Raw genomic sequence first — 60,948 nt, 5'->3', positions numbered from 1 at the left:
AACATTTTCCTAATTATGATTTAACTAATTGGAATTGAGACATATTTCAAGGCAAAATGTGTAGACAAACTTAAGTGTTAAGCTTGTCGAGAGCAAGTGGGTTCCAAAACTCCCATATCCTAAAGCTGTCTCAATCTTCAATCGGATGTATATTTATCCCATGTCTAAAATCTCAAACCTTATCCACTTTCTTGTCTTCAAATAATAAACAAGGTTTTGAAAAGGTATTGGTGACATGGCGTGCTTATCATTCATGGCCCTCAACCTTGTCAATACGATGTAATTTTGATTTTTTTCATTATATTTAATAGTAATTATTAATGGAGTAGCCAAATTATAATTATTTAGTAATTTAGAGGTTATTTTATTACATTTTGAACATTAAATGACTAAAATAAAAATAACTAATAATTTAAGGGCTAAATTATATTTTTTTCTAAAATAAACTAATATTATAGCAGGAGAAAATGTCTATCCACAATCCACGTGTCCACCCCTCCACCGCTACAATATAAAAACCGTTACTGATTTTCCTGCCAGTTTCCCTCCCATAAAAATCTTCTCGCGGCCTCGCTCCTCTCTCCTCTGTTAACCCCAGATCCCAAACCTCCTCACAGAAACAATGATAGGGAACACTAAAAAGCGGCATCGCGCGTCACCCACCGCCAGCACAGCGAGCGTGTTCTTCAACGACCCCTCCACCGCCGACGTCATCCTCCGCCTCTTCGTGGACCCAACATCCATCGCTCCAGACTCCGATGACTCCTCCTCATCCAACAAACAAAACGAGCAATGCGACGACGTTGAGATCTACCTTCACTCCCACGTGCTCCACCGCTCCAAATACTTCTCCGCCCTCCTATCCGACCGATGGCAACCACACGAGCCAGGTTTGAATCCGACGCCGTTCAAGCTCAACCTGGGGGTCCCACCCACCCCTGGGTCCCTCCAGTGCCACCTAACCGTGCTCCAGCTCCTCTACAGTTCCGATCACTTCTGTTCAATTGATAGCGCCTCCACCGCGCTCGATCTCCTCCCCATCGCCTTGGAGCTTCTCTTCGAAGACTGCGTCAAATCCTGCGTCCAATTCCTCGAGGCGGTGCCGTGGACCGAGGACGAAGAGAACCGGGTGTTAAACCTAATCCCATTTTTGAAAGAGGAAGAGAGTAAAGAACTCCTCGCTAGGGTTTTGCCCGGGCGAAACGACTCATGCGAGGAAATGCTGCACGGGCTGGTCTCTTCGGCGATCCATAATTACCCAAACATGGCGTTCGTGAAAGCCTTCGTGGCGAAGCTTTTGAGAGACTTCTCGTCGAGGGACTCGGCCAAGAGGGTCCTGGAGAGGGCCTTCGAGACGAGCCTCAAGGTCGTGAAGGAGTCCTTGGAGGAGTATTCAAGCCCGGACTTCAGAGGGGACCACAACGAGACAGAAGCAATACAGAGGCTGAATCTGCATACGGCCTTGACGAATGGCAAGCATTTGCTGTGGCTGGTGGAGCGCATGATCGAGCTGAGGGTGGCCGATGCGGCCGTCAAGGAGTGGAGCGACCAGGCGTCCTTCACAGCCGATTTGCAGAGGGCGTTTCGTGATGATGCGTGGCGGAACATCGTGCCCGGGTTGCCGGCTGTTGTGCTCAGATGCACCTTTAAGCTCGCCAATGCGGTCGCGGCAGGCACCATTTTGGCCACCAGACAGGTATTTTGCTTGAGAATTAGCTTGAGCTTGTTGCATCTATTATATACAAAGTACACATTTTGATATTGGTTGATCATTCATTACCGCGTTGCACGGTTGCATTGATGAACTAGCATGCTTTTGGATTACATTTATGGAAAGACAAACGGATTAAGAATGGGGTCTCAGCAAATTGTTGGAATGGTTGTAAAATACGTTAGTAATGTGGGATCAGGTTAAGTTTGTTAATATATTTTGGTAGATGTTGAATATATGCAGTGATTTACCTATGTGAGATATTTGGGTATTTGTAGGTTTAATCCATCTGGGCTTGTCCCACATGATTTGATGAAGCCAATGATTTAGGTTAAAATTATGAGCTACAGGCCTACAACGACTTTGTTCTCTAAAATAGTTATGCGGGTCTAGATAGCCGGTGCTGGATCTTGGGTTCTTAGATTTGGGTGAAACATGGGAAAATTGGAAATGGGAGGTCTCATTAATCTATTTGAATCGCTTTAAACATTGATGATAATACTTATCATGTATCATATCGGTAATGACTTATGCTGTATAAGCAGTGTTCAGTGCCCTATTTTCTGAGCATATTTTTATGTTTTCTTGACTGTCAACTTTGACATTGTCACCATGGATCGGCTTCATAGCCTTTTGCTGATGACACAGTTTTCCTCGAAACTGGCTCCAACTCAATTTATTAAACTAACGTGTATTCTTAAAGCATGTAATTCTCATGCGCATTTTTAATGATTTGTTCTTTCCCTGGTAAGTTGATGAGTTGGGGAACTAGATTTGGCTCCCAACTCTTGTGCCGTTTTTCTTAAGGGAAAAGTATTTGGCAAATAATAACAAGAGGCTAAATCTAAATTCTAAAAAGCGAAGATTTGGAAGGATGCAAGTTAAGCTACAAAATTAGTTTGATGAGCTAAATCCCTATTTTCCTGAATTTGCATTCTCATGTGAAAGTTATTTCATTGTTTGCCATCCCTGTAAGGTTTGTCTCCTTTAAGTCCATTTCCCTCCTGGTCTTCCCCTTAATTATTAACAGTTTTTGTCAGTAGACATGTATTAACCTCAGGGTGGAGGTTTTTAGATTGTTGAAACAGAATCTTTGCGTTATCTGAAAATCCCCAAGACCTTTGATCTGATGCTACTCGGTGTATATAAACTCAAAAGATGGCAGTTAGATGCATTAATTAAATTGAAAGTAAAGTGTTTTCTTGTTCTTCAGGTTAGAAGGAAGCTTGTGAAAGATTGGCTTCCTGTTCTTATAGTGTGCAAGGATAATGTCTCGCCCATGTCCCCCAGTAACAAATCACTCTACCTGGAATTGGAGGAAACATTCCTGAGAATAATCTCGACGCTGCCCATGTCAGATGCACAGGAGTTGTTGCAGCAGTGTCTCAGCTTCTCAACCCGAAATGTTGAAGATTGCCCACACTTGTTTGCAGCATTCGACACCTGGTTCCGGCGCACAGCCCGACCTCCACAGACCGAAAACTTCTTTTAGAAAGTACTGGTGTTTATGCTGTGGTTGTAGATAACCGTTGTGCCATGGTGCTGCTGTCATTACAGAGATTTAGCCTTTTCTGTCAATATTGTGCATATTAAGTTATTAACCAGTGTTCAGATGCTCAGAACATCGTGTGGACTGTGTACATAAAAACTAGGATCTTTCCACCTCTGCAAACAGAAGCAAGCCTGATTGCCTTTGATATCTTCCCTAGTATCTTTCTGATCGTTTTCCTGACTACGTTTGATTTTCAAGTAAAATAATAGAGCCGTTGTTGATGTAATTATTAAAATAAGAAACAAAGACCACTTTGGATTTATGTATTTGAAGTTAAAAGAGTAAAGTAATCCTAGTTTAATTTTGTTTGTTTCTCCACACAGCTTGGCAGTAATGCCACCAAGCCATGTGATGGCTGCCGATACGTGGCCATTGGACAGGCAACCACTATGGGGTCTCTTTGCCTATCCCATTTCGATTTTTGGGTGGAACGCTTTGGAATGATTGGGACCTTCTATCCTTGAGAATCAGTGTCATCCATGCCCCTTTGTTTCTCTCCTCTGCACTTTTGTGACAACCCATATGTAGTGGGAGGGAGGGGCTTGTGAATTCCTTCTTTGTAGTAATATTTTCACTATATTTAGCCTCTAAAATTCTAGATTGCCTCCCTCTAGCTTTGCTTTTTATTTATTTATTTATTTTTTTTTCGTATTAGCTTTTCATGATTATAAGATAACCCTCTCCTACGTTATGATTATGTCTTTACTTCATTTTTTTTTTATAAAAATAAAAAATAAAAAATTATATTGTTACTTTTCAAACACTTTCATAATCAACAAAATATGTCCTTCAGTTTGATATTGTTTACTGCAATTTATATTATGTCACTCATAATAAGTAAACTTACATTTACTTATCAAAAAAAAATAAGTAAACTTACATTTGTGATACATTGTCTTGCCGCCCAGTTATTAGTTGTTTAGACAAGCAACCGTCACATTAATAAAGTTTCACAACAGATTTTAATTTAAGAAAAATGATAGACTTATAACTAGTTGACACATATTGGCACGTAATTAAAAGAATATTTTTTTAGTGGCTAAAGTAACTCTAATCACATGTTGGCAAGTTGTAAAAGTTTCTACGTACGCTTAGAGGTGACGAGGAATAATGGAGTGATATATATAGCATTACTATTAATAGACTGTTATATAGTTATAATAACATAACAATAAAAATCAACCATTAGTTTTTTTTTACAAGTGCTTATCTGAATGCTAATTTTTACAACTGTACCGTCAAATTATATGATAATCGTATAACAGTCTACTAAATAACATTTCATAGCCTCCACATATGTATATTTATGTTTACACGAGCACACATTTCCTAGCTCTGCCATTGATTACTAGTAGCCTAAAACTAGAATCATGGCAGTATTGTCAATAATTATGCGAAGGCAACAAAACAAAATAGGTACGAAGACACAAGTTGGAGTCATGAAGGGATCTACACTTCTTCCATTATCAAACACTACTGCAATCAACACCTTACAAAACAAAAGCAGAACTTCACAGATACAGAAGGCCGCAGCAGAAAGCAGTAGCTAGATGAGGATCTGAACACACTAACAAGATCATTCCCTACAAAATCAAGTGCAAGAGATGCCGAGAGGTTTCCTGCTTTTATTGTTGTACATTTGAAACGAATGGTCCTTTTATATCAGATGAAAGGTTTAGTCCCAATAGAGGCCAAGAAATGCTTGAACTCATGCATTTCCTGCACTTAATTGCAAACTACATGAGCCTCCTCATTGACAACAGGGACATGCAAGAACTACCATCAAGTTAGCTGTCTTTGGATCATGGGAAAGTTGAATTTGGCAAGATGGGAAAACAGGGAAAGCCAGGATTACAGTCGCCTCCTTCTGAAGTTGCTGGTGGTGCCTTGGTATGTTCGAACAAGCAAGCCCACTCCAATTCCAATTCCAAGACAAACGCTAAGGCCGATACCGACACCCACCCTCACCCCAGCATTGAACCATGAAAGCTCTCCATCTTCACCTTCAAAATATGCTGTCCCGGAGTATAGGTTGTTGTAGTCGTCTTCGTTTTCTGGTTTGTGGTTTGGGAATTCTGACATCTGCAAATTCAATGAAAACCAAGCAGGATGCTAGGTTAGTAAAGCAAAATTTAGTAGCAAAGTAGAGTGTAAGCAAGCATAAAAATATACTTGTTGAAGAAATATTTGCTAGTTTCCCAAGTAAAATACCAACCATATGAGACAAATGTTCCCCAGTATGCTAACAAAATTACGAAAACTGCATGGAAGGCAATAAATCAAATCTCTAGCTGCAATAACAATATCAAGTATTGCCACGTTTGGGCTATTGCAACAACTAGACACAAAAGCAACCCTCCAGTTGACTTCAACTAATCAAGAGAAGGACAGAGAAGAGATTGTGTAAGCGGTCATCACTGTGAAATAAAGTGCCTGTGGAGTTGGAATATCTTGTACGTACCCAACCGTCAGAGTACTTGAGAATTGTGAGGTACCCCAGAGAAGTGCAAGTGTGTTTAAGAGGCAACATATATCTAAACAGAGAAAACTGTGTAGATCAGCTGATATACAAATGAAATTCACAACTGTGGCAACTCAGACAGTGCAGCACAGAGGGGGTCAAAAAGATATTGGATTTCGCAGATAGAGGAAGAATATTAGCATAATCCATCCATATCCATAGAAGTATATCCTGCAATTATCTGAATACAATGCAGTACAATCCAAAAGATAAGTTCACCAGATAATGTTCCAAAGACTCCATAAAACTTCTTTCTGGGGTTAGCATCATTTGACTCCTTAACAAAGCAGGTGGTCATTGGATATTGTTTATGGCAAGCTTTAGCAGGTGCTGGTGGAAAGAAAGCAACATGAGGAATCAAGCATATCTACACCATGAGCAAACTACAATCTATAAAAAGTGATTGAATTCAAGGTGATATTAAAGAACAAAACAAAAAATCTCCACTGTTTCAAGTCCAGGGTCTGGGTGTCTAAAAGGACATACAACTTGCATTATCATTTGTGTCTGTACACATATTACCTAGAAAAGCCATGAAAGACTGCAGAAAATAGGATAAAAGATATTTCTATTATACAGCTCTTTCAAATTCTAGTAAGTTGCTAAAATAATGTAACACATAACAAAAGGGTAGCATCCTATTAATTCATAGCTTCAAAACATATGCCAGTACCTATCCTTCTGAACTGTCTAGGATAAGAATGTATATGCCTGTCCAATACTTTATTCAACAAGAAATACTACAAGTAAGCGAACATTTAGGCAGCAAACATGGGATCAAACATGAGCAGGGCTAGTGCAACACTTACATAAGAGATGAACAGAACATCTAAATCTCAAAAAAGAATCCCATTAAACCCTTCAACTAACAGAATTAGATTAGCAAAAGGATACCTGCAAAGCAAGCCTAGAAGGAGCATCTTTCTGGCCTTCAGTTGCCTCATACTCAGGTATTGAATTCAATGTGCTCTTCCTCATATGCTTTTTTCGATGACTAAGCTGTAAAGTCTTTGTTAAGATAATTGGAGTGCCTGAAAAGGACCCTGCAATGTAGACCTCAATTGTAGGTGAAGCCAACTCCGGCCCCAACATTTGCTTCCCCTTAAAGAAGCCAGTGCCAACAGTCACATCAGATTCACAATTCATGCTCCATCCCTGGCCTGGATTGTACGGCTCTTTGACAAAACCATTACTATTGCACAATTCTAAAACCCCAGATAACATGAGAACATCCTTATCAAATACCTCAAACTTCACACTTCCTGTCATCCTGATACTATCAGTGCTCACAAAAGTAGCTTCTTCGGACTTCTTATCGCATCGATCTCTTCTAAGAAGGGTGGACACCCCATCAGAATATATGCTTGTTCTAACACCATTGACTTCAAGAAGTGTATCACGGTTGAGCGGAATATGGTTTAGGGTGAGGTACTCAGGGGTGGAATCATCAATCTCACATTTGCTAACTCTAACATAAAAAACTCTCAAATCAAGCCAGTGTAGAGAAACCTTGACGCAGGGTTGATAAGAAGAGTTCCTCATAACCATGTGGCCATTGTCGGTTGGCCCATTTCCATTAGACATCTCATAAGAATTCTCCATGACCCTGAAGAGTTTAATCCTCAGTGAAATCCTTCCACTTTAATAGAGTTTATGATTTGTGATGATTCATACAAATGAAACTCAAGCGATGAAAGAACAGCCGTGGCCATGTCAATGTGAATCAAGTCATCACAAAGCAATTTACACAGCATAATTTGGACACTGGAAAACCAACAAAGACAAGAAAGCAGAAACCCAATCAGTATGCAAGAGATCAGTATGCAAGAGAGAAGGGATCGGGAGTACGAATTTCTAATAGAAAAGAGATGAACAGAAGAATCTACATGAAGAAAATAAATAAAATAAAAATAAAAATAAAAACTTTTCTAATATAATGTCAGAAACCCAGTTCAGAAAGACAGGATACCTAAAAGAAGAGAAAAAAAAAAAAGAAAAGGAGCGAGCAGACCAAACCCAATTAAATATGAAACGTATCAAGATAAAGGGCTTGAACAGAAGAACATACCTTTAGATGACAACTTTTTACTTTCTGTAGGAATTGAACATTGAACAGCCAACAATTAATTAAGCAAAGCAGAGGCCAACGGAGGAACAACCACCAAACCAGAGGCAGAAAGAAAAGATAAAGAAGGGATAAGAAGACAGAAACATACTAGAGAAAAATCCAAAGAACAAAAATGTGAAACCCCACAAATATTCATGGCAGAAGCCGAACAATATGGTCCCATACTGATTCACACCCAATTTTAGGTGAAGTAAACATCACATCAAACTCAACTCACTACATACTGATACCATGCAATACAAACAAGAAAAACCCCAACAATATGAACAAAAATTAAATATCACCTACAGAGAAACATACCTCTTCACCACCAGAGCAACTAGACACTAGAGAAAGAATTTACAAATTCCTCTTTTTATTTGTTATTGCTGAAACTGCAATTCAGCGAAGATCAAACCAAACAAATTGTAGTTCTAACCATCTGATCAGACATCAAAGAAACAAAATAAAACCCCACAGATTACAACAAAATTGCCGGCGACATGCGACAAATAACCCGCGTCATACAAACAGACAAAACTCTCTCTCTCAAAGACAACCATAGAAACATACAAAACCACAAAAATTTACTTAATTCCCAGGGAAACTCACCGCGAATATTTTCATCCTCTGGTTGCCGCCTCTGCAATCCCAATAATCGAATTTGATCTAGACCAATAATCGAATTTGATCCTCTAGACTCTATATTGAGTACTGGCCCCTCACCAATAGAACAAAACAGAGCTTTCGATCTTCGGCAGAAAATTGTAGCCACGCAAAGTTCTATAATTTACCAAATTGACAGCTAAAAATGGGTGCTTTTAATTAATTGAAAAATCAATCAAATAAACAATTTGAGAACAACCCAAGTCCTCAAATTTCACAAATACTAATGGGTTGTTGTTTTGCTTTGATTTTAATGTTTGTGTCGTACTGGCAAGTTTTGAAGGTAATATTTATTAGAATTTGTTGGAAGTGGGGTCACTCTGCGTCTGATATTCTTCAGATCTTATCCGAGAAAGAGAGTAGGCAGGTTCACAAGGCCGATGTATTGAAAGGGATGGCAAAGCCTTTTATACGTAGGATTTATGAATCTACGAGCGTAGGCAGCTTCTCTTTCTCTAAAAACGGCAGTTAAATGTCAATTTTAACTGCTGCTTTTGTATGGTAAACTTCCATTACTACTACGCACACTTAAAAACTATTAATCACGTGATTGCAACGTGGAATGTTTAGGGCTTTTATTATAAACCCTTGCAAATTACTAAACTAGTGTGACAGTTTTCTTACATTGCTTGCAATTTACTGTTCATATTATTAGTAATTGTGAGAGAGTCTATCTAAAACTCACCAACCCAAATACGTTTTAAGTTGCCCAGTTACCTACTTGAAAAAATAAGTTCTATATCATGTCAAAAAAAAAAAAAAAAAAAATTCTATATAAGCTCTCTTATAATTATTATTTATATTGCTAGCAATTTAAACAATAAATTACTGAAAAATCTTAATATCTTATTTAGCTTACAGTGTTATACGCCATATTGATAAGTTGGCCGGTCCATATATCTTTAGTTTTCAAAGACGAACTTAGAGGGGATTGGTTTAGACCATGACTTCTCCTCAAGTTTTGAGTCTGACTGGTTCATATGTTTTAATATACATCTTTGGGCAAAAAAAAATTAGTTTGGTCCCTTGCCCCCTATCCAAAAAAGTAAGTATACAATTAAAGGTGGTCTCATATGGACAAAGTTCTCCTCCAAGGAAATTCCTTCAATCTAGTTTATAAAAATGACATGTGTCCTTTTAACATGTGAAATGTAAATAATTTTTTAATAGTAGGGGCAAAGTTGGAATAAATGTTATTAAAAATTTATGTACATCTCACATGTTATTAAAAAAATGGTTACATGTCACTTTTATAGATTAGGTTGAAGGAACCTCCAACCCAGTTTGGAGGAAAACTTTCTCCGTCCCATATTGCCTAGAAAAATAATTGTCCCATATGAATTTGGTTTAAATTTATACAAAAATTGATTATAATTGTCGGTTGATAAACAAGTTTTATGACCAAACAAGTTTTATTCATAAGACTTTACTGATCATATATAAAAATATATATATATATATATATATATATATATATATATAAAAGCACTAGAAAATAAATTATCTACTTGTAGTACTTGTGGTTACTGTTTATGTTTCCATCACAACTATAAAACGAGCATTTTCAACCGTAAATATTGTCAAAATTAGGTTTCGTAAAAAAATTAAATGTGAGTTTCTAATTGATTATTTGATATTATACATTAAAAGAGAAATTGTTAGAAAATTTAGTACATATTCAATCATAAATGATTTTTGGGATCTAAACAAATTTTTAATATGTGATTAAATTGAAAATTGAAATATATTATTAAGAAAAAATTATTTTGTGTTTTTTTTTTTTTATATTTTCTTAACACTGAATTGGTATTAATTTTATTTTTTATATATTAGTCTAATATTAAATCTTAATATATTTTTTTATCCCTATTTTGAACCTCTTATCTTAATATATTTATCATTCATGTTTTGGTTATCGATAAGAATTTCTGATACCATCCCTGTTTTTTCTAGCTTTGGATAGAGTCTGACTTGGACTTTTTTTCCTTTTTTCTTTTAAATTGGCTATGTTAATAGACAATGTTGTGGAAAAAACTGAATTAAAAAAAAAAAAAAAAACAATGTCTATAAATTCGCACACAATGACAACTAATTTGCCAGGAGATGATGTGGGATCTGGGTGGTTGCAGGGGTAGGGTCCACAACGGTCCACCTCAGCACACAGCAGAAGATGAGTTGTTGGAATACTCCACCATCACCCGCGAAAGGGATTTCTCAACACCAAGGAATATGCTAACACGACAAATGCATACACGTGGCAACATTTTACTTGTGACATTTTTTTGATCAAACGACAAATAGGCTCGAAGACGAAGAGTTTGTTTGAAATTGTGTTTGAGAAATAAAATTTTTAAATCAAAAAATGTTTTTAAGCAAAAGCTTCATTTTTAAACTTTTGTCAAAAGTACTCCACCATCACCTGCGAAAGGGATTTCTCACCACCAAGGAATATGCTAACACGACAAATACATACACGTGGCAACATTTTACGTGTGACATTTTCTTGATCAAACGACAAACAGGCTCGAAGAGGCTGTTTGAGATTGCGTTTAAAAATAAAATTTTTAAGTTAAAAAATGTTTTTGAGTAAAAGCTTCATTTTTAAGCTTTTGTCAAAAGTACATTTTGGTCATTTTTAGGTTTTTTAAACCCTTAAAAGCGCTTTTAATTTTTTTAACAAACGAATACTTTTTTCTTCAAATAAACTTTTTGAATGTTAAAAGTACTTTTAGGCTCTTCAAACGCAATTTCAAACGTGCCCAGAGTAAATGGAAGTACTAATTTTAGAAACTCAAAAAACTTAAAAAACTAATTCTATCTCTTTCAAAAACTCGAAAAGTGTTTTTGATGAACAAGAAAACCACGTAGACCATTTTAAGATTTAATCCAAAATAAAAAAAATAAAAAATTAGTGAATTACAAATTCCTTGCAACTACAATTTCCTATTATTTGTCAAGCAGTGCAATTACAGTCTTTGACCTTCAAAGAGGAAAACGTGAAAGTAGATCCTTATCCTGGCATGGACTTAAGGTCCATCCTCCGCTCATCCCTACTGTTACTCTAAACCCATTTTTTGGCCCCTTCTTATTTATTGTTTTTAAATTCTGTTTAAGTTTGTTGTTAGGAAGCAATCCCTCTTGATTGTTCTTTGTTTTCATGTAACCCTTTTTCCATTTGATTAGGAAAAAAAAAAAAAACTACGCAGCATCCGTTACATGAAAAACAACAATTTTGAGTGGACTTTTCTAAATTGAGTTGGAGAATTTTTTTTTTTCAATTCACCTATCTATCCATCTATTAGGTGGACGGTTAAATCACAGGCCCCAGAAACCATAAACATAACGAAGAACACCTTTTCAGCAGCTTTGCACCAAAAAAACCAACCTGTTAGCCTAAAATGGAACCTTTCAGATCTAATTTCCCTCTGCACACACACAGCCCCTACTGTTTCAGAACCAAAGAAGAGTAGAAAGCAATGGCCTGCTGCCATTGGACTTTCCATCAAAGCCTTTCTACAGAGACTTTCCTCTAAACATGCAGTCTTCATTGAGAAACACCCTCAAGGACCCAGACTGGGAACCCCACTTCCAAGAGGCTCAAACATTACTCCACCTTTCAGTTGACATGTCATTATATGCTCTAAAAACACATTGTTCATAAAAGAAGAGGTGAACCTGCTTCTTCTTTGGTTCTTACTCAAGCAGGGTGGAATCACTTAGGAATAGATGGGAAAGGAGGCTAAGATCACAAAAATCGTAAAGAAAGCCCTAGATCCCGTACCAATATCATCATCCTGCCAACAACTCTATCAAATTATCTTATCGATAAGAGTAATGCTATTTAGTAAACTCTTATACGACTGTCATACATATGAGATGACGTGACAGTGAAAATTAGCATTTGATTTTTTTTTTTTTTTTTTCCTTTCACTACCATATCATCAAGTTGTACGAGAATCATATAATAGTCTATTAAAATAGCATTACTCTATCGATAATTGGAGTGAAGGTTTTTGACATAACGATGACAATGGTTACGCAATTGACAACAGGAAAGTGAAAGGTTTTGACATAAACTACGACAATGGTGAGATCCACATTTGATTAATGTAGCATGCTGTCTAATTCTTGTGCCACAAACACCCTGGCAAATAAGGAAGTGAGCCAAGCAACTCATATCTGCGCTCTGATGTGGACGACACAATTAATTTCACATTCAATTGCTGACACATTGAAAGGGGTTACAAAGTTCATAGAGACATGGCATATCATGATATACAACGATTTAATATGTGGCAAAAAGCTGGTTGCAAGAACCATATATGTCCTCTTCTACAGAAAACACCAACAGTCAAGTAGGGAACTAGCAGAGGACACTTGAGAACTAAATTCCTAAAACACACATGTTATTCCTATACAAAGCAAATCAGCTTGAAAGGGGCATGCCAAAAGCCTAGGAATGTCCCAACTGAAAACAGTTCCTCAAAGTGCGTTAACTAAGATTTGTTGGATATGAAGCCTGGGTTCAGCGTCTAACCAAATGCGGACACAAGGACACAGCAGTCACATCAAAGGTTCAAGTTAATGCTCATTAATTCCTTTGGAGACAACGAAAGATACAGCTTTCTGTGCTTCAAGTATACCTCTAACCAGAAACAAAGATCCTAATGTTTCTGAATGTAAAGATTAGTAAGGAAAAAAAAGGACTTCCTGGTTATATTTCTTGTCATTTGCCTATGGTGTACATATAAATAATTACCACAGGCCACTTTGTCACCCCCACTACATGGCAATAATCATATAGTTACAAGTCTACCACACTACAAGCATTCAAGGGACCATCTCCAAGGAGCCTCCCATTAAAAGGAACACACATCCCATTATCACGTGCACACACTCTCCTCATTCCCTACTTACGCACATTCATTTCCTCTCCCACCCTCTCCATTCGTCTAAAATCTTGCATCAACAGCCTATATTTTTTTCCTTGAGCATCACACCCAGAATTTTCAAGACAAATGGGGGAAAAAAGCTTCAGCACACATTAAAATGTTTAATACCTATATATTAATAACATATAACTTCTTCTTAACCTTACAGAAGCAAAGAATAAAATGTCAAATATGGAGAAGTGTGTTCTTGGCCAAATGATGGCTTACACCGTACAAAAACCACAAATGGAAAGAAAAATCAAAGTGGACCCAACATGCGTGGTATAAAAACCAACCAAAACGCAAGCCAGTTAAAGTTGAAATGACTGAAGCCTTTAGCCTGTCACCGAGGAACTGCAAATTCTAGGAAATGCCATTGAAAAAAATATGTGAGACAATCAGTAGGTGAAGAAAACATAGAGAGAGAGAGAGAGAGAGAAGTTTGTTGAGTAGACACAAAGAACAAAACATGTTTATGAAGAAAGCCACTACATAAAAGAAATCAGTCATATCTTGAGAGGGAAATGAGAAGAAGAATTAATCATATTTTGGTTAGAGAACCAAAATAACTAATTCTGGATTTAGGTGGGGGGTTTTAAGGTGAGTTTTATGTAAGTTGTAATTAAGTCAAATTTAATCTTAATTTCCCTTATTTGGGTTAACAAGAGAGTTGTTTAAGAAATTCTAAGGAATTTAAACTTGGGATTTTGAGCACCCAAATCCCAATTTCAGATTACATTGAGAAAGAATCACTATACATATTCTACCAATTTTATCATTCTCATACCATCACCATTACCCTTCACACCGACAACACCACCATCATTGTCATTTGTCATGGTCACTGCTACCAGAACTGCCATAACTACCATCATCACCATTTTCAGCCTCTATGACCCACTGCCGACACTGCCCCACTGCCATCACTAATAGATCTCCTATATTGGTTAAGAGTGGCATAGCGCAACCAAACCTTACTATGGGTTTCGTTAAATAGAAGTAAGGTATCAAATTTCATGTTATTTTACTGCTCTATCTTTTTATTCTCTCTCTAAATATTCTTTGACCATGACTCTAGGCACTACCGAAGTTCAGAATACATTTGAGATCTTAAATTGTTTACTACACATACAAGAAATTAAATCTCATGTCTGCTAGTCATTCACCATCTCCACCATAAACGATTTCTAATTTTTTTAATCCATGTTCAATGGAAACTAATATTGGAAAACCTAGGAACTGCGACTGCATCTGAAGCCTTCTGAGAAAAAAAAAAAAAAAACACTCGAAAGAAGAACCTTAAATAATCACTAATCCTGTCAAACACACAGTATGAAACAGTGAATTGAAAAGATGTTATTGCTCTAAGATCCAAATACAACCAGTGCCAACTACTGATACATCCACATAATCCATTCTCTTGAAAAAAAAAAAAAAAAAAAAACCCAAAGATAACTGAATTTAGTAAGCTGGTTAAACAAGTTTGCATTTGCTGAACAATACAAATACCAACAAATTAACATTTGAGGATTTCTTCTTCCTTCCACAGAGTGAGTAAGAAATAAACACTAGCATTTATTGTCCCACAAAGATCCAGCAAGCCCCTGTCACAATGGTATTGCAAGTCCTATACCATGAAGTACAACAACAGGTCAGAATACACATAATTGCACCAATCAAGAGGCAACCATCCCGGCCGGCTGCCTGGAGTATAGAGTAACTTGTACCAAGCCACCCATTTAAGATTAAACATTAACGAACGATTATACCTTCCCAGAATCATAACAAGAAGCACAAAACGAGCCTTAACATAGCTCAAAGAGTAGACCACCAAACCAATAAATACACGATTCAAACACAGCCCACTTTGCAAATGATGATTAAAACCATTACCCACAACTTATTCACTAACATCCATGGCATATGATACATAACTAAATGAAGTACCTTGAGAAAGCCAGCTCCAGCAGGAGGAATTGACGGCGATGCTGGATTTGAGCCGAGCAGAAGCAATAGCGCTGTGAAGTGGCATCATCGATTCCACGCTCCCCAACACCAAAGCAATCCTAAAACAAGCAAAAATAACATGAATACTAATTATGAGAGTGTCAGATGAGAGCGGGTCTTAGAAAAGCTTGGACCTTGAAGCGCGAGGGATGGCTCTGGTTGTTGGAGAAAAGGCAGGAGGGGCAATGGGTTTGGGGCTTAGGGATATTTGGGTTATGGTTTTAGAGCGAGCGGCGACGGACCTCGAACCCGCCGTTATAGCTGATCGGCACAAGGAAGCCATTTCTGGTTCAGGGTTTTAGGTGAATGGATCGGAGGGCCATGAGGGAGGTCGCTTAAACCCTACCGAAACGAATTGCGATTAGCTTGAGTGAAACGACGCCGCATAAGGTCCCGCTCAAAGTGCATTTCTTTCATTAAAAGAAGGGTTAAATACTAAATTAGTCCCTAGGGTTTCACAACTTTATTTTTTCTCCCCTGGGTTTTCATTTTTATCACAGGAGGTCCCTGTGGTTTTGATAAGTGACCAAATTAGTCCATCCGTTAGTTGACCGTTAGTTGACCGTTAAACTGGACACGTGGACCAATCAGACGTCGACACGTGGCACATATATTAATTTTTTTTTAATTAAAAAAAATGTTTTTTTAAAAAAAAAAAATTAAAAAAAATATATTAAAAAAAAAAAAAAAAAAAAAATCGTAAAAAACTGGGGGTGGCCGAGCCACCCCCTTGGCAATTTGGGGGTGGCTCGGCCACCCCCTTTGGCCATGGGGGTGGCCTGGCCACCCCCATCTGGCCGGATGGGGGTGGCCGAGCCACCCCCTGGGCACCAGGGGGTGGCCGAGCCACCCCCTTGGGCCCCAAGGGGGTGGCCGAAACCACCCCCGGTTCCCACTGGGGGTGGCTCGGCCACCCCCATGGAGCCTTGGGGGTGGCCGAAACCACCATTGGGGGTGGTTTCGGCCACCCCCAAGGCTCCATGGGGGTGGCCGAGCCACCCCCAGTGGGAACCGGGGGTGGTTTCGGCCACCCCCTTGGGGCCCAAGGGGGTGGCTCGGCCACCCCCTGGTGCCCAGGGGGTGGCTCGGCCACCCCCATCCGGCCAGATGGGGGTGGCCTGGCCACCCCCATGGCCAAAGGGGGTGGCCGAGCCACCCCCAAATTGCCAAGGGGGTGGCTCGGCCACCCCCAGTTTTTTCCGATTTTTCTTTTTTTTTTTTTTTTTTTTTTAATATTTTTTTTTTAAAAAAAAAACATTTTTTTTAATTAAAAAAAAATTAAAAAAAAAATTAATATATGTGCCACGTGTCGACGTCTGATTGGTCCACGTGTCCAGTTTAACGGTCAACTAACGGTCAACTAACGGATGGACTAATTTGGTCACTTATCAAAACCACAGGGACCTCCTGTGATAAAAATGAAAACCCAGGGGGGAAAAAATAAAGTTGTGAAACCCTAGGGACTAATTTAGTATTTAACCCTTAAAAGAATGCCTTTTTTCAACAAAATTTTCTTTTAAACTTGAGTCGAAAGAATTTTCTTTAATTTAGTATATTTAATTTTTATATGTCATTTTAATTTAATTTATAATTTTTACATATATTTTAAATATATATCAATTTAATAAATTAAATTAAAGAACACAATTTTAACCCCACCTCGATAAAAACTTTTCTCTTCAATTAATATTTGAGCTATGATTAATCATATATTCCATTGTTTATGGAAGAAATCGATTCATACTAATCTTTATTCAGATGGTTCGGAAAAAAAATAATAATAAAATTATATATATATATATGTGTGTGTGTGTGAGAATTTAATTTATAAGGATTTATATATAAGGATTTATAGATAGATGAAGATCCTCTCAATTTTCGAGTGAAATCGAAAGATTTAATTATACAGTCAATATTAAATTTTCCTTTAGGTTCAAATTCGTCACTTCACTAACTATTATCCAATTAATTAATGATGTATCACGTCAGACTAATCATTAATGTCATGTACTTTTTACATAACATGTCATGTGCTAATTAAAAATATGACAGAAATTTTCTCAAAATTAGTATAGAGAAAATATTCTCAAACTCATGTAAAATAGTGCCAAGTGTTTACAAACATTTAAAAGGCACATTAAATTATTAACCTCATTAATAACAGTTTACTAATTTAGACTAAATTTAATATGCATTTTAAATATTTTTAGATACTTGTCACTATTTTATATGGGTTTGAGGATATTTCCTTTATACCAGTTTGAAAAAAAATTATGTCCTTAAAAATGTCACATAGGATCTTCTCCAGTCCATTATGGACTGAAAAATATCCAGTTCATGGCTAGAATTTCATCTCAGAAATCCTATAATCACAAATAGGACACATATCCCACTAATAAAAGTAATAATAAATTTTTTTAAAAATTTCTTTTAAAAAATAAGGAAAAAAAAAAAAGAAAAAAAAAGAGAAGGGGGTGGCCAGCCACCCCCATTTTGGGTAGGGGGTGAGCCACCCCCACTAGCCGGCCAGGGGGTGGCCGAACTATCCTCATGGCCTATGGGCGTTGTTCGGCCACCCCCATCTTGCAAAAAGGGGGTGGCCGAACCACCCCCAAGAGCCTTGGGGGTGACCTTTGGGGCAAGGGGTGGCTTCGGCCACCCCATACCGGCCTTGGGGGTGGTTCGGCCACCCCCTGGCCAGCCATTGGGGGTGGCCGGCCACCCCATTTTGGGTAGGGGTGGCTTGAGCCACCCCCTATGGTGGCCAGCCACCTCTTTCTTTCTTTTTTCTTAAATTATTATTATTATTTTTATTAGTGGGATATGTGTTTCATTTCTAGCCATAAAATTTTTGAGATGAAATCTTAATCATGAATTTGATATTTTCTAGTCTATTATAGACTGGAGAGGATCCTATTCCCATAGAAGTATTGAAAACTTTCATTCCATTTATATCTTTCTAGGCCGGGGTGAATTAGTCATTATCAACAAAATGAAAATAAAAAATCAATGGTCTGTAGGTACGGCCACAGTAGCCAAGTAGTGTGAGGATGAGATGATGATGCAATATGTAGCATTTTTCAAAACAATTTTATTTATTTGTGATATATTTATAATTTAAAGCAAATATGTCACATGGCATGTACAATTGACACAAAATGTGTCATATTAGAATTGTGTAGTATTAATTTATCCATCTAACATGACATACTCTTAATTAATTGGACAATAAGTTGATGGAGAAACTTATTTGAAATCGTAGAATCGAAGGAAAGTCTAAGGACCTAATTGTTGAAATTGATAACCTAATAATTAAATTATTTAATGTATGATCCGAGCAGAGTTTAAGCCAGAATTTTAAAATAACCTATAAAGATTTATCTATAGTATAAATATATAATATGTAATTATATAACACATATTATACAATATAACATATAATTATAATTTTTTTTTTTTAAATACCATTTGGCTCTTCCATTGGGAGCATATAAATATATAATATGTAACTATATAACACATATTATACAATATAACATATAATTATAATTTATTTTTTTAAAAAAAAAAAACCATTTGGCTCCTCCATTGGGATCATTCCCAATGGAGGAGCCAAATGGTATTTTTTATCTAAAATGACTAATCAAGATTTGTAAAAAAAACCCACATTGGATTAGCCAAAATAAAAAATAAAAATTGAATATTTGATTGGATTAAAAAAAAAAAAAAAAAAAGTTATATGTAGCAGCACTTTTCAAGGGAGCCATTTTATTTTTTATTTTTTATTGTTTCTCTCACATGTTTTTATCTTTTTTCCCAAAGCTTTTCCAACTTTTAAAGGGATCATTATGAGAATATTCTTTAACAATTTTTAATAAATTTTTTTTCATAAATATGATTGACATCACTATAAGAATATGGCTTTCATACTTAACGTTGGCAAATACGACACTTGAAAAATATAATTATTATAAAATACAACCGTTTCAAAAATATTATGGCAGTGTTTGCCAATGGCCTGGGTTGGTACTGTACCAGGGCCGCTACTGTAACACTTTTTTAGGAATATGTGTTTGATTGGTTTTAGTTAAAATATTTTGTGGGGAAAAGTAAAAAAATATATTTTTTATGGAAAAATGTAAAAAATTTGTTTTGTAGTTATTTTTTTATTTGAATAATAATAATAAAAATGATTGATGTGATATAGAAAGTAGAAATGTTGGGATTAATTTTGATGTGAAAAGATTTTTTTTTTTTTTTTGGATTGAGGAAGGGCCTGGTATAGTACCAGCCCAGACCATTGGCAAACACTGCCTATAGTTACAAAATAATTATTTGAAAAATAATAATCGTTGAAAAATTATTGTGTTAAACGAATTACTATTGAAAAAATAAAGAGTGAAATATGATTTTAGAAAATAAATAAAGATAGAATCAATAAAGAGTAAAAAAATAATATAGATAAAAATTTAGCTAATGGAATGTAGAGAGCCTTTAAAAATTCATAAGTTAAACTAGATAAAGTGAGTTTTAAGGAACTATTTTTCATAAAAAATTGGCTCATTCATTGAAATTGCTCTAATATACATACTTAAATTTTTATATATATAAACGAGCTATGGAGCTCAACCACGAGCTAACGAGCTGGTTGAGTTGAGCTTTAAACGAGCTGAACTCGTGAGTTTTTATCGAGTTTTATTGAGCGAGTCGAATACGTATCATATACTGATGAAGCAGATTTATATAGTAATGAACGTGTTTATAAAGTATTCAATTCAAGTCAAGCTAAACTGAGGGAGTTGTTGAAAGAATTAATTTATTTATAGCCATGAGTTTCATCAATATATACACATTATAAAAATGGTTTTTTCATTTTATATATATATATATATATATATATATATATATATATATATTTGTGTTTAATCTTATTATGGATTTTTTTTTTTTTTTTCTGCTCTTAATAAGCACTTACCAACGCGACGTCGCCTTGTTAAACTCAATTTCGCAAGTAACCAAAGCCATTTTAAAGCGACTTTCTCGACGTTGCTAACATAAACACCGCCTCTAAAACTAGTGCATACGTAGAAACGCAGCGTTTAGGAACCGACTCTCACATCTTCTGCAAACCAATCTCAACGATCCAAATCTTCTCCCACTGATCAGGTGGTCTCAGTTGCCGCTGTTCCTCTCTTCTCCAACAACAATCGCACACGGCCTGTAGAAGAAGAAGCAGAAGCTACTCGGCTTGGCAACCACCCGCAAATGGCTGCGATCTTAGCTCGGAAATCTCTTCAGGCTCTTCGCGCTCGCCAGCTCGTAAGAACTCTCATGCCCTAAACATTTCCGTTTCCCCCTTGTGCTCTGTTTGGCAGATGAGAAAACGTTGTAAATCAAATCGAAACCTATTTATACTGAGAATAATACGAGTTTTTCTTTTATTTTATTTTATTTGTGAATGTTTAGTTTCTCTCTCCGAGCCGTTTGCTTAAGCTAGTGGAGTTATTCATATTTTGTGATTTAATAAAAGCACGAAACGCAGAATCTGAAGCACAGCCATTTCTTCTCCTCGGTTTTCTCGGAATCCAACAGAAGGGATTTGTTTATTGTTTCTATTTTTTTTGCCCTAGCTTCTAATTGTTCAGGCAATTGTACAAATTGCCTTATTTTTGTTTTGGGAATTTGAGTGATGATTTTCTATTGTTCTTTCTCTGTGTGGAATAAATTTAGTTCTCCCTAGCTAAGAAAATTATAGAAAGGAACGTTGGTACAGGTTTAGGTAAATTGATATGGTTATTGAGGAGATATATAGGACAGTATATATTCTGAAGTTCTGGCTGTTTCTTTGACATTTAGTTTCACAGATGGGATGATCATTTTCACCCTAAAGTGTATCGTCATTATGTTGAGCATTACTTGCTGTATCCATTATTGCCGTTAATGCTCTCATCATTCTTTCACCATCAAATTGATGTGATTATTTTAAGGACTTAAATTGGATTTATATATCCTTGTTGCCTTCCCATTTGCTGTTGGATGTTACATAGTCTAATGCGTTTTCCTCTTATCCTCCATTGTTTAGGCAGTTTCTGGGCAAACATTGCAGGGTTCTCACCGTTATGGACTGCAGCTCAGTGCTCACCCATACTCCACCAAAAAAGGTTTGGTTTACTCTTTCAAGTCATATTTATGATTTTTTTGACTGTTTCTACTTTTACAGATTTTTGGATTTATGTTCTTCGTTTAATTCCTAGTAAGGGTTCTCTTCTATACTTCCATTGTATTAGGGGTGTGCCCCAATGGGCTTTATTAATGAAACAAAATTACTTACAAAAAAAAGTCATATTTATGATTTAATTATTAATTCAGATATTTAAAAAAGAAAATCCATGAAAATTGTATCAATGGTGAGTTCAAAGGTAATCGTGTAAGTTATATGATATGAATAAACTTATATGGTTCATATTGCTGGTTTAAAGATAGTGGAGGTCAGATTTTCATTTGGTTCTCAATTTTAAAAGAAATTTCCGGGGAGGTTTATTGAGAAAATAATGTTTTTGAGCGAATTTCATAAAGCTTCTTTGCAAGTTATCTTAAACAACCTTGTCATTTATAATTTACCTACTGTCTTTTGAGGGAATTTCATATATTGCCGTACTGCATATACTATGTTCTTTGATATTTGTGGTTCGTGTATGTTTCTAATACACCAACTACAGAGGATGAAGACAGAGAGAAACTAGCAAAGGAAATTTCAAAGGACTGGAGCTCTGGTATGTTGTACTTTTGGGAACATTTTTTTTCCCTTTTGGTTTAATTGATTTGCTACAATGTACCATGAATATTCCTGATCCTTTTTGAGTAAATGCAGTTTTTGAGCAAAGCATAAACACATTGTTTCTCACTGAAATGGTCCGGGGTCTGATGCTGACACTCAAGTACTTCTTTGATAACAAAGTTACTGTAAGTGTCTTCCTACACCCATTGTCCAGCATGGATTGCTAAAGCTTGATTTAAATTTCCTAATTTTTGTTATGCAGATCAATTATCCATTTGAGAAGGGCCCTTTGAGCCCTCGTTTTCGTGGTGAACATGCCCTACGTCGATACCCAACTGGAGAGGAACGTTGCATTGCATGCAAACTCTGTGAAGCGGTAAGAGGTTTTTTTTTTTTTTTTTTTTTGGGTAGTTATTATAGGCTAAATCAATATCGGTCGCAATATCTTCATCTCCATCACATGGGGATATAAATTCTTTTGTGTCTTTATTTTTCTGGTCCCTAGTTGAATTACTTTTTGAGTTTGTGGATGTGGACTCCTGGGCTGGCAATGGCCAGTGACAGCCTTGTTATCTTAGATAGTGCCTAGAAGCCTGGTCCTGTCATTGCAAATTACTATTCCTGTTTGACTACCAAAACTTGAGTGGATTTTTGGCCAATTTTCATCTGTGTCTTTCAAAGTTTTTGACTTTATGGCACACTTAATAATTTGCACACAAAGTCTCAGCATGTGCGTGAAAACTTGAGGAGTTGGAGAACTAGATATGATGATCCATTATTGATCAATATATCGTTATTCTACCCTGCTGATCTGTAATAATTGTTGACTGCATTCAAAAGCTTGTTCAAATCACAACATGGGAAGGTATCCGTGAGAATATGTATTTGGCTGATACATTGACCATGTCAGACTTTGCTAGAGTTAGTATGATGTGGAATCCAACTCGGAAGTTGATAAATTTGAATCTGCCCTTATATCTAAGAAATGATATAATCTCTCATACAAATGTCAGTAAAATCAGCTAGATGTGGCAATTTTTGAATGTATGTGATACATTTTTTCTTTTGAACCTCAATCTATTGATTTTAGGCTTATGGTGAATGGGTGACATTAACCAATATTTAAATTCAGTCAACAGTATGCATTCAAATGTCGGAGTTTCTGTTAAAATTTCTCTCAAGATACATTCCCTAATCTAGCCTTGAAAGTAGGATTCAGGCTGGTATCTCCTCTAATTTAATATGTCGTTTTAATCTCACAAGCAATTGTTTTTCACTAGATATGCCCTGCACAAGCAATCACAATTGAGGCAGAGGAGCGAGAAGATGGTAGCCGTAGGACTACTAGGTACAGGATCTTTCTCGCTCTCTTTCTCCCTCTCTCTCTCTCTCTCTCTCTCTCTCTCTCTCATATTTGTAGTTTTCCAGGTACGATATTGACATGACAAAGTGCATCTACTGTGGATTCTGCCAAGAGGCATGCCCTGTTGATGCCATTGTTGAAGGACCCAACTTTGAGTTTGCAACAGAGACTCATGAGGTTAGTATGCATACTTTCTGTAGAATCATGACAGTTAAATCCAATAATAAATTGAACTGATTCTTATATTCCTTCATTGTTACAGGAACTTTTGTATGACAAAGAGAAGTTGCTTGAGAATGGGGACCGTTGGGAAACCGAGATTGCAGAGAACCTCAGATCCGAAAGCCTCTACCGCTGAATGTTCCACCCATTACTTCTCCCTAGCTGATACTTGCATGTTCCTCTTTGGCAATGTGAAAAATAAATAGATCTGTCTCTGGATCTTGAATTTAACCTCTGTAACTTGGCTTGTGATGTTGTTTTTGAATACATTCTTAATATGATGGATAAATTAAAAATGCAAGGGAAACAGTTTCCTTTTGTAAAATCCTTTTGTTTTGGTTGAGGACACCATTTGTAAAGTTCTTGACATTTGTGAAACCTTTCTTGAAGAGCATTTAAAAGAGAAGGTGGACACATTGGTAGTCCACCTAGGCATTTGACATTGTTATGAGTTTTTTTTTTTTTTTTTTTTTTTTTGGGGCTCTTCTGAGCAATTGCTATGCGTGCTTTGGATTCCTCGGAGAACCGGTATAAGCTTGAAGCTAAAGCAGCTCTTTTAGCTTTCATTAAAGTTAAACAGGAAGGTAATCTGGTTCTTGAGGTGATGCTCTTAATGTGCTAGAATCATTTCGAAATTCTTCTCACCTATTCCTGATTGGTCTAGCGAATATCAATCGGCTCCCTTTCTCTTTTTGTTTTTGTTATTCTTATATTTTACTTGTAAAAAGAGAGGCCAATATAGCTCTGTATCTGAATGAAGTTTTTATTCGACAAAAAAGAATGGTTCTTTAAATCGTAAGTGCAGAATGTTAGATAAATTTGTTCTGACGTGACATGAGGGTAAAAACTGTTTTAAAATGTATTTTCTAGTGGAGTTTGTATTTGAGAAAATGTCTTTATAGAGTATTTTGAGAAATCCAAATATATATAAACCCCTGCTTGTACAAAAAAGAATTAAAAGAGGAAAATAGATAAAGGTGGCTGCGTGACCGCCTTGACCACCACAAGGGTGGCCACACTGCTGCCTATACATATATATATTTTTAAATAGTAGGTTAGATATGACCTTTGCAAAAGTTAATTACATGTTTATATTCATATAATAAGGGAATAATACAAGTTTATGTTTTTTTTTTTTTTGGTTTTAAGTTGTTTGTTAATGTATTTATTTTAAGAACATAAAACAAAAGACAAACAAAAAAAATAATGTGCAATGTGTTTATCAATTTTTTTTTTCTTTGTATTTTTCCTTGTTTTTTTCTTAAATTTGTTTGTCTCCGAAAAGTCTATAAAAAATGGAAAATGCTAAGTATTCTTCTAATATTCTTCTGGTATCCTCTTAACTGTGATGTGGTTTTTAAAATTACCGTTGGTGATTTTAAAAGCCATATCACAATTGAGAAAATACAAGAAGAATATCTAACATTTCCCATTAAAAATTCTCTTTCCAAAATCACGTAGACTAAATAATCGAATTAATTGATATTTATCCTTTCTCATTTTAGATTCGTTAGAACTAAATTCCTGTATTAAATTGATATGTATAACAGTATAAGAATATATGTTAATTCCTAATTTGAAGGAAGAAAAAAAAAAAAAAAAGACCGATTCGGGCTGGGCCCATTTACGAAGTTGCCCTACCTTTCATTCGCCCGAACACCAATCAGCAATCGTCTCTACTGTCTGCTCCGGAATCCTCAGAGCGGACCATTTTTTTGGCGAATATATAGGGTAAGAGTGCATAGCCGAAACGCAGAGAATCCTGGACCAGAGATGGCGGAAGAAGCGATTCTTGGTTACCTAGCGAAGAACGAAGAAATCGCTGACTCAGGCGAGTTCGCAGCCAAACATGGACTCGATCACGACGACGTCGTCAATGTCATCAAGAGCCTCCACGGTTTCCAATACGTCGATGCTCAGGTGCTAAAAGGCTATTCTGCATTTCTATGTAATTGATGCATGCAATGAATTCGAGCTTGTTTGGTTACCAAATTATGAATGACGTACCTGAATTTGTATGTTAGACAGGGCCGTGTTCTGTTTTTAGTCCTCTTGGCTTCGAATTTCAATTCAAAATTTTCGTGTATGTGTTCCTTATATGGGGTTTTCAATTTCAATACATGAATTCATGAACGTGTACATAATGTCACTAATTCATATGATTTCTCAGCACAATTAACGTAGGAGAAAATTATGTAAAGTAATTTCATATACATGTACTGTAAGATAGCCTGAATAACTGGTCTGACGCTATGAAATTATTAGTTTAAGCTGCCCTTCATGTGCTTTACTGGGTTACTTTTTGTTGTCCAATATTATCAGCTATAAATTTTTCCACATGGTTTCATGAATAAAAATAAAATTCGACCGTTTCTGTGATTGCAGGACATTAAGAGGGAGACGTGGGTCCTTACCGATGAGGGGAATATGTACGCTGCTGCAGGATCACCTGAAGGGCAGCTGTTCTTTGCAGTACCTGCGGAGGGGGGTATCCCGAGGGAAGAATTGCAAGTGAGTGCTCTTCTTATTTTGTAGTGAGAAGTGCCTCGGTAATTGTAATGTATGTTCTGACAGGTGCTCCCATTTAAGGAAGTTTAGAGCTTATAGGGACTATGTACCGATTTATTCATTGTAATGAGGTTTAAAACGAGGATGCCCTGAGATTGGAGTGTGAATATCAGACCACTTCGTTAACATTTGTTGATTGTTGTTATCTGTAATAAGTTCTGTTTGTGAAAATTGATTTGCTATTAGTTAGTTAATGTTCTCTTGAAACTGATTTGTGGTTGCAGAAAAAACTCGGCCCATTGGTTTTCAAAATAGGTTGCGCCCAGGCAGCAAAGAATAAATGGGTGGATATGGGAAAGCAAGTATCCAGAAAGGTATTACACTTGGAGTGCTTGAGTTATATTTGGAAACTTGCTACGTTCCTTGGGGGCTTTTTGTGTTTGTCTTATAAAGTCCACGACTAGTGATTGTATTTAAAATCTGTAGGCAGCTCTCATGGTTTTTCCTTTTCAGATTTTATTGCCCTTTTGGATTTTACAGTTTATTTTTCTAGAGTTACTATGTAGTCTTCCTTTGTATCCTTTCCACTATTTCTTCAATATTTGTTTTTCTAAAGCTATTGATCATAAGTCACTGACTCATTTTAGTCCAATTCAGATGCAATAGTATACATCCATATCATGCCTGAATCTTCTTGCTGCCATTTTCATAACTTCACCTTTTTTCTCCCACTTGTGCATAATAATCGTGCTTATAGATATTTGAAGAAAGAGTAGAGGTAATTTATTTAACCTATGTTATGAAAATTAAGAATATTCAGATTCAAGATACTCTACCCAATGTATACTCAATGGGAAACAAGTTATGTGATGGTGGACTTCTGGCTTCCATTTGCTTTAAAATCTTAAAAATTCTAATTATTTTGAATTTTCAATTTGGGTGCACAGAAGTATTTAGGATGCTAACTCATTTATTGTGTTATTACTCAAAAAGATATTCCGTTGTATTTTATTATTTTTGGATAAGGATCGATTTTTTTTTAAAAAAAAAATTTCTTTCTAGGTCAAACATGTGGAGGATAGGGTCAAAGATTTACTTCTACAGATAAAAGATGGACAGGTGCGTAATATTTGTAGTGCATTCTATCATTGATATACTATGTTTTGATTCTTGGATGTTAATAATATAATTACCTTGGTTTCATTACGATGAATATCAATACCACTAATGTTAACCCTTTGTAGATTTCTTGTTATGTTTAGGGTATACAAGTGTGGTTGCACCAAAAGAGCTAGTTGTATGGTAGTACAATGTGGTATTTTGCTTGTTATTCACTATTAACAATCTCGCCAAATGTTGCAAAATGAATATAGTAGAGTATTAATTCAAGTATGGGCTATGCCAGTTTAATATACTCATAAAAATATAAGTGCGCACCTCATGTTAATTGATCTATGCTTATAATTCTCCCATTAATAGTTTTTTTTCTTTTTTCTTTGAAGCTTTGTAGCTGGCATGTATCATCCGTTTATTTCATCTGTGGATTATATAATTAGTGCTAGTGATGGTTATGGAAAAGACCAATCCAATAATTAACCCTACTGAGATGCTGGGTTTGGCAGTGTGTAAATGGGGTATGGGTGGAGATGGATTTTTTTGTGTTCTGTAAAGGCTTTTAAATTGTGGTGGGTCCTCATCAGAAGGGAGAGGGGCTCTGGTTCAATGTTAAAAAGAGATGGCAGTGTGTGTGTATGTGTTTATTGTGGATCACTTCGATTGTGGTGGAATTAAACAATTATTACAAAAAGATGGGCCATCAGGTTTCACATGTAAAAAAATGGCTGGGGGGGGGGGGGGGGGGGGGGGTTGTGTGTGTGTGTTTGGGTGTGTTTGATAGGTAACTTCCTCTTCTTTAATTTGAGACTGAATTGAGATCAGAGGCAGGGTATTTTGGTGTTTCTCTCTCTCTCTCAGTTTGTATGTTTGTGCGTGTGCCATTACCAGCTCATGTTTGTGTTGGCTTGGCAAGAATATTTCCTTTCCCAAGATGGGTCTCGACAGGGCCTCCACTTTCTTTCCATTCCTATGATATTCTTCTTTTTGTGTAATGAAAACTGCTCATCAGAAAATTTTCTCCTTCTGTGATTCCAGGTTATTGACCAAGATGATATCAAGGCTCTCAAAGGAAGAAAGCTTATTGCCCCACAGTAATAATCATCTTTTTCCAATTTTGTTTCTTTATGGTTGGGTGTGGGGTAGGGGGTTGCTTTGGGCTTTGTTTTCTTCTTTGCTTGTTTAACCATTTAGTATCCATGGCAATAAGCTTAAACCATATTCAGGTTGGCTTTACTTGTACTATTATGCTAAAGAAGTTTGCGTGTACTTATTATCTACATTTTTGAATTACTTGTTTTCTAGGACATGGAACGGCTACTCAGTGAAAAAGGGCCCCAGTTATGCTCCACAAAGAAAGAAATTTGTTGCTGATTTGACTCGCGAGATGCTTCAGAGGTATAACATATGCTTGAATTTTAGAAGGAAAAAAGTATTAAGTGTAAATGATATTAGCAGAGATTGATGGTAATTATAAGGTGTGCTGGATTTTATTGCTGCAGTTATATTGCCCATCTCATAAGTTGTGTCATGACTTTCTCCCTGTTATATGTAACATTGAACCGGCCAACACTTTTAGGCGTTACTTGCTGAGTCTGAACAGTTATCAACAGCTTTGGCATATAAAATCAGATGCATTTTTGTTGCTTGTGCATGCTGGCAAGTCAGGCATGATATCAATTTTTTTCTTTAAGGAAAATAGACAATGCCCCACTTCGTAGTGGGAATGTAAGAAAATCTTAATTTGAAATTGTTCTTACGATGTTTCTGTTCTTTCTGTCTCATTGCTCAGGCTAATCATGTACAGAAATGCCTAGTTTGATATGGTTATTATGATAGTCGTGTCTTACCTGTACTTACATTAATGATGTGTTCTGGATTCTACCTTACTGTTTCTTTCTTCTTTTTGTGTGTGTGTAAGTTGGGGATTAAGTAACTACCATCTTCTGAGGTTAAAGATTATCACACCAGGGAATGTAACTTGCTAGTGGTTCCTGCTCTTTTATTTTAGGATGTTGTGTGTATCCTGTTGCCATATGCATTTTCTTTTTCTTTTTTCTTTTTTTCGTATGCATCTTGGTGACATCTTTTTGTGGTATTTTGTGCACTTAGTGGCGACTGGAAGAACTTAGAGTTCAAAGAGTATAACTTCAATGCAAAAGGTCAGCCTATTGAGGGTGGTCATCTTCATCCACTGAACAAGGCAAGAATATGTTTTTCTTTTTATATATACTTCTCTTTCTTCCATTCAAATCTAATAAATACCAAACTGGTAATATTATATACTTCCTGAGAGGCGACTGTTACAATTTGCTGGGAACTATGTGACACAATTTGAGAGAACAATAATATTTAAACAAAGTTGTTGAAGATAGCTACATCCTCAAGTTTTGTGTTTGATGTGGTTGAATTTGGAAAAATCAGTGGGTTTGAGTTTTGGTAGGTTGATTAAGTGGCATCAGTGATGCAAAAAGATCACTTGGTGACAGATATTTTTGATACAGCACTGCTACAAGAATATGACAATTTTTTATAAAAATTAGGGCACCATATGAAGTTAATTAGTTAATTGAAAAATATATATTCTTATGCACTTCTTAATTAGTGTTGAGTTTTTGGTAGGTTGATTAAGTGGCATCAGTGATGCAAAAAGATCTCCTGGTGACAGATATTCTTGATACTGCACTGTTACAAGAATATGACAATTTTTTATAAAAATTAGGGCACCATATGAAGTTAATTAGTTAATTGAAATATATATATACTTCTTAATTAGTGTTTCGTTTAAAAGATATTATAACAAGCACCTAGAGGCTAGAGGTTTAAAATTCAGAAGCAATAATAGATAGTAAAGGAACACCTCCATACTCCAGAAATGATGCTTAGAGTATGAATTAGCTTCTATCTTCGATGGTAACTTTAGTTATTTATTAACCTTTGGCTTGAAAGCTAACCAACAAGGATCAAGTGGTTTAAACTTAGCTAAAACTAGTTCACATGCAATAATAGGTAGCAAAGGAATCATACACCACAAAATGATGTTAGAGTATGAATATATTACTATCTACCATGTATATTCACAAGTGTCCTTAAAATACCATCAAGATTATAATTTAACCATCTATCCTTCAAAGAAAAAGAAAGCCCGGAACCCGGCTTTTAGATCTTTTCCTTTTCAACTTTGACCTCAGGATATTTTAAAATAACATTTAGAGGCCTTTTTTTTATTAATGAAATTGTATTTCAGCCTTAAACATGTCGTAGCTATGTTCATGCCGTATTGGCAAAGTATGTTTCCATGTCCCAGACGTGTCCGAATTTTTTATTTTTTTATTTTTAATTTGTGTGCACCTATCAGACATATATCCTCTAATGCCCAATCTGTATCTGTTGTTCAATACGTATAATACATGGATGATTCAACGCTTTTGAAGTATCTTATGCTTTTATTAAGGGCTGGACCTCTCTTGGTCGACCAAAGGCCCTACTTCTCTTCCCGAGCTCATGGACTCTATCCATGAGCAGATCAACTAGATTTAGAAATCAATCCCAAACTCCCTAAATGGAAGGAAGACTGTTGATAGATGGAATCAAACAGGAGCCCTCCCTGTTCAGCTCAAGCTACATTTGGCCCCTAGTTCATGAAGAAGGTTAATGCATGTGTTTTTTTATGCGCGGGTGCACACACGCATATGTATGTATGTATGACTTAGGTTATTCCAAACAGTTGTGGATGCTATAAAAGTTTTGATAAAGGTTTGGCAATTAAGTGTTTGTATTGTTTTTATTCATATGAAACTAATGAATGGCTCCCAATTTTCAGGTTCGACATCAATTGAGGATGATTTTTCTTCAGATGGGGTAAGACCTGATTTTAATAATGTCCAACACATTTGTGTTTTGGCATCATGTCTGTTTTTAAGTTTGACCTTTTAACTTTGTTGGGTATTCTATTGGCTGCAGGTTTGAGGAGATGCCTACAGACCGATTTGTTGAAAGCAGGTACTTGTTCTTGCCTTCTCTCATTGCAAATTTAAACTGATAATTTGCGCTTGTAATAAGAGGTTCTGCGTTTGTACCTTTATCTGGTCATTCCGAAGTTGAATTTCTTGTTACTAACTCAAGGACTTAGGTGGTACATGAATGCATTATCAAAACATATTTTAATGTGTTATAATTCTGAACGGTGGATGGAGTACACACGATGCTCTATGATATATTCCTAAATGTGCATAGAAGAACTTGTTTTTTTTTTTTATAAGTAAAGTTTATATATCAAAAGCGCAAAGGGGCGCAACCCAAGTACATAGGGAGTATACAAGAGAAAACGGCTAATTAGGAGAAGAAAAAAGAACAAGGAAATCAAGATAGCTAATCACTAAAAGGGCAAGCCAAGCTGTTGTCTAAGTGAAAAGCGTGTAGAAGAAAAACGCCTTGAGATCCTCCAAAGATCTCTCAGAATCCTCAAAGCATCTCTTATTCCTTTCTAACCATAAACACCATACTATGCAAAGGGGAACCATTTTCCACACAACTGCACTTCGTGAACGCCCTCTCGACCACCAACAAGCGAACAAATCCGCCGCCTTTTGAGGCATGACCCATGACAATCTGAATCGGCTAAAGATAGCATCCCATAGAGAGCAAGCAATCTCGCAATGGAGAAGTAGATGATCAATCGTTTTCTCATCCGATTTGCACAAGCAACATCTATTGATCACAATGAGATTCTTTTTCCGAAGATTATTGATTGTGAGAATCATAGAAGAACTTGTCTTTGAACATAATTTTCAAAGCCTTCACAACCTCCTTTTAGAAATATTCTCTTAGTAACGTAACAAGACCCAATATATATTCTTAAGAAGTGTTTTGGACAGGTGGCTCGCATTTAAAAAGTTACAATGAATTTAGTGTTCAACTGAGCAATGAACTTGGATTACCAAATTTGCTTTTTTTTTTTTTTTTTTTTTTTTCATTCTATGCTTCGGGGAAGAAATTATATGTTCTGCCAAATTTTTCCTCTCATATTTTCTTCCCTAGGTTTCTAGTTATTACATTTCGTTACTTGAAAGGTCCAATTTGCCAAATGCACTTTTATACTCATCTCTGTTTCATTTACAGCTTCTGGAACTTTGACGCCCTGTTTCAGCCGCAACAACATCCTGCCCGTGATGCACATGACACATTCTACCTGAAAGGTTTGTGGACTTGCTTTCTTGTACTGCTACATCCAGATTCCTTCTATTCATTAAAAAAAAAAAAACATCCGGTTTCCTTCTGATTATCACTTGTCATTCACATGCAGCTCCTTCCACCACAAAGGAACTGCCTGAAGATTATGTTGAGAGGGTGAAGCGTGTTCATGAGTCTGGTGGTTATGGGTCACGGGGGTATGACATTTTCATTTATATTTTTATTCAATTATTTGATTGAATCTCACTTCATTTCTTTAGCAAGTATTTAAGTGAAAGCTTCTATTTTTCCACATTTGCAGATATGACTATAATTGGAGCAGAGACGAAGCAAACAAAAACCTTCTGCGAACGCACACGACCGCTGTTTCATCCAGGATGCTTTACATGCTGGCCCAGGTGTAATACTATTTAAATGTTTGACTTTCAAGGCAAGAGTATAAATACTGCAAACTTTAGTTTTAATACTGAGAAATAGTTTTAGGAGAATTTTTTCAATCATGATATTATTGTCTGGCGAAACGAATACGGCCTTGGTGCAGCCATACAAGCAATACCTTATTGGCATTGGTAATTACTTTAGCATTTAAAAGTATCACATCTAGAGCCTTGGTTCCTTTGTTTGCTACGAGTCTACCATCTATTTCTTTCATTGATATTTTAGAGTTGAGATTTGGATATTCCAACACCATAAATTAGTATGTTGCCAATTATATAAACCCCAATAAGCATTGGTAATTGCTTTAGCATTTAAAAGTATCACACCTAGAGCCTTGGTTCCTTTGTTTGCTATGAGTCTACCTCCTATTTCTTTCATTGATATTTTAGAGTTGAGATTTGGATATTCCAACACCCTAAATTAGTATGTGGCCAATTATATAAACCCCAATAAGCACATGTTATATTTTCCCTAACATTAAAGTGTGTCTATTTTTGAATTCTGTGTAAGCCATTACTCCAAAGAGTTTTTGGCTGCATTTTCAACATGGTAATGGTTAAAGTAGCCCTTGTTTTCTGCTTCAATAAATGTTTGTGTTTGTAATTGTTTTTCTTTCTTGAATGTGTGCAGAAACCTTTTACTCCCAAAAGATACTTCTCTATAGATCGTGTTTTCAGAAATGAAGCAGTAGATCGAACTCATCTTGCAGAGTTCCACCAGATCGAAGGTATTGATAGATGTGTGATGGGGTAAATTATCATGTAAAAAATTAAAAAAAGTATTGGGGATGGGGTCTTGGTTCTTCAACAGGGTTGTAATTTCTTTTATGTTGGGACAGTCTGTCATAATACTTCAAGCCTATATTGAGAGTTCAAAGCATCTGTACAAGATATGACCATTCTTGACTCTGAAACTGTTAGTATCAACCCAATGTCTGATCCAGCCAAAACCAACTTAATGTTATTGTTGTAAACTTGTAATAGAAGGGGATGAGTGGCCTGTTTTCGGATTAGTCGGCCATGAAACTCTAGACTGCATTGAGGGTTCAAAGCATCTGACGAAGTGACCATTCTTGTACTTTTGCCCCAACACCTGGGTTCTGGACTTAGTCCAACCAATTTTTCTAGTCTTTTATGTTTGGCTGGAACTATTTGTGGCGATCACATTGCAAAAAATGCTTGGTGTCACTTCTCAGGTTGGGTAATTTTTTTGCTCAAGTTGAAACTTTTCCAGGCTGAGCACTAGGTGGCTTTTAGGTTGACCTGAAGAACAGCCTGTATTCAGGTTAGGACTGCCAGAGCTCAGTCTGGACTCAGTTGCTGTGTCAGTTTTAACTTAAAAACCTAACGAAAAATATGATATTATGCTTTTCATGAAGTAATGACCTATCTGAATTCCTGTCTCCGATTTCAGGCCTGATATGTGATCGAGGACTTACTCTTGGTGACTTGATTGGAGTCCTGCATGACTTCTTTTCTCGTCTGGGTAATTCACTGAGGTTTTGCTGTAAATGCAATTTATGCAAATTCTTAAATAATTGGCACCGATGTTTTTCTTCTAAAATGAAGCTAGGTGGTTTTCTTGCATATAAACTATTTCTGCTTATAGTTGACAAGGAGAATTAATGACCGATGAGGGTATTGTGATGTTGGAGGCACCGCTATAATGAAAGTTGACATTTTCAATTCCATCTCCTGTGTCCAGGCATGGCCAAGCTTCGTTTCAAGCCTGCTTATAATCCATATACTGAACCTAGCATGGAAATTTTCAGGTAATTAATTATGAATTTATCTTCTAAGGCAATTTTATCTTTAGCCATGCAAAAATTCATATATGATCCTTTATTGTTTTCAGTTATCATGAAGGTTTTGGGAAATGGGTAGAAGTTGGAAATTCTGGCATGTTTAGACCTGAAATGTTGCTTCCTATGGGATTACCAGAAGATGTTCGTGTTATTGCATGGGGCCTTTCCCTTGAAAGGTAAAAAAAATTTGTTATTAATTCAAGAGAGTAGCAATTGTTGAATAGATTATCTTGAATTATGCGTTTTCAATGTCCGTGTGCATGCAAATTCAATAGGAATTCAGGGAAAGTATAAAACAAGCTCTTTTTATGCAATATCGAAACAATATTGACCCTTTTTTTTATTTTTTCTTTTTCTTTTTTTTTCTCTAAATAAACCAGACCAACTATGATCCTGTATGGCATTAATAACATCCGGGACCTCTTCGGGCACAAGGTATTACTATATTCTCTCTTCTGGCTATGAGGTCATACTATCTTAATAATGGATTTAGTTCATTCATTTGGCTCATGTTTTTTGCAGGTGGATCTTGGTCTCATCAAGATAAATCCTATATGTGGTCTAGGGGTTTGATTAAGTGATGTTTCTATGTATTTCTGTTCCAAAATGTTCGACATTCGACATTTAGTTTAGTAATGGGAAACACTTTTTCCATCAGCACAAAATCTGCCCAGGCCTTTTATATTAATATCATTGTGTTAGCTTGATTTGATTCATTTCCACTCACACACCTTGTTTTCAAGTGGAGTGAAGGCTCTGATTTTAGTGAGGCACAGTACAACTGAGAATCACTTGCATTTTGACTAGGTTGGAGAAAAAATTTGCATGCATTTACTATGCCAACCTTAGAATATAATCCCATTTTCAATTTTCAATTTTATTTTTTATTTTTTATGTATTCTATTTTGTGTTGTTCCAAAATATTGCCAAAAATGTTTATAGGCACGAACTTGATCATTGTCTTATTGTGCCATTTGCTTTATTAAGGGGGATGGATCATAGCAAGTATCAAGTATTTCACAAGACAGCTTTTTAGAAAGATAATAGAAAAAATTACGAAAAAGAGGGGTAGGGTGAAAAATGGATTTTGATTTTTTGGAAGTGAAAAGGGTATTCAAACATTAATCAAGAATACATGGACGGTTTGGATGAAAACGCTGATATTATGAGCTGATACGCACAACATATGCCACTGATAACAAAAAACAGAACACACAAGCAACAATGAAAACTCTGATATTATGAGCTGATACGCACAACATATGCAGATAACAAAAAACAGAACACACAAGCAACAATGAAAATGTTAATTAATTGATCCGATCCATTCTTCAAGCAATCTTGACCTCGATTGTCTTTGGCTTCTTGGGCTCCGGAGGAGGCAACTTCTGCACAGTCACAGTGAGCACGCCGTCCTGGCACACCGCAGAGATGGCATCGGTGTTGGCATTCTCAGGCAGCCCAAATTTCCTCATCAACTTCCCGACCCTCCTCTCCATCCTCACGTACTTGGGCCCCTCTTTCTCCTCCTCCCTCTTCCTCTCGCCGCTTATCACGAGCACATTGTCGGCCTCCACCTGGACCTTGATATCCCCGGACTTGAGCCCCGGCATGTCGATGATGAAGATGTAGGAGTTGGGGTACTCCTTCACGTCGGCCGGAGTGGCCGCCATGGCCTTGACGTCGCGCACGTATGAGTGGGTCGGGGCGTTGAAGGACTTATCGGTTTCGTCGGTCAGGTCCATCATATGCTGCAAGGTCGAGAAGAGTGGGGAATCAAGGCCCATGACTCTGAAATCCATTTTCCTCTTCTTCTTGCTCCGACGAATCTTTGTTAATTAAGGGATGTTGGATTATTCACGAAGAGATGAACTTCAGACAGCTAGTTGATTGTGTTGCTCTGCAAGACAAGGGGGGCGGTTGTCGAGATTTATAGTTGTGTGGGAAGGAAGGGGGATAGTGGACAGAAAATGAATGTTCTAGAGGGACCGTTGGAGAGAAAGGAAGGTTCCAGGAGGTTCGACAACATAGTTTTTATACGAGTCCAGAATGTTATGGAAGGTTCTACATCCTTTCTAGGTTTATGATATTCTGGAAAGTGGAAACAATCGGGAATATACCCCACAGTTCTCTAAAATTTTGCGAATTAAGGTCTTTTCTTGTGTAAAACAGCTTGAAAAATGTTATTATAGTTTTTTTTTTTTTTTTGTTTTTTTTTCTTTCGATTTTCTAATAAGCATCACTATGAAATTGAAGAGAAGCAGAAAATTCTTTTTGGTTCTCTGAGTATTAAGTTACATGTCACATTTATTTTTCAAGCACCTTGATGTAAAGAATGTTTTGAACTCACATAATTTTAGAGTCTATAATTCATGTAAAATCATAAAATTCGACGTGCCAATACGAATACAAATTACCAATCTATTTTTTGGTTCATATTCCATAACCATGAAGTTGTGTCTTTGTTTTCTTTTCTTTGTTTGAGATAAGTCTAACAATTTTTTATTCGACCTGCAAATTCGATAAACATTCAATACAAAATTTGTAAGTAATATTTGGTATAATTGGGTTCAAGTCACTATTGGATTTGGATCGACTCTTGCTTGACCCATTTAATAAAAAATCAACTTAGGCCATAACTCCGCTACCCCGTTTATTTTATTTTATCTTTTATTTTTTACAATTTAAAAAAAAAAAGTAAAAACCCCTTAAAACTAAAAACCTCTCGGTCTCTCCCTCCCATCTCTCTCTGAGGCTGTCACTCTCCCTCTCTCTCGCCGAGAATCGCCGCTTCAAGGAAGTTCCTCTTTCGGTCTCTCCCTCAAGTAGCTCAGAATTCGATAGAGGTATTAATCTCTCTTTCTTTTCTTTTCGCTTAGGGTTTGCAGTCGATTTAGGGATTTCGATTCCTTACCATTTTCTCTCTGGTTGATTTTCTTTTTTCGAAATCTGTAGTTTCAAGTTTTCAACTTTATATTTCTAGTAATCTTATTGGTGCTGTATGATGATTTGGGACGTGGTTTTTGTACGTTCCGTTTGCTGGGCTTATTTTATTTCTTTGTTCTTGTGTCTTTGTTGCACCATTGGCAGCAAGCAGGAGCTAGATCTAGTTAAAGATTGGCAGGCATATAATTCCAAATGGAATTTTAGTGCAAAGATTAAATTGTTTAGGCAATAATTCTGCTGGAGTTTCTATGTGGGTTGCATCCAATATTATTTGAAGGGGTTGTTCTTACTTGGAGGTCAAATTGTATAGGCTAGAAGGGGTTGTTCTTTCTTCTGATTGACTGGTTTGATTGTCTAGTTCAATGATATATGACTACCTAAGAAGGTTATATACGAGAAATATATACACATTTGAATAAGAGAAGAAGAATGCAGCAACAAGAAAAAAAAAAAAAAAAAAAAAAAAAAAAAAAAAATTCAACAATTTGGACAAGAATGCAAGGTTATTAAGCTTAGTGAAATGTTGATTGGTTTTCATGGACGAATCGGCCTTTCTTGCTCCCAATGCTCTAGTGTTCATTGTTCAATCATTTTCAGTTTTTTCATGTTATGTGGTCTTTTTTGTTTCAGATTTTGGGCTCCCTCTCATTCTGAGATCAACAGGATGAATTTTGCAGCATCTTTATGCAGAAGAGTGAACATCAGGGAGCTGGTTACAAACGTTCCTGTTTACAGCAGTGCTAGTGGTACAACTTCACATTACTTTGCTGTGCAGGCTACTTCTTTCATAAATTGTTGAAAGTGTTGGTTCTAATGTTCGATTGTCATGCTGAATTTAGAGGTTTCTGGAGATGGATTGAGTATGATGTTTAGGCGCTGGGCCACCAAAAAGACTGCTGGATCTACAAAGAATGGACGGGACTCAAAACCAAAGAATCTTGGGGTGAAGAAATTTGGTGGAGAGGTAACCGACTGTTGACATTGACAATAACAATAGTAAGAAAAAAAAATAAAAAATTTATACTTCAGAATCATTCTTTTTCTTGTACTCATCAATGGGATTCTTTTGTTTATTTTGCAGAGAGTAATACCAGGAAATATCATTGTACGCCAGCGTGGCACCCGTTTCCATCCGGGAAACTATGTTGGAATTGGAAGGGATCACACCCTTTATGCGTTGAAAGAAGGCTGTGTCAAGTTTGAACGAAACAAGCTGACAGGACGAAAATGGGTACACATTGAGCCCAAGGATGGCCATGTGCTTCATCCTGTGTACGCAGAAGCCGGGGCTCTGGAGCTGCAGGCAACTGCTTAAGTCTCATTGCCCATGCTATGTGTTGGAATTAACAACTCTTATGCTCTGAGTTTATAAATTTTAAGTTTCATTTGAAATCTTGTAGTTGTAGGCAATGGCGGTACACATGATGTTCTGTGCTTGCTTTGATTTCTTTCTTTTGATGCAATTCGATGCAACATATGTACTTGATTCATAAATTCAAATGAAACTTTAGAATGTACGCTTAGTAAATTACATTGTTTGTGTGAATGTGTGGCTAAATTGAAAGATTTTTCTTTAACTCAATTCTGGAATACCGTTGATACCATAAGGGACACCACTAATGCTGATATAAACATCATAGAACAACTATGGTTGGTATTACAATTATGTTTCTTTCATTCTTTTCCGATAAAAAGGATAAAAGAAAATGTCAATGGAGATTCGTGAAGAACGACGTTGCTGCCAGTATCACAGGTAATAACAAGCTGTGGTGGACCTTGAACCTCGCATCAGTGCTGATAGCCAGAACAAACCCATGTCCGGTTCAGGGGATCAGAAAATGCTGGTAATCGGCAGGATTTTGTTTTCCTTTTGCAAGATGCTTGTCGTTCTGATTTCAGAAACGAATGTTGTCTTTCCCACTATAAAATGTCATTTTTCTCCTATTCTCATGTCATTTCCATTCTCGAGATGCTTGTCGTCTATCTTCCAGAAACACCTGACATTTTTATTCCATAACCACAAAGAAAGCTACTTTGAGGTTCTGAAACACATCTCCATTGCCTTCAAAGAAGGCCTGTTCTTCTGGGTTCCTAAAACCTATGTTGGTTTTGACCTTGGAACACAAGACAGATTGAGTTTCAGAACTTACTATATTGCCCCACTTCCAGAAAGATTAATATTATCCACAGGGGCCTCAGTTGCCTCGGAATCAGAGAGATTGTCGTCATCCACGAGACCGGCTTCTTCAAATCTTCGACGCCTTTCCACCATAGCCTCAACCTTTTTCTCAAACTCTTCATCGGTGCTTGCCAACATGTAGCGCAGCTTTAAATTTATCCGCCTCTCTACCAAAATCTTATGCCTTGGAATTATCCGGGCATCAAGAGAATAGCTGAAAAACCTGCAGACAAGTTCATCATGGACAGTGTCAAAGCTAATATGAAGGACAAGAGATTCTAAAACAGTATATTTTCTGAATTTGCAAAATATAAGAGCCTCTTTGTGAGACCTTGCTCTCATTTGAGTATGGAAAGTCATTTAATGATGACTAGGATAGATCACCCAATTTATTTTAAGCAAAAGAATGAAGAAACATAGAGAAGATTCTAAAATCAACTTAAGGTCAACACAACTCTCTTTGATGCTGTTCACCTGGGAAACTCGATGAGATCTTTCAGAGGGCGGACCATAGTTCTCCGCAAGTAACGATACTTTGGACGGAGGATATCTGGATTGTATCGGAGAAGCATGGGAAAATCAGCAATCATCTCACCCAGTTGTCGAACACGTATGCCAAGTGACAGAAAATATTTCACGTTAACCTCAAGCTTTTTCACTATGCTGCATCCTAAGAGCTCTGGTGCCAAAGCTATAACCTTCCCAATATCCTTCTCACTGACTCCAGCTTTGGTCATCAAGAATATGACCTGTATTATACTCTGATTTCAGTTTATCACTACAGGTCAATATTAGACGTAATGCTGCTGGACCAAAAAAATTGCGCCTAACATGTTTTACAAATAAAAAAAAATTATAAGACAGCAGAAACAAATATAACCTACTAGCATTTTAATACAAACTTTACTCGTGCAAGTCGGGAGATGTCCCTAATCTTTTTGACTGTGTTTTGCCAAATAGAAATGCCTCACAAAATAGTGAGACGTGAGAAAGGAACAAACCACTGGCCGGAGCTTCTTGTAGAGGCTGTATGTTAGAAAAGAGGGAAACTTTACAAGCATGTTGCCAATGGCATCGTCTCGAACGCCTATGTCCTGAAAAAATCGCACCTTTGCAATGAAAGAAAAATGAAATATTAGTACCATTATCATAAATTATAACAATAAAAATAAAATATAAAAAAAAGCATAAAATTTATACAACATATATCTGGGTCATGTTCAAAGAATTCACTAAACATGTAATTCAAGAATAATTAGGGGAAACTGATACAAAGGGAGAGAACTTGAGGGGTAAGACCAACATTAGCGAGAAGAAACCCAAACAAAAGAATTCAACAAGCTTGTAGAAGTCGACCTCTGTAATAATATCGGATTTACAACAATCTCCAAGTATATACACAATATAACCAGTAAGGGATACCTTTGGCACAATGGTTGTCTCCAAATCAACACAGAAGATGATTGGTTTAACCATAAGCATTCTCTTCATTCCATCTCGGGAAATCCCATGGTAGTACAGGTACTTAACAAGAGGCTTCCATGTTTCCTCAATGCCACAGCCCATCAAATGTGGTTTAAACGCTAGCAATTTGCCAACCTCCTCAGTACAAAGGCCAAATTCCTTTAAATAACTAACCTGGTTAACACAAGCAGCATCGCACTTAATGTCTATGCAAATTGGTTAGTGATTAAGAACACATCATATTGAGTGAAGTCAACGCACACAATCAGGATACGGTGAATGATTTCTAAAAAAATTACTTCTGCCTCATGTTTCAATTGCTTTTGCTACTATAATCTACATAATAAAAAATGGATCCTATGAGACTCCAAAATTATGAAAGAGCACACAGGGAATCGAATACCTTTTCATTCATCTCTTCCATAGTAAACTGGCCAAGCACCCTGGGATAATCGAAGACCATTGTTCCAAAATCCTTCTCATTCATACCCATATCCAAGTAGAACTGCACACGAGCTCTCACTTCCTCCATGTTGTAAGACAACAACGGGGGACACCGGCTCACGACATAACCAATCCAATCCCTCCTAACTCCATTGCACTCTAGATACTCAATGATTTCATCCAACTCATCATTGTTGCGCTCCAAAATATTCTCGCCAGCTTTTGTGAGTGCAACTCCAAGAAACTCCCCCTTCACACGAATCGACTTCAACCACTCAACAACACGTCTTATAGACTCAATTTTCCCCCTTGACATGCAAATCAGCTTCCCAATTTTCGGATACGACACTGAATTATGTTTCAACCACCTATACACAATTCAGGAAGCACAATTTAACATAATAATCCCTTTTTAACCCCCTATTTTCCACTTCGACTCACTAAATTCAAAAACACAAACAAATAACAACTTGGTATCAAATCAGAGCAATTGGATTTGACAAAAATTCAACAACTTTACGCTACAACACCACAAATAGCATCACATAAACAACAAAACGTCACTAATTTAACCTCTGTCCTTTTACCTTATAAGTGGCACTACATTCGAGTCCTGAATCACGGTCTTGGCCCTGAAATTGAACGTGGACTCAGAGAACTCAGGCATGCGCTTCATGGCGGCGGCCTCAACCATAACATAGTCAATGAAAGACCCCAACCTGTTCGTCAAATTGGTGGCGTAAGTGATTCCAAACTTGCCCCTTCGCATGGCCTCCTTGAAAATCTCGGCAGTGACCTTGCGCCGAATCTCGAGCGCACGCATTATAATCTTTTCCTCGTCGTCGTCGTCGTTCTCTTCAGGTTTGCCATGGAGCAGGGTTCGTAGAGGGGGCAGAGAGGAGTGGACATCTGGGTCGCTCGGGGACTGGGCGTAGATAGAGCCTGGGAATTGTGGGGTGCGTTTGGTTGCAAGAGAGAGCTGTAAAAGCTTGAGCTTTTCTTCTTCTTCATCCTCGTCCGGAATAGAGTGTTCATGGTGTTGGGGAGTGGAAATGGGGTCTTGGGAGAGGTGGCGGAGGAGGAGGGCGGCGGACTTGGAGTTGTGTCTGCGGAGACAGGAGGATATAGTGGCGGAGATGGGGTTCGGGCGGAGGAGGAGTAGAGAGGGGTGTGGAGGGTGGAGGTGATAGTGGGATGGGCATGAAAGCATGTTATTTGCAATGGAATGGACACACACAGAATGCCGAATGGAGTGGCACCGGCGCGAGTTGGGGAAGATAATGCTCCACTTGTCTTTGGTACAAAATGATGATTAGCTTTACATCAAGGTCCCATGGTCTAGTTGTCAGGACATTTTCTGGATCAATTCTTTCGTTTTTTTTTTTTTTTTTTAATAAAATTTTTCCGAAAGAAATTTCTTTCAACTCATGCTATTAAATTAACTTGTATCTTAAAAACATATAAACATACATTTAGAGCATCTATTTCTCACATATTTATAAAAACTAGTTTACTATTTATATGTTAATTTTTTGCATTTTAATCCAATGATAGTTTTAGAAAGCTACATATAGGTCGGGAATAATGGGTCTCATATCTATAGATGGCTTTTAAAACAATAATTAGATATAAGATGAATCTTTATTGCATTTTAATCAAATGCTAATTTTAGAAGCTACCTATGGGTGTGGAGAAAAATGGTATAAGAAAGTGAGAGTATGTGTAGCATTACTCTTTAAATATTTGATGCATCTAAGTATGGATCAACACGAACAGAGAGGCTTAATTACTACAAAATGATAGTTTGATGTATTTAAGTATTACACTAGTCAATTTACGAGGCTAAATTAAAAATGGTGGTTTGTTCAATAAGTTAAAGAAACACCATGAAGTCCCCCCTTAATTTTAAAAGCTACTTATGGGTGTGAAAAAAATGGTGTAAGAAAGTGGAAGTATGTGTAGCATTACTCTTTAAATATTTGATGCATCTAAGCATGGATTAACACGAAGAGAAAGGCTTAATTACTACAAGATGATAGTTTGATGCATTAAAGTATTACACTAGTCAATTTATGAGGCTAAATTAAAAATGGTAGTTTGTTCAAGAAGTTAAAGAACACCATGAAGCGCCCCCCCCCCCCCCCTGCCCCCCAACATGTAATCACTAAACATATAAATATATAATCATCACTCTTGATAAAGTTTTTATTTTTATTTTTTTATTATTATTATTATTTTTAATAACTATATATATCTTTTCTCTATAAACTACCACTTATTTGTCATTTATCTCATTAAAAAAAAAAAAAAAAAAAGGCTATTAGTGGGACATATTCCCATAAGGCAATTTCCACATGTATGTATGCATGTCTCATGGCGTATCTGCCGTTATAGCTCCAAAAGCTTCCACAAAATGCAAATGAAAGTCAAGCACAAGCTCCCGACAAAGTTTACTTCAATTCTATCACTAGATAAAACTAGCTAATCTTTTAGATTCTAAGAATTGAAGTAAAATTTCATTCTGTATTTTTGGTTCTTACAACAAAACCCCAACATCCCTTGTAACTATAAACATATAATCATCACTCCTGATAAAGTTTTTTATTTTTTTTATAACTATATATATCTTTTCTCCATAAACTACAACTTATTCGTCATTTATCTCATTTAACTTTAGCTCAATGTAATTTGGATCCTATTTTGTAGTTTTAATGCCAATTTACTCCATCCATCTATTAATTAGCTGTTATAGGTTGGACATAAAAATATGTTAAATAACTAAATTGCACATTTATGAGAAAAAAGAGAGTCGAATGTTTTATTTCATTTTTTCCATCTCATATATATCAATACATATTCACCATGCTATTGAGAAAAACCTTTAAAACGTTGAAATCAGAAAGTGCTTTTCGTTTTATTTATTGGAGAAAATTAACAAAGTTGCCTGACCTCATTATAATAGATCTACATGCCTTCAAGTTTACCAATGTTCCCATGTCTCTTGTAAATTATATTTTTTCTTTACAACATTGAGCAAGTATATTCCATCATCTTGGACCCGCCAAACGCAATTCAAAACAGGTTTACTTGTGAATGGCGTCCATGGTTCACAAACATTGAAATCAGAACTGTAAGCATCAAAGGTCAATTGTCCACCCGGCCACGACAGGTTGCAGAAGTAGATTGTGCCCCCCCAAAAGTTGTTGTAAAACCCCCATTGGAATTGTTTACCCAGAGAAATATGCTGGAGGCCAAGATCTTGGTCTCCAGACTTACAATGAGCTTGTAGAGTATAATTTGATAACCTATTTTCAATGTGAACAACATACCTTTTGGAGAACCAGCTGGCGTTGGTGATTAGCGGTTGACTCATGCACAAAGCCAAAACAAGCAAGAGTACTAAATTACTCATTTTCTCTACTTTCATCGCTTGATTCATTTCCAATACTTCAAATTTTGCTACTTCTTACATCCTTTAAATACTCACACGATGTACCCAAAGGGTAGCTCAATCGGCTAAAGACCTCGCCTCATGAAGCGAAGGTCACTAGTTCGAATCCTCCTTCTCCCTTCTTGTGTGGACATGTCAAAAAACAACTCATTCATTGTACACTTAAAATTTAATGGCACATATGATAAACCGTTAAACACTATTAATGTTCTAATTTACTTACTCCTAATCCTATTAAATTGTTGGTTAACTAATAAAAGTGGTTTCCATATGAATTAACTCTCCTTTTTCGTTATTTTATTTTATTTTTATCTTTATCATGTGGTTATGTTCTTCAATTTTCGTTTGTGTCCCTTATATATTTTTTTTTATATAAATTATATATATTTTTTATTTAAATTGATTACTTCTCTTTTTCAAATTTTACATTGAATTCAGGAAATTTTGCAATTTAAACATAGGAGTTTTATTTGTAATATATTTAATTGTCTTAATGAAGAAAATAAAAGGTTTCTAAATTTTATCTTTCTCTCTCTATTTTTCTTTTTATATTCTCTTGATTTATGTTTATATCTTCAATGTGAGACAATTAAAACGTATGGGTTTTATTTGGAATGCATTTAATTGAAGTCTTGATGAAGAAAATAAAAGGTTCCCAAATTCTCCTTTTCTCTCTCTCATTGTTTATTTTTCTTTGTTCTTCTCTTACTTTCTATTTATATCTCAATCATAGCATAACATATCATATCATGTATCATATATATATATATATATATATATATATATATATATATATATATATATATATATATATATGGCGAATTTTAGCTTAGAGAGTGCCTAAAATAGCAACACGTGTCCTGAACCCATTTGTTTTTGTGAGTGAACCGGTCATCTTAGGGAGTGCCTAGAATTGCGACACATGGTTTTTTTAAAGTAGACTTTCATTTAGGTGAGACAATTAAAACATAATGAATTTAAAAAGTAGGGTTTTATTTGTAATGCATATAATGTCTTAATGAATAAAACAAATGGTTCATAAATTATGTCTCTTTAATTAATTTTCTTTTCATCTTCTCTTGGTTTCTACTTTCTACATATATATCAATGTGAGACAATTAAAATATAGCGGTTTTACTCGTCATATATTTAATTGTCTTAATAAATAAAACAAAAGGTTCTCAATTTTTTTTATTTATTTTTTATTTTTTATCTTCTATTGCTTTCTGTTTATATCCTCAATATTAGACAATTAAAATGTAGGAGTTTTATTTGGAATGCATTTAATTGATGTCTTAATGAAGAAAAGAAAATGTTTTCAAATTCTCTCTTTCTCTCTCTGTTTCTTTTTCTTTTTTCTTCTCTTGGTTTCTATTTGTATCTCAATGTTATTTTGTAAACTTTACACTCAATTTATGAAAAAGACAAGAGAGAGAGTTTCCAATTGTTGTTTCTCAATGAAAAAATATAATACAATTTTTTTTTTTTTTTTTTTAATGTTATAACAATTCTTTTCAATTATATTAGTATTTTATTTTATTTTGTTTTTTGTTTTTTTATCTTTATCCTGTGGTTATGTTCTTCAATTTTCGATTGTGTCCCTTGTATTTTTTTTTTCTAAATTATATATTACTTTTATTCAAAATGATTACTTCTCTTATGCAAATTTTACATTGAATTCAGGAAATTTTACAATTAAAACTTAGAGGTTTTATTTGTAATATATTTAATTGTCTTAATAAAGAAAACAAAAGGTTATCAAATTTTTTCTTTCTCTCTATTTTTATTTTTATCTTCTCTTACTTTGTCTTTATATCCTCAATATGAGACAATTAAAACGTAGAGGTTTTATTTGGAATTCATTTAATTGATATCTTCATGAAGAAAAGAAAATGTTCCCAAATTCTCTCTTTCTCTCTCTCTGTTTATTTTTTTTTTCTTTTCTTGCTTTCTATTTATATCTCAATGTTATTTTGTAAATTTTATTCTCAAATTATGAAAAAGAAAAGAGAGAGAGTGTTTCCAATCGTTGTTTCTCAACGAAAAACTATAATACAATTTTTTTCTCTTTTTTTTTTTTTTTTTTGTTATCTTTATCTTGTGGTTATGTTCTTCAATTTTCATTTGTGACCCTTGTTTTTTTTTTTTTTTTTTCAAATTATATATTATTTTTTTTCAAATTGATTACTTCTCTTTTGCAAATTTTACATTGAATTCAAGAAATTTTACAATTGAAATTTAGGGATTTTATTTGTAATATATTTAATTGTCTTAATGAATAAAACAAAATGTACCCAAATTTTCTTTCTTTCTCTCTCTATTTTGCTTTTTATATTATCTTGATTTCTGTTTGTAATCTCAATGTGAGACAATTAAAAAAATATAATACAATTTTTTTCTCCTTTTTGTTGTTGTTGTTGTTGTTATAAGAGTTCTTTTTAATTATATTAGTATTTTTATTTTTATTTTTATTTAATTTTATTATTTTAATTTTTTTTTATCTTTATCCTGCGGTTATGTTCTTCAATTTTTGTTGCGTCCCTCATATGTTTTTTTCTAAATTATATATTATTTTTATTCAAATTGATTACTTATCTTTTGCAAATTTTATGTTGAATTCAGGTAATTTTACAATTACAACTTAGGGGTTTTATTTGTAATATATTTAATTGTCTTAATGAAGAAAACAAAAGGCTCCCAAATTTTCTCTTTCTCTCTCTATTTTTCTTTTTATGTTCTCTTGATTTCTGTTTATATCTTCAATGTGAGACAATTAAAATGTAGGGGTTTTTTTGGAATGCATTTAATTGACATCTTAATGAAAAAAAAACAAAAGGTTCCCAAATTCTCTCTTTCTCTCTCCCTCTCTCTCTTTTTTTTTCTTTTTTTCTTTTCTTGTTTTCTATTTATATCTCAATGTTATTTTGTAAATTTTATACTCAATTTATGAAAAAGACAAGAGAGAGAAAGAGATAGAGAGTTTCTGATCATTGTTTCTCAATGAAAATATATACTACAATTTTTTTTTTCCAATTATATTAGTATTTTCATTTTCTCTCTATTTATCCTTTTTTTTTTTTTTTTTGAAGAGAATTTGTGTCATTCATCAATTAATCTTGAGATAGAGTAATTTTCTCAATCTCAATAATATCACAGATACAATCCGGGGTTTCCCCCTTCCATTCCCTATCCATGATAAATTTTGTTGCCCCCTTAGCTAATCCATGAGCCGCGGCATTTGCCTTCCAGTTTACAAAAACACAGCGCCACTTAGGAAATGTCTTTAGAAATTGGCGAATATCCTCCACAATGTGACCAAATCTGCTTTCATTGTTGACATTGGAGTTTATCGTGTCCACTACTTGTTTCGCGTTCCCTTCTAAGATAATAGCTCGTCTTCCTAATTCTTGGCACCAGCGTATTGCATGAAGAGATGCCATGTAGCACCCCAGATTTTTAAAGTCTTATTTTAGAGATATTAAATTGATGCTATGATTATATTAATATTCATATTAGGTAATGGCATTTACTTTGAGGTTGAGATATTTATTGATGATATTAGGTAATAATATTTATTCTTGAGGAATTTATTAGATCTTATGAATATTATTGGAATGAATATTGATTTGAGGTTATTATATCATGATGATGATTTTATATTGATTATTTTATTGGGAGATTTAAGAGATATGATAATTGATGATTGATTGGTATAATTTGGAGTATGATTGTAATAATTGGTGATTGATTTTATGAGTAAGGAATTTGTGGGATTCAGATTATTAAGGGAAATTAGGTGAGAATAATATTTAATATTTTATTAGATCTGTTTTTAATATATTGGAGTGAAACCTAACTTTCACGCCTACTTTTCCCCATTTTTTTCTTCACAGCAGCCCCACACCCACTTATTCTCATACTTTGAATTATTAACTGATGCTTGTTTTTTTCTTTATTCATTTTCACCAACCCAGCCGAACAATGATCCCACTTTCTCTTTTTTTTATTCTTTTTATTCAAACCTAAATTTTGCGTTCACACCTAAACTTCTTTCTTAATCCTTTTTATATTCTTATTTTATATTATTTTATTCTTATTATATATTTTATTCTTTCTTATTTCTTTTCTCCCCCGACACTCTCACTCACCTACTCCCTCTTTTTCTTTCTTATTATTATTTTATTCTTATTATATTTTATTCTTTCTTCTTTTCTTTTCTCCCTCTGCCGACAACTCTCACTCTTTCTTTCTTATTCCTATTATATTATTTCCTTTATTTAATATTTTTTTTCTTTCCTTTCTTCTTCTTTCTTCATTCCATCTTACTTTATTTCGTATATTTAAGTCATCTCTCCTGCTCAACACATTGCTTCATCATAGAATTTACGTGAGTAAGAGAGGAGAGAAACCGAGAGTGAGATGGAATTTAAGACAGAGAGCTGAAGAGGAAGAAAGAGAGTTTAGGCGAGAGAGAGAGAGAGAGAAAGAAAGTCAGTGAAGGGATTGTTATGGGTATGGACCAACTGCAGCAGAACGGGTTTCAAGTAATTACCTTTGATGATCCATTCATGTAATCCACTGTAAGTATTCTTACTTACTGAGTATGATATTGATATCCAATAATACGGATTTTTGTGGTTTTATAACTTGTCTAGCATTTTGCTATATATATGATTCAACAATGATTTATATTGTCGGAAATCAATTGACTCACTACTTCACAGTTTTTGTAGTGCTTGCAGGAATGGAAAATCAAGGTAATTATGCAGTTGTGATTAGAGATTCATATTGAGATGTACAGAGATTCCAAGTTGGTTAAGTTTTGTCTAGAGTTTAGACTGTCGGATAGATTTGTATAAATGCCTTGTACGACATAGCTTTGGGTATTTTTGTATAAAGAAAAGTATTTTAACAGTATTTTTTTTGTATTGATGATTACAGTTTTTCCGCATATATGAGATCAGATCGTTACAATAATGGTATCAGAGCCACCTAGTAACGCCAGGTCATGTGGTATTGAAGCACTACATGACGTTTTAAGAGGGGGAGTTTGTAACACCCCGGTCCCATATTGGGAAGACGAGAAGAAGCCCACATTGAGTGGGTAGTTTATAGAGATAGTCATGGGTGCTAAGTCTCACATTGCCTAGTTACTAGGTGAAACTGGGCTAGAAATATTGGGATGTTACAAATGGTATCAAAACATTACCCAGCCTGAGATGGTGGGAGTTTGCACAAGCCTATGAGGGTCGCTAGTGAACACACGTTGGTGATGCCAAAAGTGGGTTATATTATAATGGTGTCAGTTAAGACACAATGAAATGTATAAGGGCCAAAAGTTAAGGGCCGAGAATGAAGAAATTCCCTGAGGATTGCCAACGGTGACACTGGTGCCCAAGAAGAGTGCTTGTGGAGTCTCACATCGCCTGGGTATGGAATATGTTATGATATTTATTTATGAACAGATTGAATTTAAAAATTTTTATAGTAACTTGAGTAAGTTATGGTTCAAGTATGATTTGTTTTTAATTTGGGTTGCTCAATTTGAAGATAGGTGGTAATTTATGGGCTTTAATTTCGAGGACGAAATTCTAATAAGGAGGGAAGATTGTAGCACCCCAGATTTTTAAAGTCTTATTTTAGAGATATTAAATTGATGCTATGATTATATTAATATTCATATTAGGTAATGGCATTTACTTTGAGGTTGAGATATTTATTGATGATATTAGGTAATAATATTTATTCTTGAGGAATTTATTAGATCTTATGAATATTATTGGAATGAATATTGATTTGAGGTTATTATATCATGATGATGATTTTATATTGATTATTTTATTGGGAGATTTAAGAGATATGATAATTGATGATTGATTGGTATAATTTGGAGTATGATTGTAATAATTGGTGATTGATTTTATGAGTAAGGAATTTGTGGGATTCAGATTATTAAGGGAAATTAGGTGAGAATAATATTTAATATTTTATTAGATCTGTTTTTAATATATTGGAGTGAAACCTAACTTTCACGCCTACTTTTCCCCATTTTTTTCTTCACAGCAGCCCCACACCCACTTATTCTCATACTTTGAATTATTAACTGATGCTTGTTTTTTTCTTTATTCATTTTCACCAACCCAGCCGAACAATGATCCCACTTTCTCTTTTTTTTATTCTTTTTATTCAAACCTAAATTTTGCGTTCACACCTAAACTTCTTTCTTAATCCTTTTTATATTCTTATTTTATATTATTTTATTCTTATTATATATTTTATTCTTTCTTATTTCTTTTCTCCCCCGACACTCTCACTCACCTACTCCCTCTTTTTCTTTCTTATTATTATTTTATTCTTATTATATTTTATTCTTTCTTCTTTTCTTTTCTCCCTCTGCCGACAACTCTCACTCTTTCTTTCTTATTCCTATTATATTATTTCCTTTATTTAATATTTTTTTTCTTTCCTTTCTTCTTCTTTCTTCATTCCATCTTACTTTATTTCGTATATTTAAGTCATCTCTCCTGCTCAACACATTGCTTCATCATAGAATTTACGTGAGTAAGAGAGGAGAGAAACCGAGAGTGAGATGGAATTTAAGACAGAGAGCTGAAGAGGAAGAAAGAGAGTTTAGGCGAGAGAGAGAGAGAGAGAAAGAAAGTCAGTGAAGGGATTGTTATGGGTATGGACCAACTGCAGCAGAACGGGTTTCAAGTAATTACCTTTGATGATCCATTCATGTAATCCACTGTAAGTATTCTTACTTACTGAGTATGATATTGATATCCAATAATACGGATTTTTGTGGTTTTATAACTTGTCTAGCATTTTGCTATATATATGATTCAACAATGATTTATATTGTCGGAAATCAATTGACTCACTACTTCACAGTTTTTGTAGTGCTTGCAGGAATGGAAAATCAAGGTAATTATGCAGTTGTGATTAGAGATTCATATTGAGATGTACAGAGATTCCAAGTTGGTTAAGTTTTGTCTAGAGTTTAGACTGTCGGATAGATTTGTATAAATGCCTTGTACGACATAGCTTTGGGTATTTTTGTATAAAGAAAAGTATTTTAACAGTATTTTTTTTGTATTGATGATTACAGTTTTTCCGCATATATGAGATCAGATCGTTACAATAATGGTATCAGAGCCACCTAGTAACGCCAGGTCATGTGGTATTGAAGCACTACATGACGTTTTAAGAGGGGGAGTTTGTAACACCCCGGTCCCATATTGGGAAGACGAGAAGAAGCCCACATTGAGTGGGTAGTTTATAGAGATAGTCATGGGTGCTAAGTCTCACATTGCCTAGTTACTAGGTGAAACTGGGCTAGAAATATTGGGATGTTACAAATGGTATCAAAACATTACCCAGCCTGAGATGGTGGGAGTTTGCACAAGCCTATGAGGGTCGCTAGTGAACACACGTTGGTGATGCCAAAAGTGGGTTATATTATAATGGTGTCAGTTAAGACACAATGAAATGTATAAGGGCCAAAAGTTAAGGGCCGAGAATGAAGAAATTCCCTGAGGATTGCCAACGGTGACACTGGTGCCCAAGAAGAGTGCTTGTGGAGTCTCACATCGCCTGGGTATGGAATATGTTATGATATTTATTTATGAACAGATTGAATTTAAAAATTTTTATAGTAACTTGAGTAAGTTATGGTTCAAGTATGATTTGTTTTTAATTTGGGTTGCTCAATTTGAAGATAGGTGGTAATTTATGGGCTTTAATTTCGAGGACGAAATTCTAATAAGGAGGGAAGATTGTAGCACCCCAGATTTTTAAAGTCTTATTTTAGAGATATTAAATTGATGCTATGATTATATTAATATTCATATTAGGTAATGGCATTTACTTTGAGGTTGAGATATTTATTGATGATATTAGGTAATAATATTTATTCTTGAGGAATTTATTAGATCTTATGAATATTATTGGAATGAATATTGATTTGAGGTTATTATATCATGATGATGATTTTATATTGATTATTTTATTGGGAGATTTAAGAGATATGATAATTGATGATTGATTGGTATAATTTGGAGTATGATTGTAATAATTGGTGATTGATTTTATGAGTAAGGAATTTGTGGGATTCAGATTATTAAGGGAAATTAGGTGAGAATAATATTTAATATTTTATTAGATCTGTTTTTAATATATTGGAGTGAAACCTAACTTTCACGCCTACTTTTCCCCATTTTTTTCTTCACAGCAGCCCCACACCCACTTATTCTCATACTTTGAATTATTAACTGATGCTTGTTTTTTTCTTTATTCATTTTCACCAACCCAGCCGAACAATGATCCCACTTTCTCTTTTTTTTATTCTTTTTATTCAAACCTAAATTTTGCGTTCACACCTAAACTTCTTTCTTAATCCTTTTTATATTCTTATTTTATATTATTTTATTCTTATTATATATTTTATTCTTTCTTATTTCTTTTCTCCCCCGACACTCTCACTCACCTACTCCCTCTTTTTCTTTCTTATTATTATTTTATTCTTATTATATTTTATTCTTTCTTCTTTTCTTTTCTCCCTCTGCCGACAACTCTCACTCTTTCTTTCTTATTCCTATTATATTATTTCCTTTATTTAATATTTTTTTTCTTTCCTTTCTTCTTCTTTCTTCATTCCATCTTACTTTATTTCGTATATTTAAGTCATCTCTCCTGCTCAACACATTGCTTCATCATAGAATTTACGTGAGTAAGAGAGGAGAGAAACCGAGAGTGAGATGGAATTTAAGACAGAGAGCTGAAGAGGAAGAAAGAGAGTTTAGGCGAGAGAGAGAGAGAGAGAAAGAAAGTCAGTGAAGGGATTGTTATGGGTATGGACCAACTGCAGCAGAACGGGTTTCAAGTAATTACCTTTGATGATCCATTCATGTAATCCACTGTAAGTATTCTTACTTACTGAGTATGATATTGATATCCAATAATACGGATTTTTGTGGTTTTATAACTTGTCTAGCATTTTGCTATATATATGATTCAACAATGATTTATATTGTCGGAAATCAATTGACTCACTACTTCACAGTTTTTGTAGTGCTTGCAGGAATAGAAAATCAAGGTAATTATGCAGTTGTGATTAGAGATTCATATTGAGATGTACAGAGATTCCAAGTTGGTTAAGTTTTGTCTAGAGTTTAGACTGTCGGATAGATTTGTATAAATGCCTTGTACGACATAGCTTTGGGTATTTTTGTATAAAGAAAAGTATTTTAACAGTATTTTTTTTTGTATTGATGATTACAGTTTTTCCGCATATATGAGATACGAGATGTTACATGCCAAAGCTTCCCCAGCCGTTGGTTCTAAATTGCCTGCACGGGAGAGACACTTGGCTGCTATCACCGTTCCAGTTTGGTCCCTAACTAGCATCCCCATCCCTGTTTGACATTGGGTCTTATCGATAGCAAAATCCCAATTAATCTTCCACCAACCCGGGGGCGGTTTCGTCCATGCTACTTCTGGTAGGGGTGTGTTAACAGCCATGAGTGATTGTTCAGAGTCAAATACCTGTTTAAACTCTTTTGTATGGCTTTCCACTTCCGAAATAATTCTATTTGGATGTGAAAATTCGTCTCCATGAACAAAACTGTTCCGTCTGAACCATATCTTCCTTGCTGTCCGAATGAAGGTGGAGAGAATATCTTGTCCATATCTCCTCAGCAACATGTACTAACTCAGTTCTTCAAAAAATAAACATGTACTAACTCAGGGCCACTATGAGCAAATTTCTACAGAGCCCGATGACTCATCCCCCACACATCTCTCTCGGAAGGGCAGTCCCACAAGATATGGTATACTGTCTCACCTTCATTGTTGCAGATGGGGCACATAGGGTCTTGAACTACCTTTCGCCTTAGGAGATTATCTCTTGTCGGAAGGAGATTGTGGCTTGCCCTCCACATGAAATTTTTTTCTACATTTGTCAAAGGTAGCTTCCACAATATGCTCCATAACTCTTTGTCCCCCATCCTTCTTGAACTCTCCGGTTGTCTTTTTGCGTCCAACTCCTTGGCCAAATGGTAAGCACTCTTGACAGTGAAACTTCTTGTGTTGGTGCACCTCCATATTAGTGTGTCAAGTTGTGTTGTTGCACAGATTGGTATAGAATTAATGGCCATCAGCTCATCCTGCGTAAAGAGTTCCCGAAGCAGATCTTGATTCCACCAGCCCGTGCTTGGGTCAATCAGCTCCCTTATCGTTGCACAAGGATCAAGTTTCTTAGGTGGAGATTGGATCGTGTACGTAGTTGGGTTCGGAATCCACCTATCTCCCCAGATTCTGACTCTATTCCCATTGCCGATTCTCCAACACAAACCTTCATGGAGCAGGTCCCTCGCTCCAAAAATGCTACGCCAAGCAAATGATGGTTTTGAACCAAGGCTTGCTTCCATAAAATTTGACCCAGGGTAGTACTTTGCTTTAATGATTTGGGCTGTCAAACTGTCCGGAAATTGCATTAATCTCCATCATTGCTTTGCTAGTAATGCTTTATTAAAACTTGGTAGATCACGAAAACCCATTTCGCCTCTTTGTTTCGACACCCCCATATGGGCACAACTCATCCAATGGATCCTTTTTTCGCTTTCCTTTTGATCCCACCAAAATTTTTGCATAATTGCATTAATCTCCGTGCACAAACCTTTTGGTAAAAGGAAGACACTCATGCTATATGTAGGAATAGCCTGAATAACTGCCTTCAATAAAATCTCCTTCCCCGCTTGAGACAGGAACTTCAGTTTCCAATCCTGCAGTCTTTTCCGCACTTTATCTTTAATATTCTGAAAAGCTTTAGTTCTGGATTTGCCCACCAAAGCTGGAAGCCCAAAGTACTTGTCATACCTTTGGGAGACTGGAATCCCTACCACTTAAACTATCTCCCTTTTGGCCTCACTTGTTGTGTTCCAGCTGAAAAAATCTTCAGCCATTAACCACACCGATACCAATAGACTCGCTTTCTACTCTTGATTCACCTTCCCCGCCTTCGGAAAGATTGGAAGCACACTTTCTTCTCCTCTAGGGTTTTTCGAAGCCTCTCTCTATTTATCTTTATCATGTGGTTATGTTCTTCAGTTTTCGCTTGTGTCCCTTATATTTTTTTCTATATTATATTGATTCAAATTTATTACTTCTCTTTTGTACATTTTTCTTTGAATTTGGAAAATTTACAATTAAAATGCAGGGATTTTATTTGTAATATATTTAAGGGTTAAATACTAAAAACCCCCTTAGGGTTTGAATACTTTATTTTTTTCTCCATGGGTTTTGATTTGTATCACATAAGGTACCTGTGGTTTTAATAAAGACCAAATTGGTCATTCCATCGATTGACCGTTAGTTGACTTAATGGAAGTCCACGTCACTAACATGTGGACCAATTAAAATTCGACACTTGGCATAAGTGGCCATGTCACCAATGATGATGTGACCACCTAATTAAATTTTTTATTTTATTTTTAAAAAAATTAAAAAAAAATATTTTTTCAAAAAAATAAAAAAATAAAAAAAAAATTGGGGGGCCACCCCTTGGCCATTTGGGGGTGGCCCATGAACAATCCAAAAGATTTTCACAAAGAACAATTTTCCTCAAAACAGACAACTTCTTCGCACTCTAGAATAGCGTACGAAGAGCAATGCCAGGGCCCAGGGCAGAAGAGCACTAAAAACAAAAGATCGAAGGCATTGAAGAGAGAATTTGGAGGGAAAACATACAGTAAGTTTTGGGAGAGTGAAGAGTGATTTCCTTTCTTCCACTAAACACGCAAACCCTAGCAATGGGAATCGCGCGTTTTGGAGATGCTTTCTTTTGAGAGAGAAAATATAGAAAGGTTATCGAAGAGACTAGGAAAGCTTTTAAGGTTGGGGGTGGTTTCGGCCACCCTCTTGGGCACCAAGGGGGTGGCCGAGCCACCACCAGTGGGTACTGGGGGTGGCTCGGCCACTCTCATCCGGCCAGATGGGGGTGGCCCCCCAAATTTTTTTTTTTTGAAAAAATATTTTTTAAAAATTTTTTAAAAATAAAATAAAAAATTTAATTAGGTGGCCATGTCATCACTGATGACGTGGCCACTTATGCCAGGTGTAGAATTTTAATTGGTTCATGTGTCAGTGACTTGGACTTTCGCTAAGTCAACTAACGGTCAATTGATGGAATGACCAATTTGGTCTTTATTAAAACCACAAGTACCTCCTATGATACAAATCAAAACCTAAGGGGAAAAAAATAAAGTGTCCAAACCCTAAGGGGTTTTTAGTATTTAACTCTATATTTAATTGTCTTAATGAAGAAAATAAATGGTTTCCAAATTAATGTGCATCTTCAAAACATATAATTATCATTTACATTTAGAGCATCTATTTGTCACATATTTATAAAAATGCGCAATGTAAACCAGTTTGGAGGAAACTGATTTACTATATATGTTAATTTTTTGCATTTTAATCTAATGATAGTTTTAGAAAGCCACATATAGGTACGAAATAATTGGTCTCATACCCATAAGTGGCTTTTAAAACTATCATTGTATATAAGATGAATCTTTATTGCATTTTAATCTAATTGTAATTTTAAAAGTTACGTATGAGTGTGAAAAAATTGGTGTAAGAAAGTGAGAATACATGTAGCATTACTCTTTAAATATTTGATGCATCTAAGTATGGATCAACACTAACAGAGACGCTTAATTATAACAAGATGATAGTTTGATGTATTTAAGTATTACACTAGTCAATTTATGAGGCTAAATTAAAAGTGGTTGTTAGTTCAAGAGGTTAAAGAAACACCATGAAGCTACTGCATTTGCACCCAAAAAAAAAAAAACAAAAAAAGAGCTATTAAAGCGACATTGTCCCATAAGGCAATTTCCACATCTATGTATGTATGTCTCATGGTGTATCTGCCGTTATAGCTCCAAAAGCTGCCGCAAAATGCAAATGAAAGTCCAGCACAAGCTCCCGATAAAGTTTACTTCAATTCTAGCACTAGCTAAAACTAGCTAATCTTTGAGGTCCAAAGAATTGAAGAAAAATTTCATTCTGTATTCTTGGTTCTTACAACAAAACCCCAACATCCCATGTAGCTCAATGAACATATAATCACTAAATAAATAAACATATAATCATCACTCCTGATAAAGTTTTTTTATAACTATATATATCTTTTCTCCATAAACTACCACTTATTTGTCATTTATCTCATTTAACTTTAGCTCAATGTAATTTGGATCCTATTTTTAAGTTTCAATGCCAATTTGCTCCATCCATCTATTAATTAGCTGTTATAGGTTAGACATAAAAATATGTTAAATAAATAAATTGCACATTTATGAGAAAAAAAGAGTCAAATGTTTTATTTCAATTTTTCCTTCTCATATATAACAATACATAATCACCATGTTATTGAGAAAAAACTTTTCAAAACGTTGGTATTGGAAAGTGCTTTTCATTTTATTTATTGGATAAAATTAACAAAGTTGCCCGACCTTATTATAATAGATCTGTGTGCCTTCATGTTTGCCAATATGCCCATAAATAATATTTTTGTTCATTATTATCAAACCAGTATATTCCATCATCTTGGGCCCACCAAAGGCAATTCAAATAAGGTTGATTTTTGAATTGAAAGTCACACAAAACATCGTAGTAATAAGTCGAGAAAGCATCAAAGGTCTTATGTCCACCCGGCCACGACAGGTTGCAGAAGTAGAGTGTGGTCCCCCAAAAATTGACATAAAACCCCCATTTGAACTGTTCACCCAGAGGGATGCTGAAGGCCAAGATCTTGGTCTTCGGACTAACAATGAACTTGTAGAGTATGATTTGATAACCTATTTTCAATGTGAACAACATACCTTTTAGAGAGCCACCTAGCGAGAGTGCTAAATTACTCATTTTCTCTACTTCCATGACTTGATTTATTTCCAATGCTTCAAATTTTGCTACTTCTTACATCCTTTAAATACCCACATGATTGTAAACAACTCATTCATTGTACACTAAGAATTTAATGGACATATGATAAACTGTTAAACACTATTAATGTTCTAAGGTTACTTATTCCTAATCCTATTAAATTGTTAAATTGTTGGTTAACTAATAGAAGTGGTTTCCATATGAATTAACTCTTCTTTTTTTTCTTTTTTTCTTTTTTTTGAATTAACCAATAGTGGCTTGCTTCTACTTCACAGCCACTATTGGTTTGCCCATATTTCAACTTTCACCGACGCTCATAACTAGTATCTTGCAGCATATAGTAAGCTCTCTCTAGGCAGCAATTAACATATGCCATGGTTTAACTCTCAAAGCTTCTTAAGAATATGAACCTATCACGAAGTCATGCTCAAGCTACCATCAGTTTTATATTCATATTGAGAAACATTCATTAATGAGCATGCCAATAGATAGACACAAACCTTCAACAAAATGTAAAAGGTATGTTAAATTCACTTGAGATTTACATATGGAAATAAATATCATATTATGATGACAGAACTCAGTTAATTCGGTGAATTGGCAATAATGAAGTATTAGTTATATAAATGAAGGTGGGGAAGCGGCTTTAGATACGTCCAAACTTTCACCAGAACAACTGACTTACATCAATAACAGGAAGGTGATGCAGATAACATAGACCACCCGCAGCTCCTATTGCAATTTTCAGTCTTGTTATCCGATCCAATGACATTAAACCATCTTCCTCTGAATTGTTTTTCCTGTACAAGGAATTTGAAAAGTCTCCATTTGGCATGAACTTGTAAACAAGGAACTTCTCGTGCTCATTCTCTAGGCAGTATCCCAAGAAGGGGACCAATCGTGTATGTGAAGGCTTACTAAAGAAATCCAATTCCAGAAGGTATGTTTCCTTTTTAATTGCGTGCAAATCAATCCTTTTGATGACCACATAGATCCCATTCTCCAAGACACCCCGGAACAGATCCCCCGAGTGGCCATGTTTGATGAGGTTTGTTTCGCTGAAGTCACCTGTGGCTTGAAGCAGTTGCTGATATGTAAATGCGTCTCCCAGACTGGAAAAGTTAATCACTAATCCGGGAGGTGGTGCACTGCCTTCGGCAGGAACTGGCCCCACACCAACCCCTCTTTGATTTGTAGCACCCCTCTTGCGGGTGCATAACAGCAGCAGTACCAACAACACAACCAAAAGAACAAAGCCAATTCCCCCAACAACTGCGGCCAATATGATTTTCTTTCCATTGCGCTTCCCAGAATTTCCCGCTGCAGGAGGTTGTGTGGGATTTGGAAGTCCAAAATTATCAAAAGTCAGACCCTTCCCAGCATAGAATGATGAGCACTCTGTCAGGTAATAACAACCTGTGGTGGACCTTGAACTTGGCATTAGTGCTGATAGCCAGAACAAACCCATGTCCAATTCAGGGGATCAGAAAATGCTGGTAACCAGCTGGATTTTGTTTTCCCTTTGCAAGATGCTTGTTGTTCAGATTTCAGAAACGAATGTCGTCTTTCCCACCATATAATGTCATTTTACTCCTATTCTCAT

At 35.6% G+C, this 60,948-nt stretch overlaps 8 protein-coding genes across 12 annotated transcripts; 4 read left to right on the top strand and 4 right to left on the bottom strand.

The window, feature by feature from the left end:
• Window positions 1-579: 579 nt before the first annotated feature.
• On the top strand, window positions 580-3,525 carry LOC132185312 (BTB/POZ domain-containing protein At1g63850). The gene is made up of 2 exons (XM_059599105.2): window positions 580-1,696; window positions 2,925-3,525. The coding sequence occupies exons 1-2, from the start codon at window positions 623-625 to the stop codon at window positions 3,201-3,203; spliced, it is 1,353 nt and encodes a 450-aa protein (XP_059455088.2). The 5' UTR covers window positions 580-622; the 3' UTR covers window positions 3,204-3,525.
• Window positions 3,526-4,500: 975 nt separating this feature from the next.
• LOC132183588 (uncharacterized protein At1g01500) lies at window positions 4,501-8,871 on the bottom strand. 4 transcript variants are annotated; one of them, XM_059596953.2, is made up of 3 exons: window positions 8,504-8,871; window positions 6,679-7,390; window positions 4,501-5,345 (listed from the first exon to the last, which is right to left on the bottom strand). In XM_059596953.2, exons 2-3 carry the CDS (start codon window positions 7,384-7,386, stop codon window positions 5,115-5,117), a joined length of 939 nt encoding a protein of 312 aa, XP_059452936.1. In that variant the 5' UTR covers window positions 7,387-7,390; window positions 8,504-8,871; the 3' UTR covers window positions 4,501-5,114. The 4 variants fall into 4 exon arrangements, with proteins under 4 accessions (XP_059452936.1, XP_059452909.1, XP_059452927.1 ...); XM_059596926.2 differs by having other exon boundaries at window positions 6,679-7,548; window positions 8,504-8,870; XM_059596944.2 differs by lacking the exon at window positions 8,504-8,871 and adding an exon at window positions 8,213-8,458 and having other exon boundaries at window positions 6,679-7,548.
• Window positions 8,872-14,823: 5,952 nt separating this feature from the next.
• On the bottom strand, window positions 14,824-15,892 carry LOC132166906 (envelope glycoprotein). Its single transcript, XM_059577762.2, has 3 exons — window positions 15,630-15,892; window positions 15,436-15,554; window positions 14,824-15,115 (listed from the first exon to the last, which is right to left on the bottom strand). The coding sequence occupies exons 1-3, from the start codon at window positions 15,776-15,778 to the stop codon at window positions 15,096-15,098; spliced, it is 288 nt and encodes a 95-aa protein (XP_059433745.2). The 5' UTR covers window positions 15,779-15,892; the 3' UTR covers window positions 14,824-15,095.
• Window positions 15,893-20,615: 4,723 nt separating this feature from the next.
• LOC132184243 (NADH dehydrogenase [ubiquinone] iron-sulfur protein 8-B, mitochondrial) lies at window positions 20,616-24,306 on the top strand. Its single transcript, XM_059597804.2, has 8 exons — window positions 20,616-20,814; window positions 21,578-21,656; window positions 22,215-22,268; window positions 22,367-22,458; window positions 22,536-22,649; window positions 23,554-23,621; window positions 23,702-23,813; window positions 23,899-24,306. Exons 1-8 carry the CDS (start codon window positions 20,761-20,763, stop codon window positions 23,992-23,994), a joined length of 669 nt encoding a protein of 222 aa, XP_059453787.1. The 5' UTR covers window positions 20,616-20,760; the 3' UTR covers window positions 23,995-24,306.
• A 1,201-nt stretch (window positions 24,307-25,507) lies between these two features.
• LOC132191677 (phenylalanyl-tRNA synthetase, putative / phenylalanine-tRNA ligase) lies at window positions 25,508-35,789 on the top strand. The gene is made up of 18 exons (XM_059606772.2): window positions 25,508-25,778; window positions 26,244-26,369; window positions 26,651-26,740; window positions 27,429-27,485; window positions 28,518-28,573; window positions 28,785-28,877; window positions 29,592-29,682; window positions 31,303-31,340; window positions 31,443-31,481; window positions 32,601-32,677; window positions 32,785-32,869; window positions 32,974-33,070; window positions 33,741-33,837; window positions 34,524-34,595; window positions 34,815-34,881; window positions 34,965-35,090; window positions 35,295-35,349; window positions 35,437-35,789. Exons 1-18 carry the CDS (start codon window positions 25,632-25,634, stop codon window positions 35,485-35,487), a joined length of 1,464 nt encoding a protein of 487 aa, XP_059462755.2. The 5' UTR covers window positions 25,508-25,631; the 3' UTR covers window positions 35,488-35,789.
• A 345-nt stretch (window positions 35,790-36,134) lies between these two features.
• LOC132163310 (17.9 kDa class II heat shock protein) lies at window positions 36,135-37,038 on the bottom strand. The gene has a single exon (XM_059573553.2). The coding sequence runs from the start codon at window positions 36,714-36,716 to the stop codon at window positions 36,246-36,248; it is 471 nt and encodes a 156-aa protein (XP_059429536.2). The 5' UTR covers window positions 36,717-37,038; the 3' UTR covers window positions 36,135-36,245.
• A 591-nt stretch (window positions 37,039-37,629) lies between these two features.
• On the top strand, window positions 37,630-39,391 carry LOC132184225 (uncharacterized). Its single transcript, XM_059597780.2, has 4 exons — window positions 37,630-37,760; window positions 38,491-38,606; window positions 38,700-38,824; window positions 38,942-39,391. The coding sequence occupies exons 2-4, from the start codon at window positions 38,525-38,527 to the stop codon at window positions 39,173-39,175; spliced, it is 441 nt and encodes a 146-aa protein (XP_059453763.1). The 5' UTR covers window positions 37,630-37,760; window positions 38,491-38,524; the 3' UTR covers window positions 39,176-39,391.
• A 64-nt stretch (window positions 39,392-39,455) lies between these two features.
• LOC132184212 (transcription termination factor MTERF2, chloroplastic) lies at window positions 39,456-43,239 on the bottom strand. Of its 2 annotated transcripts, XM_059597759.2 has the most exons (6): window positions 42,535-43,239; window positions 41,907-42,315; window positions 41,462-41,677; window positions 41,041-41,148; window positions 40,514-40,788; window positions 39,456-40,262 (listed from the first exon to the last, which is right to left on the bottom strand). In XM_059597759.2, the coding sequence occupies exons 1-6, from the start codon at window positions 43,155-43,157 to the stop codon at window positions 40,010-40,012; spliced, it is 1,884 nt and encodes a 627-aa protein (XP_059453742.1). In that variant the 5' UTR covers window positions 43,158-43,239; the 3' UTR covers window positions 39,456-40,009. The 2 variants fall into 2 exon arrangements, with proteins under 2 accessions (XP_059453742.1, XP_059453749.1); XM_059597766.2 differs by lacking the exon at window positions 41,462-41,677.
• Window positions 43,240-60,948: the final 17,709 nt, after the last annotated feature.

The sequence above is a fragment of the Corylus avellana genome, chromosome 2 (genome assembly GCF_965113065.1).
Source record: "Corylus avellana chromosome 2, dhCorAvel1.hap1.2, whole genome shotgun sequence".
Taxonomy (NCBI): Eukaryota; Viridiplantae; Streptophyta; class Magnoliopsida; order Fagales; family Betulaceae; genus Corylus; species Corylus avellana.
This window is presented reverse-complemented; position numbering and strand designations above follow the sequence as displayed.

Excerpts from the sequence above, each read along its gene's own strand:
- LOC132184212 (XM_059597759.2), bottom strand. The coding sequence starts at position 43,157 with ATGCTTTCATGCCCATCCCACTATCACCTCCACCCTCCACACCCCTCT. Across the intron at positions 42,316-42,534 it reads AATGTAGTGCCACTTATAAG|GTGGTTGAAACATAATTCAG; the intron begins GTAAAAGGACAG and ends AATTGTGTATAG. Across the intron at positions 41,678-41,906 it reads TGGAAGAGATGAATGAAAAG|GTTAGTTATTTAAAGGAATT; the intron begins GTATTCGATTCC and ends TGTGTTAACCAG.
- LOC132191677 (XM_059606772.2), top strand. The coding sequence starts at position 25,632 with ATGGCGGAAGAAGCGATTCTTGGTTACCTAGCGAAGAACGAAGAAATC. Across the intron at positions 28,878-29,591 it reads ACTCGCGAGATGCTTCAGAG|TGGCGACTGGAAGAACTTAG; the intron begins GTATAACATATG and ends TTGTGCACTTAG. Across the intron at positions 35,091-35,294 it reads TGGGGCCTTTCCCTTGAAAG|ACCAACTATGATCCTGTATG; the intron begins GTAAAAAAAATT and ends TAAATAAACCAG.
- LOC132163310 (XM_059573553.2), bottom strand. The coding sequence starts at position 36,716 with ATGGATTTCAGAGTCATGGGCCTTGATTCCCCACTCTTCTCGACCTTG.
- LOC132185312 (XM_059599105.2), top strand. The coding sequence starts at position 623 with ATGATAGGGAACACTAAAAAGCGGCATCGCGCGTCACCCACCGCCAGC. Across the intron at positions 1,697-2,924 it reads CCATTTTGGCCACCAGACAG|GTTAGAAGGAAGCTTGTGAA; the intron begins GTATTTTGCTTG and ends CTTGTTCTTCAG.
- LOC132184243 (XM_059597804.2), top strand. The coding sequence starts at position 20,761 with ATGGCTGCGATCTTAGCTCGGAAATCTCTTCAGGCTCTTCGCGCTCGC. Across the intron at positions 22,459-22,535 it reads TCTTTGATAACAAAGTTACT|ATCAATTATCCATTTGAGAA; the intron begins GTAAGTGTCTTC and ends TTTGTTATGCAG. Across the intron at positions 23,622-23,701 it reads GGTAGCCGTAGGACTACTAG|GTACGATATTGACATGACAA; the intron begins GTACAGGATCTT and ends GTAGTTTTCCAG.
- LOC132184225 (XM_059597780.2), top strand. The coding sequence starts at position 38,525 with ATGAATTTTGCAGCATCTTTATGCAGAAGAGTGAACATCAGGGAGCTG. Across the intron at positions 38,607-38,699 it reads TGTTTACAGCAGTGCTAGTG|AGGTTTCTGGAGATGGATTG; the intron begins GTACAACTTCAC and ends TGCTGAATTTAG. Across the intron at positions 38,825-38,941 it reads TGAAGAAATTTGGTGGAGAG|AGAGTAATACCAGGAAATAT; the intron begins GTAACCGACTGT and ends TTTATTTTGCAG.
- LOC132183588 (XM_059596953.2), bottom strand. The coding sequence starts at position 7,386 with ATGGAGAATTCTTATGAGATGTCTAATGGAAATGGGCCAACCGACAAT. Across the intron at positions 5,346-6,678 it reads CTTCTAGGCTTGCTTTGCAG|ATGTCAGAATTCCCAAACCA; the intron begins GTATCCTTTTGC and ends TTGAATTTGCAG.
- LOC132166906 (XM_059577762.2), bottom strand. The coding sequence starts at position 15,778 with ATGGCTTCCTTGTGCCGATCAGCTATAACGGCGGGTTCGAGGTCCGTC. Across the intron at positions 15,555-15,629 it reads GCCATCCCTCGCGCTTCAAG|GATTGCTTTGGTGTTGGGGA; the intron begins GTCCAAGCTTTT and ends TGCTTGTTTTAG. Across the intron at positions 15,116-15,435 it reads CTGGAGCTGGCTTTCTCAAG|GACTTGCAATACCATTGTGA; the intron begins GTACTTCATTTA and ends TTCATGGTATAG.